This window comes from Pelophylax lessonae, assembly GCF_965119305.1.
Source record: "Pelophylax lessonae genome assembly, chromosome: 7".
Lineage (NCBI taxonomy): Eukaryota > Metazoa > Chordata > Amphibia > Anura > Ranidae > Pelophylax > Pelophylax lessonae.
Genome location: NC_138774.1, coordinates 32,766,892 through 32,838,980, shown reverse-complemented (window position 1 = coordinate 32,838,980; position 72,089 = coordinate 32,766,892). Strand labels below are relative to the sequence as shown.

The 72,089-nt window shown below is 43.6% G+C and overlaps 1 pseudogene across 1 annotated transcript; it reads left to right on the top strand.

Moving 5' to 3' along the window:
* Nucleotides 1-26,701: 26,701 nt before the first annotated feature.
* LOC309560410 (carbohydrate sulfotransferase 6-like) lies at nt 26,702-58,651 on the top strand (annotated as a pseudogene). The gene is made up of 3 exons: nt 26,702-26,825; nt 54,609-55,120; nt 58,083-58,651. The product of its transcript is annotated as a carbohydrate sulfotransferase 6-like (transcript).
* Nucleotides 58,652-72,089: the final 13,438 nt, after the last annotated feature.

Sequence of the window (72,089 nt, the reverse complement as noted above, 5' to 3'; positions counted from 1 at the left end):
GACATACCCCTCCCCCTTTTTTACCTTCTCTATCTCTGCGATAAAGGGAATACCCCTGAATGGTCGCCATCCAGTCATGAGAGCTGTATAACCATGTCTCTGTTATCCCCACAAAATCTAAGTCCTCCTCAAACATCATCAGCTCCAGCTCTCCCATCTTGTTGGCCAGGCTTCTGGCATTGGTATACAAACCTCGTAATTTTGACCGGTTACATATATCCTCATTTGATGTTTTTAGTGTGTTTTTAGTTCAGTGAGCTCTCTAGACAGGAGTAGAAAAATCCCAGACTTTAGAGAATAGCCTACCCAACTTAAACTATGGCTGTCACCTCTAAAACCTCCAAGCAGCATTTCCAGTAAACTGCCTAGAGGGGCAGAGCCCCTCTGACAGGGCTGAACCCAGGCACCAAGGAGCCCTCTGCTCCAGGCTCCAGACTTCTTATGGGCTCTCCATCCACCTACCGGACACTCCTTCCTAGGAACTGGCTGGGTCCCCATAAATATTCAGACTGCTCTCCTATTCTTCCTCCAACTGTAATTCTGTTTCAATATATTTATTGAAAAGTTTTTCCAAAGAGGACACAAATTGTAGGCAAAGAATGACATGAAGAGTAAGGTCCACAACGCAGGTGGAACATACCAAAACACCAAGAACGGATATGAAAAGGATCCAAATAGTATACCTCCGGTCATCTTCAATACAAAGGTTTGTCATATAAAATTTAAATTCAACATAAACATAAATGTTCTGATAAAAGCATACAACAATCCTACTCAGAAAACAATTGTTATGTAATGTGATATTTCAGGTAGCCAGGATGTTTTTAGTGGAGGTGTAAAGGTTTTACCCAAAAGGTTTACCCAAACATTGGTACAGTTGAAGAATGTGTAAATCATGGGTTAAATTTGTGTAAATCTTGTGTGAGAATGATTATAGACCCCATAATTTTAAAGAGCCACCCCACTCATGAATGGTACATTATATTCTGGTAAGTGCTGGAGAGCAAAAACTACCCGTCAGTCCCATCTACCTCTTGGTGACTCTGCACAGGTCTGCACACCAGTCCATTATGAGGGGTGTCCACTATTCTTGCTGGCTCTGCAAGCTCCAGCAATAGCCTAAGAAACAGGTGCTATACTCTAAATGCCTGTTGTAGCCTTTAGATCTTTAAGTTGAACTTCCATGTGGTACTTTATCTTGTTCTTGTTGCTGTTCCTGTCAATCCAGTACAGCCCAGAGCAAAATATCAAAAACATAGGCGCAGGGCTAGCATGACTGGGCCAGCAGTGTGATTGGCCTAGTAGGGGTTAATAAAGATAGGCATTTCGTGGGGTTTCTCTACTATTGGCTACTTTGAGTTGGGGGAGGGGCCGTAGAGGGGGGGGGGGTTAGCTGTACTGCAGTTTTCCCGGGCATCAGTCCAGCGTGGGTGGAGGAGCATTCCCGCCCGCCCCTACATTGGAATGTCTGTTTAATGTGCTTGTTTACAGATTTTATGGTTGGGGGTCTTTGGAGGTGTTTCTGGTAAAACCTGCTGTGCTTATCAGCTGAGGGACCCATCTAAGGTATGGAGTCACCTGGGGAATGCCAGTCAATAGATGGGTTAACTGGTAGTTTAAATTGGGAGGTATCTGCTGTGTGTTGAGGTCGTCCCCGAGCCGGTGGTGCGGCTGGGGACAGTTAAGAGTTACACAAATACAAAATGGTACTTGGTATTTGGGGCCTCCAAAGATCGGCAACCTTATGTTATCTTTTATTATGCTATTTTGGTTCCTGTTCTAAGGAACGTGTTATATATATATTTTTGTTACTGGTTAATAAATGGCCACGTTGGCCAATTTTACTCCAATAACGGTGTCTGCATATTTATTGCAGGAAGTTTTGTTAAGGGGTTGGGATTTTGGGATAACGGTTATGGTAAGTGTATAATTACATCTGGGGTGCCTTAGTCATGTAATTAGAGGGTTCCTGGTTATACAGTCAGTGCATTGTTCCTGTTCCTGTATTCTTGGCTCTGTGCCCTTGTTAGTTTTCTGGTTCTTGCTTACTCTTAGACTACTTGGTGTTCCTGACTACGGTTACCTACAGTTACCTGACTTGGTTACCTATTTAAATGAACTTTGGCTACCCACTTGGGCTACTTTACATTGCCTAACTTACCCTCACTGGGGGACCTCTCATGTGAAGATGAGCTTTTGATGTGAAGTAGGTTTTACCAAGGTGGTTGTGTGCATCGTCTCAAGCTCTAGTTCTTTATTTATCATTAACATTTACATTTTAGACTGGGGTGCCTCAGGATTTTGGATACCTTTAAAGGGTGCGGCCCACAAAAAAAAAAATGTTGAGAAATACTGGTAACATTTTTCTATATGCTAAATATTTATTAAAAAATTAACAGGAAAAGGACTTTTAATTTTGCTAAATGATTATTCTGCTTTACATTCTGAGATTAACTCTCAATATCTCTCTTATCTGTTGTTTTACTTTATAAGTAGTGTTTATGACTTGTAACTCAGTTTAAAGTTCTACAAGGAAACAAAAAAGAAAAGTAAATACATGTATCAAAGAACTGGTATTTCTGAACTTTCAGTTCGGAGATTTACATAGCCCTGTCAAGTAAAAGGCCAACCTGGTGACCTGACATTTCCCTACTGTAATTAAGCAACACTGGTAGGTAGAGGTACACATCTTCACTGGTCTCAGGATACGATTTGATTTGATTATGATTATTCTGTCAATGATTTGATTAGATTCCGCAATGCATCAGAATTGCATCAGGATTACTGCCCATGGTATTAATCAAAAATCCATCAGTGCAGCCTATCAGTGCCCATCAGTGCAACCTTATATGTGCCCATCAGTGAAGCCTCATCAGTGCAGCCTTATATGTGGCCATCAGTGCAGCCTCTTGAGTGCAACTTATGAATGCTCATCATTGCTGCCTCATCAGTGCCAAACAATGCAGTCTCATCAGTGCCCATCAATACAGCCTCGTCAGTGTCAATCAATGCAGCCTCATCAGTTCCCATCAATGCAGCCTACCAGTGCAGCTCATCAGTACCCATCAATGCAGCTTATCAGTGCCCATCTAAGCAGTCTCATCAGTTCCCATCAATGCAGCCTACCAGTGCCCATCAGTGCAGCTTATCAGTGCCCATCAATGCAATTTATTAGTACCCATCAATTTAGCCTACCAGTGCCCATAAATGCATCCTCATCAGTGCCCATCAATGCAGCATAATAGTGCCCATGAATGCAGCCTACCAGTGCCCATCAGTGCAGCTTATCAGTGGCCATTAATGCAGCCTACCTGTGCCCATCAATGCAGTCTACCAGTGCCCAACAGTGCCCATCAAAGCTTATCAGTGCCCGGATTACACAGATCGGGGATCTCCCGCTGTTACACAGAGCTTGGATTTGAATTGCCCTGTGGCCACTGTCAACAATGTCCCACCTCCTAGACCGACTCGTATTATACACGTCACATTGATTCAATTTCCCGGCATTGGATCAGCGTGCTGTCTATCATAGGAGCCGGTCTAGGAGGCGAGACTTGGTTCAGTGGCCACCAGGTGTTTCAGATCCAAGGTCAGGTTTACAGCAGGAGATCCCCACTGTGTGTGATTACATGTATACATTTTGGCATGCAGAGGAGGAGGGAGGGAAGGACTCTGACAGGGGCCGATGACGTAATTGATGCAATCACGATTCAGCTCTTCTCTGCATTGATGCAGAATCGTTTAAGGCTGAATCGCGATGAATTGATTACACAATTATTTTTAACACCCCTACTTGTAGATGACCACCCTGCTCCTAGTCTGTGCTTGGACAGTGAATAAGCAGCAACAGAGTGATGTGCTCACCTCTCTTTTCTCTCCTTCTGTTGGTATGTACAGTGCAGGGCCAATGTGCTGCCCCTCCATTTCCCAGATTGAATGGTACTGTACAGGGGATTAGAAGAATCTAGAGCCAAATTGAATATATATATATATATATATATATATATATATATATATATATATATATATATATATATATATATATATATATATATATATATATATATATCAGGCAAAACATAAGTAGCATTTAAACTATATTCTTGAATTTTTTTTCTGATAAAATAGAATTGCATTTATTGTTTTTGTGTTATTTATGTACCTATTAATTTTATATGTTCTGTTAGGGAGCACTACAAGGTCAAAAGAAGTCACTTCTTGGAGTGTTGCATTCTACTAACTGATGCCCCCTCCCTGGCTACAATTTCACGGCTATCAGCATAGCATGGAGACTGACAGCAGTGTTGCTATGTGTCAAAGCCTAGAGAGGAGGGACATCACCTCTCCATCATGTGAAAATGCTCAGGTTTAGCAGCCCATCACACTGAATGATGGGAGAAAGCCACTTGCCCCCCATCTGGGTATTTTGTGAATGGTATGGAGGAAGAAAAAGAAATGAGGTGTAGCATCCTCTAGTGTGTGCTAGATTTAGTATAGGTTTTTTGTTAGTGTAGGTCAATTTAGTTAGCTCAGGGCTAAGCCTGAACTGTGAATCTGGGTCAGGGTTCTGTGAGTCAGGGCTTGATGACTCATCCTGACAGCTCCTCTGGTGCCTCCCCCTGTTTCGTGGACATTGGAGAATGTTCTAGCACTTGTGGGCAGGAGGTTAGGAGGAGCTGCCTGGAATATTTATGAGATGAGATACAGTGCTGTGGAGACTGTCGTTGGCCCTCACAGGTGCCCCCTAGTCTGGGAGGAGGGGGGGTGACTTAGGGCCAGGGCTTGGGTTCTTAGGTACTGGAAAGATCCTGCCATAAAACACGGAAGGAAGCCCTTCTTTGAGGCACGGGAGAAAGTCAGAGGACAGCGAGAGTATAGCCGTGGCCAAAAGATTTGAGAATTACATCACAATTTCACTGCTGCTTCAGTGTTAAATCTTTTTGTTTGATGTTAATATGGTATACTGAAGTATAATTACAAGCATTTCATGAGTGTCAAAGGCTTATCAAAGACAGTCTTTGATAACGCCCCTTGTAGGCGGGCGAAACGCGTAGACGCACTTCTGGCAAATGGCTACCACAAGACGTCACTTCCTGGATCCCGTGGAACGCATGCTGGCTATGTTCTGGAAGGAGCAGTGATTGTGGTTTAATGTGGTTTTTAACAAGTACATGCCCATTATCTCATATTCCTTGTGAGTATTTTTAACCTTACATCAAATAAGACTTTTTTTTGCAGGCTCCACTATGTTGGCTTACTCCTTCTTTGAGTGACACCGGAGAGAGATTTACTGGGTTTCCTGTCTGGAGGAATACTGGCCCATATAATTCCAAGGCTCGTTTATCCATAGGCTCTGGTGAGTGGATTCCCTTAGGGGGAATTGAGGCACCTTCTACCGTGTGGAGCACCACTGCACCTTTGGCATTAGCACCTTATTAAGCACAATTGCACTTGGAAAAAAGGGATTGAATATTTGGGTCATATTGTGGACATTGACCATTGTTATTATTTGCACCTTTTGCACCTACATTTGAGCACTTTTTGAACAATAATACTGCATTAAATTATTTTGGTATTCAGCACAATAGCACTTTATGTACATAACTGTGATAAAGTTTGTATTCAGCACTATTGCATTGTATGGTTTACACTGTATATGAATTTATGTTTTATATCTCAATATCTACATCACTGCAAGCACAGTTTTTTGGCACATTCATCCTTGTATCTTTGTCCTCCTGTCTATTCTACAACCAAACCAAGACTATACTAGCGTTCTCAAAATATCCCAACTAGATACAGGCCTCTCTTAAGCATTTTCAAAAAGTGCGCCAGCACCAGGAAGGGCCCCAATGAATGCCAGTGGAAGAAACAACTCAAAGATTGCTCATTTGACTCAATTCTACCCTCATATCATCTTCTGTTATCTGCGCTGGTCTGGCCAGGCCTGGGCGGTGTTCCTCAAACAGCCCTGGGCCTAACATAGCCACTCCAGTGCATTTCTTGGGCAGTGTTGCTCCAGGGATTTTGACATATCTGACTATTGCTACCCTCTGTTGTAAGTTGGGTGACAGTGTTGCTATTTAGGCTCACCTGTGTGGCTGAGGAGACTGTAGTTTATATGGTATCAGTCATTGCCAATATATCTATACAGTATATAGTATGTAAGTATGTACATTTATCTTGAGTTCACAATCACTTTTGCTATGTACTGCTGTATCCTCTTATCACTCTGTCATATTGTTAATCATTATTAGACTATCATGTACAAGGTTTCCTGTTATATACTGTGCTGGTGTTTATTCCTTCGACACAGCATGACTGCTGAGCACAAGGGTGTTATTAATGATCTCCCTGTGAAAGATCATGCTTGTGTACTCAGCCGGGTGTGTCAGCAGTTGAGAGTTTTAAGAAGGTCGAGGCCAATATCAGAGGACCCAACTTTACCAGTGGCTCCTTCAGATTCCTGTGATTAAGTCATAATAAGCAAGGGAAAACAGAAGGATTTAATTAACATAATGATATCCAAAATCCATTCTTCCATCTGGGAACTAAGATATTTTATAATGAATTCAATATGTCTCTTTTATATAGGCATTTAAATCTTAATTTAAAGTGGTTCTAAAGGTGGAAGTTTTTTTTACCTTATTGCATTCTCTGCATCAAATTGAAAAACCTTCTGTGTGCAGCCCCCCCCCCCAAAAAAATACTTACCTGAGCCTGATCTCAATTCAGAGCTGTGTCCAAGAGCAGCGGCTCTCTCCTCTCTCTCTCCTCAGAGGACAGAGAGGCAACAGCAGGAGCCATTGGCTTCTGCTGCTGTCAATCAAATCTTGTGATGAGGGCATGGCCGAGATGTGTATTCTGGGTCATTGGACAAAAGCAGTGTGGCTCAGAATCAGACCCACAGGTGTACCACAATAAGGAAGCGGCTTCCCTTCCTGTGATTGCACACTAGGAAGAGGAACCAGAAGCCCCTTCAGGGGACTCTAGAGTATGATCAAGGCTGCTCTGTGCAAAACCTTTGCACAGAACTTTTAAATATAAAAAAAATTACCCTTTACAACCACGTTAAAATATATTTTTTTAATGAGTTAGAAGATACCCTAGGGGCAGACTCACCATGCTGTGTTTCGCTTGTGGGAGGGTTCAGCATGGTTCAGTGGCAATAACTAACGCACAGTCCAGTTTCAGTAGAAAGAACTTGTATTGTAGTAAAAATATAACAGTTCACAACAAGCCCGGTGGAAAACAGCCCAACCTGGAACACTCACAGATAAACAGCAGTCTGTAGCAGAGCAGGTCTCAGCCAAACTGACAGCATCTGTCTAGAGGGGCAGAATGTGGCCTGGCCGATTCGTGCTCATGCAGGGAGGTTTCCAGGAAAAGTGGCAAATCTCTAGACTTTCCCTATTTGTCTGGAACTTTTCACCACCGCTGTTACTGTACCTGACAGGCGGGTGACACTACCTACATGCAAAATGTGCACCAAACTAAAGAGCCAGGGTCTTAAATAGACTTTGCCTGATCCAAGGTGGCTGCCAGAGTCACCTGGGATGTCAGCATCCAACTAAATCACTGCCCCCATTACCAAGGAAACCATAGCGAGACCATGTTCCTCCTGACTTCCTCTCCTTCTACACTGCTGCTGCCGTTGAGTTCCACCTGCAGTGCAATTAAAAGACTGCACCTGCCCAGTGGCGTCACTAGGGTTGGTGTCACCTGGTGCAGTAAAACATGGTGACACCCCCACCCCTATATTCGGGCCAGGCAGCAGCTCAGCGTTGGAGTTTTTTATAGCAGGTTGCGACGGTCAATAAGGCCTACAGGATAGCAGGTTATGCACTTCCTAATAGCTCAGTCCCTAGGAGCCGTAACGGATAATGGCTGACAGGCCATCCTGCCAGGACCAGCAAAAATGCAGCAGTGATCCCTCCAGTTAGACGTTCTCAGTCCTCCCGCCTCCTTCTCGGCCAATGGCATGGGGTTTGCCTTTCGGCCAATCAGGAAGCGGGCCAGGAGGAGGATCCGTGTGACAATAGCGAATTTTCATTCGCTATTGTCACACAATGGGTGAGCTTGGGGGGCACACTGCTCTGCGCCCCGGGTCCACCCTTAGCTGAAGCCTATTAGAGCCTCTGGCTCTAATCAAGTGATAAAAAAAAAAAAGCCCCATTGAACTCCATGCGTCCGGCGCCCCGCATGTAGATTAGGGGGCTGGACGCATGGATAGGGGGGGCGGCGACATAGTACCCCATACTCATTCACCAAAGTGTAAAAAGTAAATAAAAACACAGCAACAGTTTTTGAAAAATCCTTTATTGAAAAAAAAAATTGATGTTCCCCGAAGTAGATCCAACGTCCATCACAATGCCTACCGCTACCACCGACCCGAAAACAAAAATAAAAGAGTTCTGCACCCGAAGAAGGCTCCCGCTGCCTGACAGTTCTTAAATAACTAAGGGGCGGGGTCACAAAATGACATCATCGAGGGAACTTTACGAAACTGCGCCACAGAAGGAAACTGTAGAAAAATGGAAAATATAAAAACTATATAAAAAAACTGTGAGAAGGGCAGCTGCTACCATTTTTTGATGCACCATTAAATCACTTATTATGTTGAAGAATGGACAGTGCTATCACTCCTATGCTACATAGTGTGCTCACACCCTCTGCAAATTATACATCAATCTTGTATATCACAATATGTAAAAGTGACAAGTGCAATGTATGTAGAAGGATTTTCAGGGATCGTTTAAAGATGGATAGATTAGGAGATAGTCGGACAGATCAGGGCAGGGAGTTTCAATGGACAGCAGAAGCTCGGGGGAAGTCCTGGAGGCGAGGATGGGAGGAGGTGACAAGGGTAGATTCAAAAAACTTCTGTGAAATATGCAACCAAAATAAAAACAATAAAAAAAATCTAAAAATGCAAGGGTAATATTGAAAAAACAATTTAAATCAATGTCAACATTCAACCATTTTGGATGTAAAGTCTCTAATATATAAATCCACTGGGTTTCCTTTTTTGACAATTCTTTAACATATCTCTTCCTCTCCAGTGCTTTCTGATTACCGTATATACTCGAGTATAAGCCGACCTACATATAACCCGAGGCACCAATTTTACCACAAAAAAATGGGAAAACTTATTGACTTAAGTATATGTCTAGGGTGGGAAATGCAGCAGCTACTGGTAAATTTCAAAAATAAAAATAGATACCAATTGATATAATACAGGAGATGCAGGGGCTACAGACATGCTACAGGAGATGCAGAGGCTGCAGGCATGGTACAGGAGAGGAAGAAGCTGCGGGCATGGTGCAAGAGATGCAGAGGCTGTGGACATGGTGCATGAGAGGCAGGGGTTGCGTACTGTTATGGAAATTTTTCTACTTACCTCACTTATCCACTTAATAGTCAGTCTAATAAATCTGATAAGTGATCATAACTCTTTTTGCCTATAAAATAATCTAGCCAATGTTGTTGGGGCTATTACTATTAGAATAAATAATGAATGATAACTGCTAAAAATAAAGATCTTATTTATTTTATAGGAAAGAAAATTTAGATGAATCAATTATGACATAGATGATAAAATCTTAAGATTACAGTGATCTTTACAAATAGTGTTGCAAATGGACAAAGTTACACAGAACAATACACAAGACATAAGCGTCATCTCACACAGAGAAGCTGTACCTAGGTTACCATCTTGTCTAAAAGGTTGGAAGAGCAGGAAGAGAGGATTTTTACCTTACACAGGAATCATACATACCACCACGTGCCTCAGGCCAGATTCAGGAGAAAAGAGAGAGAATGGGACCCCAGCTTGGGCTTATATTGACAGATAACTATCCCTCAGTCAAGACGACCCCCACCCTTAGGTGACCATTTATGGTCACCTACTTCCTGCTCCTCAGCCCCCACCTTTCCAATACAGTCTATAAACCAGATGGTCAGCATCCTTTGTGGTTCATCCAGCCCCCAGCTAGGTTTGATCATCAAAGGAAGGAATGGGGAAATTACTTGGTCAATACATTTTAAACACTTCTAGTGAAACCAAAACCCCCCCTCCCCCTTAGCAACCATATGTTAGCAGTAGAAGTTTGAATTGGCACAGCTGTGTATGGCCCCCATATTTTGTATAAGAATGTCCACACAGCCTTTCACTGTTAGTCATACTAATAATCAGAATAATGTCCATTTCAGGTAAAAAGAATATTAGAATTCAATAATTCTATCACATTTCCCCCTGAAGTTCATAACTTTGAACTTAAAATTTTTGTACCCACCTACAACAGCCCAGAAGGTAGAACCCCCCCACCACCACCACTGCGGCCTCCACTTCTTTTCTTGAACACGACGAAACTCTTTATCTGTTCTTATGAACGCATCAACATAGACTTGAGACTGAAAAGTCATAGAAATCCTGGTGTCTCTGAGAACTCACATCCGGACCATGAGTGCATGTGCAACGATGTTTACTCACAACATCGATGGCGGGATCCTGGCATCTTTTAACCCCGTAACAAGGGAATGCTGTGTGATGTTTGCAAAGATTGGATCGGACCGCGAGATGGCACTTTTCAACATGGTTAAGGAATGTTCAGTCTTGCACCTTTGTCTCAAGCTATGGCATGGTGGTAGTTGTTGCTTCTTCAGGTGGTGGTAGGGAAGGCCTCCGGACAGTTGTGCATGAATACAAAAAGAAAAGAGTTTATGTCAGAACACAGTTATGGGGGGATCAAGATTGTTGCAGTTGTGTGGCCATTAAGGATTATTAATGTTAACAGGTAAAGCTAAGGTTAAAGCAGTAGGCAGGTCGAGGGATGTAAAATATAAGACTTGGATTTATAGGGATACTCTTTTTTCATTGGTTGTTAAATATGGTTCTGTGGGTTCCCACTGGACTCTTGAAGCTGAGTCGGGAAGAATGTTATAATTCACAACAAATAATTATATGACTGGTGCCTTAGTTACAATATCTAAGAGAATAGAAGATAGATATCAGAAGAACAACTTAGAATATTAAACTAGGAAAGGGAAGAAAGATAGGTAAGTAATGAAAAATGAGTAAAAGGGATGAAGGGAAGAAAGATAGATAAGTAATAAAAATGAGCAAAAAGGATAATACAAATAAAAATGAAAAAGTTGATCAAAAAAAACTTTTAGAATTTAGGTAAACCTGACTGCACTTAATTACTCCAATTTAGAGGCTTCTCCCGAAAAACAAAAATTCAAAAATGTAGTTTGTTTTTCCTGTAACTTTATATTGTTTTAGGGTCCTCTATTAAATTTGCACAATACCCCACATCGGTCTCCTAATAGTTACCCAAATCAGGACAGCAACAGGGTGGAGTTCACTAAAGCTGTGGCCCTAGGACTGTATATGCCCATTAAAAAACTTAACCTGAGATATTTGGATTAATCTATTTTGATCTCAAGATTTCACCCAAATCATCCACTCTGCTCCTCCTAAGGCATCCTGATCTCCAGCTCCAATGTTCCCTCCTCCCAGGTTCACTATCAGGACTGCTCCAGGATCTATAGAACTCCATACTCCAGTATGTCCAGCCAGCTCCTACCCCCGTCCACCACTAGGTGATCCCTGAAAACTCATTTATTCACGGAAGCCTACTCTGCTTCCTCCAAGAACTTTACCTCAGCCAACTCCATCAGATCATTTCCCCCTGCAGCTATTATCTTTTTGTACAACCGCCTCCCCTTGGATTATTATTCCCTTAAGTAGGGCCCTTCTATTAACGCATGGCAGAAACTGCGAGCGCTATTCAAATCCTGTTGCCCAAAGTCTAACTACCAAACTTTTAACTCTGCCCCAAATCCCAAAGGAAGTTTCTTTAGATGTAAAGGGGTGTCATGTTTGATATGAAGCATTTTCTCTGGGGTAATAGGGGTACGTCCCGGTGCTCCTGCTATATCCATGCCAAGGACAAGAGAAGATGTACAATAGATCCCCGAGGTAGTGTACCCCGCTGAGTATAATTTAACCTGATGCTGAACACGTGCATCACTAGACATTTGATAGCAGCACCAGTGCCCTGGTCTCAAATAATTTTAACTTTGTTTAGGACAGGTTGGGACAATACCTCGGCATCCATGATACATGACTCCTTTTTCCAGAATTGCTGGCTCATGATTCTGTCTTATTTTTTTGACATAACACAACACTTTCCTTTCTCTAGCACCCGTCAATATCAATCATTTGAGGTTGTCCAGACTCATAAACCATCAGAACATAATGGACTCTGGGGTGTACCACTGTAGAGTCTGATAGGATAGTACTCAAATTGACCAAGGTATACGCAAGATGTTCAGTCCCTGCAATCAGGGACGAGAACAGTGCAGATCCGGTTTTGACAGCCATGGAACGGAGTCATCCACCAATCCATATGACTCATAGTAAACTTGGATACTACCCCCACCTGCCTGTCTTTGCGAAGTGGTAATTGTCCCACTGAGGAAGAGGCAAACACTTTTCCTGGGTCCTGGAACACCTCTCATTGTACCTGGGTGCTGGACAGAGTAAGTGAGATTTTCTAACCCCTTCACCAACATGTAGCTCCAGACTCCACCAATGTGTTCCTGAGTACCTTCCGGTCGATAGTGTTTAAAGCACCCAGTGCCATGCCTCCAGCTGCTGCAGTCTCCAATAAACCTCTCTTTAACCGAACTATGGGAATAGTCTGAATACCCGGATTTAAATTAACCTTCCAACATGTACACCTGATTCTTTACAAAGGCTGCACACCTTGTGACCTGTTTGTCAATCCGGTAATCAGACAATGTTATCCTTCCCCCATACAACATAAACTGCGTACACTATTCCGATAGGACTCACATGGAGGGCAGGAGCATAGTACAGCACTGGGGCACTGGTCTTACTGGCATGCAGGACACAGAATACTAGTTAAGGTACACAAGGAGTTTAGGACCGGAAGGACACCTATGGGCACCAACTGAGGAGAATACAGCATGCACACCCATATAACAAAAGTGAGGGCCCTTTGAACAGTCAAGGCACAAAGTCCGAAGCTGGCAACACACCATACAATTTGCATACAATTTTCCCATACAATGCTTCTTCAGAGTCATCAAAACCATACAATATGAGGCCAGACCTAAACACTTTCAAATTGGATGCAACCAGGCAGGCCCTTGTACCACCTATCCAAAGGTAAATCTAAAGGAAACTGAACAACAAAAAAATTGCATAATGTGTATCCATCTCAAGGAACTTCTGCTACTGGGCACAAACGACCAATATCGAAAAGCCACATAAAAACAAACAGAAAACTTTAAGAGCAGATAGTTGCATGGTGTCACTCGGCAGGAAGTAACCTTGAAATACACTTGGGGACACACAGAGAGACTGCTAGGAAGACAAAATTACATTAGCCCTGAAGCAATGAGCTAAGTTTGAAAAGAAAGGACTGGCTGGGTGTGTAACTAATTCAATTAACAGCAGGGTGTGAACCAGTCGTAAACACAATTATATCAGGTATAACAGCAGACCCTTACAAGTTTGGGCATAGAGGAAACATATCTGTAACAGATCTATTCAAACTCTGGACAATTCCAAAATACCCTTACCAATAAATGCAGTAACACTGACAGAGATTCATAACACTTCTTCAACCTAATATAGGTGTTTAGAGTGACAATTATCCACTGCAGTCCTAATCAAATTCTCATCTATAGAACCTAAGTAATACTGAAGATGACCAATCATATTGTCAGAGGAACTAGTGGTAACTAGTTTAACTAGTTGGTTTTGCTTATCAGTTTAGGAAAGAAACTCATTAATACCAGGGCTCTACATATGTCGGATCAGAACATACACTACACAAGGTCTAGAACCAAGCACAGCCAAATGGACTGACATCAGAAGCCCCATCCAAATAAACCTAAAAAAGAAAAATTCATTTTTATATAAAGTTGTCTCTGAAGGCTGTGATCTCCTTTGGTTCTGAAAGCCATGAAACTCAATTATCGAATCTGAAGGATAAAACACCAATAATTTTAGAACTACAAATAAACATTAAATTTTTTCTTCCTCCTAAAAATAAACCGATGGTTAGGTAAATGTGACAAAAAATTAGTATATGAAACACACAGTTATACAATACATTACATTCCATAAAGAAATACTTAAACATTTTTCCTAAGTTGTTTTGGAACAGTGCACTTTTTCAAATACCAAAAATTGTTGAGCTCAAACTAATTACCACGTGGATTTTGTTTATGCTATACCATTAATTCCCCCCAAAAAAAATTTTCACCATGGTCAAAAATGAGCAGCTCGAAAAAAAAAATATTTAGGTGGTACCATATATTCACAAATCATAATACCTCACAACAATGACACTCTTTAGAACTGTCTCTCTGAAAAACAAAACACGTGTTAGTGAATACACATCTCAATTCACTATTATAGAGATCTCACCTTTCACTTTAATGAATTACCAGGTAATTTACATGACAATACACTCACAGATCTGACTAGAAAGGAGGGGGGGTCAGTGGGCTGTCAGCAACTGTGATAACAAACTTCAGAGCACACAACATATATAGTCCATGTATTTCACAGACCAAACTTACTCTCACAATTAGCTAGGTTAATGTCAAATTCTAGACACCACAAATACCGGCATGTTTTCTATAATAACCTGTACGTCTTCCTTTCAATTCCTTAAAATCTGTTTGGTAAGTTTGAAATTCTTTCAAAGACCCATCCCAAATCTTTTCCTCATTCTCATCCTGTATGGACGCGTTCTCTAATTTAGGATTTTGGAATGGGACCCATGATCTAGGCTGTTCATACTTATTACACCTAGGCCATGTTGCAAACCGCGCTGAGTACACTTCAAAATCACGTCTCGTTGTCCTGTATGGATTTTGTTTCACTACTTTTTCAATGGGACGTGATAGACAGATTCGAGCTATGTGGCCAAATAGTCCACATACATAACATTTTATCTTCTCTAAAGTTGTACAGCGTCTCCTAACATCAGGCTTTGTTTTAGATGACTGAGAATGTTCGATGGCTACGACTGGAAAGGCTACAACTGGATTAGAAGATTTTTCTGGTACTTTACAAGATATAGGGGCAATTTTGTGAGAACTCCAACCTTCCATGGATTTATCCCTTTTGTTACAAACATTAGGTGTGGGTGTCCCACTGAATTCGGACATAACCAAATCAGTTGCTTTGTTATCCACCCTTTTTGAAGACTGAGCAAGCTGCTCCTGGCAGCTGACAGATAATGATTTTACATCATTTTCTGCATCCTTCAGTCTTTTTACCAGCTGATGAACTTCTTCCTGTAATCTCTGGTTTTCTATAACTAGGTGGCGGTAGCTAGCATCAGAATTTGTCTTAAAAACTTCTAAAGTACTGATATCACTTTTGGCTGTTTCTATCGCTTCTTTTAGGGACGTGTTTTGCCGTTTCAAATGTTCATGCTGTACAATGCAGATCCTTTGGTGTTTTTGTGACTCCCAATCAGCTATATTCCTTTCAATAGCAGTTGCAAGTGACAACAAGGAAGAGAGGGGCTTATCTCTCCAGTCTGGATTTGCAGTCATCAATTTTTCCCTGATTTTTCCTCTCAACCCAGTAATGAAGCTGTGTATTAATACGGGTGACAGGGCGCTGTTAGAAATGTCCCCACCAGCCGATTCCACGGCTTGTTTAAAGTGATTGTAGTAAGTCATACAATCTTCCTTTGGTCCTTGGGTCACTCCTGACACCTTGGTCCAAGACTGGGGGGGATATTCTGTTTTAATCAGTTGTGCCAATTGCTTAGTGTGTATACACCCTTGATGACTGGAGTCAACATATAGGGTCTGTGGAATATTTGTTTTACTGAGGATTTCATCAAAGTCCCCATCTCCACAAACCCTCTTAATTATTTGAAGCATATCACCCCAATTTGCATTGTAGCTCGCCTGGATGTCCAGCAGCTCTTTCGCAAATTTAATGGGATCAGTCCTTGGATGGGGGATAACACTCAGAAATCCCTTCATCTCAGAGGGAGTCCAAGGTACGTGATGTGTCATCTTTCCAGTGGATCTCCCATTATAATCATAAACGACCTGCTCTCTTATAGGATAGACAGATATGTCATCTGAAAAAGATATTAACTGTTGTTTGGTCTTTTGGGGTTGTGCCACAGAATTCCAATAGGACCGGGAAAGATTGTTGCTGCCAGGTGGTGGCACTTTATCTAACTGAAAAGCGTCTTGAAGGGTGGCATTAAAAGTTCCAGGGTATACAGGTGTGCCCACATTGGGGGTTACCATTTCCCTGTTAGATTGACACCACACAGGTCCTTGCTGTGGAGTATTAGTCACTCTAGGACATAAAGGTACATAGGCAGTGTACTCAATACCAGAACTGCCAGTGTTGCTTTCAGCAGCAGCATTGCTCTTTACCTGCTGTCTAGGGGAGAATGCTGGCTTGCAGTCAGTAAATGGAGGATTACTGTATTCAGAAGGTTCTTCCGTCAGAGGGGAAGAAAGTACCCCTTCTGACGGTAAATGATCTTTGGTACTGGGGAGACTGTTCTCCCTTAGTGTCAGCATTCCGTTCCCCTGTCTTGCTGCGCTGTCTCTCTTCTTTTGTTTCAGTCCTTCACAGAAAGAGTCTTTCTGTGATTCATCTAGGGTTTTAACTGGGGTGTCAAATTTAGCAGCAAGTTGTGGCTTTCCCTTCTTATCTGCTGAAAGATGACAATTCATATCATTTTTTGAGTATTTTTCTAACAAGGACCTGGCGATTGCATAAGGCCCTAATCCTGACAAATCCTCATCTTCCCCCTGTTCATAACTGCCACAACTTTGGGGTTGTGACTTGTGTGACAGTTTCTGCTTGTCCCTACATTGAAGTGTTGCTTGGAAAGATTTCTCCTTAAATCCCAAAGCAAAAACATTCCCTCCCTCTGCCCTGTTCAATGATTCTAGCATCCATATACTCCAAGCATCTCTTTCATTTGGGCGTGTCATCTTTTTGTAATGAGCATAACACAGCTCCTCCCATGCTTTAACCTTAAATGTACCTCTTTTACAATACTTCTTCCTAGTCCAGCGATCCCAATCTTGAATATATTTTACAACCCAAGGCCCATATTTATCAATCATCTCTTCCTTCGGGGTCAAGTGGTAGGGTTCACCACGGTTAGACGCCCTCTTTGAAGCGATTTTATTACCCATCCTTACGGATTATGGACCCTGAATTGATTTCCCAACCTTAAGCGGTTGCCCCCCAGAGGTAGCTAATCTCTGGCCAATGATTGGGTTGACAGGTACCGCCCCTGTCACCGTTGCTGCCTTTTTCACTACTTGTCAATATAGAATTTTTCCTATGCTGACTATAGTCCTTCAAAGTTAGCCTGGAGATTCCTGAACTTCCTGCGAGTTCAAATCCCCCCCGTGGACTTTTCCAAAGTATTCCAAAAAAAATGCTTAATGTACGACTATTATTTTGGTTATCTCAAGAAAGGTTAGCATAACCCTTTGAGTGCTTGGAATACATAGGGTAGTTAATAAGGGCACAATTATTTGCAAAACGATTTGTAGCAGTTACAATATAGCCAGCGTTCACAGGTCTAATTACAAAGATTGTGTGACTTAGGCTGGCCACACATGTTCAACTTTTTTGTACAGTTCTATTTTAATTATACTGTTCATATCAGTCTCATCAGGGTATTAGTACAGACAAAAGGTAAAAAGAAATGAAAGTTCTTTAAGAGCTTGCTAGAGCTCCTCACACGACAGGGCACCATCTGTTATGGAAATTTTTCTACTCACCTCACTTATCCACTTATCCACTTAATAGTCAGTCTAATAAATCTGATAAGTGATCATAACTCTTTTTGCCTATAAAATAATCTAGCCAATGTTGTTGGGGCTATTACTATTAGAATAAATAATGAATGATAACTGCTAAAAAATAAAGATCTTATTTATTTTACAGGAAAGAAACTTTAGATGAATCAATTATGACATAGATGATAAAATCTTAAGATTACAGTGATCTTTACAAATAGTGTTGCAAATGGACAAAGTTACACAGAACAATACACAAGACATAAGCGTCATCTCACACAGAGAAGCTGTACCTAGGTTACCATCTTGTCTAAAAGGTTGGAAGAGCAGGAAGAGAGGATTTTTACCTTACACAGGAATCATACATACCACCACGTGTCTCAGGCCAGATTCAGGAGAAAAGAGAGAGAATGGGACCCCAGCTTGGGCTTATATTGACAGATAACTATCCCTCAGTCAAGACGACCCCCACCCTTAGGTGACCATTTATGGTCACCTACTTCCTGCTCCTCAGCCCCCACCTTTCCAATACAGTCTATAAACCAGATGGTCAGCATCCTTTGTGGTTCATCCAGCCCCCAGCTAGGTTTGATCATCAAAGGAAGGAATGGGGAAATTACTTGGTCAATACATTTTAAACACTTCTAGTGAAACCAAAACCCCCCCTCCCCCTTAGCAACCATATGTTAGCAGTAGAAGTTTGAATTGGCACAGCTGTGTATGGCCCCCATATTTTGTATAAGAATGTCCACACAGCCTTTCACTGTTAGTCATACTAATAATCAGAATAATGTCCATTTCAGGTAAAAAGAATATTAGAATTCAATAATTCTATCACAGTACATGGTGCAGGAGATGCAGGGGCTGCAGACATGATGCAGGGGCTGAGGGCATGGTGCAGAAGATGCAAGGCTGAGGGCATGGTGCAGGAGATGCAGAGGCTGCGGGCATGGTGCAGGAGATGCAGAGGCTGTGGGCATGGTGCAGGAGATGCAGGGCTGAGGGCATGGTGCAGAAGATGCAGGGCTGAAGGCATGGTACAGGAGATGCAGAGCTGATGGCATGGTGCAGGAGATGCAGAGGCTACGGGCATGGTGCAGGAGATGCAGGTCTGTGGGCATGGTGCAGGAGATGCAGAGACTGCAGGCATGGTGCAGGAGATGCAGGGGCTGGGCGCATGGTGCAGAAGATGCAGGGCTGAAGGCATGGTACAGGAGATGCATAGCTGATGGTATGGTTCAGGAGATGCAGAGGCTGCGGGCATGGTGCAGGAGATGCAGAGCTGTGGGCATGGTGCAGGAGATGCAGAGAGGAGGGCATGATGCAGGGCTGAGGGCATGGTGCAGGATATGCAGAGGCTTTTCAGGGGTCTTATTTACCCATCCTCGAAGCACCTTACATTTAAAAAGGGCGCTGCACGGTGCCACACGTCATTGCGCATGCGCCGCCTGCCCGAGAATGTCCAAGTGCATAGGGCTTTTCTGAGTGGCAGCAGCGCATGCGCAGTGTACATGTCAGGCCGGCCACTGCTGAAGTTCGGTCAGCCCCAGGGCAGGGGGACTTGCTGGCCTACTGGTCAGTCCCCTGGTCCCCCGGTCAGTCAGCAGTCATCGGACCACCCACAGAGGCTGCAAGCGCCCGCAGATGAGCGGGAGAGAATGGAGAAAATCTGCACTGCACCGGAGTACAGGTAAGTGGGACCCTCACTCGAGTATAAGCCAAGGGGGGTTTTTTCAGCATAAAAAAATGTGCTGAAAAAGTCGGCTGATACACGAGTATATATGGTATGTCCATCCCATAAAATGTCAGTAAAGTAGCATCACAGTTATGTTTCAAGTTGAAGCGTCTGGACACAATGTTTCTCAAAACCCTTTCTTATGTCATTAATATGCTCTTCTATCCTTGTTTTCAATTTTCTTGTGGATCTGCCCACATATTGTGCCCGACATGGACACTCTTACTAACACTGCAAAACTCGTTGGAAGAATCACAAGCGATAAGAGATCTAATCTTATATTCTTTTTCATCTGCCATTGAAACAAACTCACTTTCCTTTATTTTATCTTTTCTTACATGCTTTACATTTATTGCATCTATAAAAGCCTTCTATCTCAAAAAAACATATTTGGGTTTCTAGCGGGATCAATGACATTCTGTACAACCCTTGTACGCAGAGACTTATTTTCTGTATATGAACTTGGGATACTTTGGGATAAATGTCTGCAAAATGTCATCCTTTAGCAAAATTGGCTAGTGCTTCTTCGAGACTCTTTCAAAAACTCTAGACCCATGGTCGGCAAGTTGTTGATCACTATCTACCTATCGACTGAGGGCAGCGGATGGGTCGATCTGGAACACAACCCTGCACACAGTCCTTCCCCCAGGCTCGGCCACTCTCCCCTCCTCTGCAAGGCAGAGAGAGGGAAGAGTCACAGTACTGGATAGAGGGCAGGGGTGGGAGCTGCTGGAACTTTTCACATTAATAAGCAGGTGATTGGTTCCCGGGCGGGCTCAGCAATCAGCTTGTTAATGTAAAAATGTAACTCCGGCAGCTTCTGCCCCTGCCCTCTATACAGTACTGTCATACTTCCTGCTCTCCACTGTGCTACACACCAGTGTAGGGTAGGAGGGTGCTACCTACATACTGGTGTGAAGGGGACAGAGGATATTACAGTGGGGGGGGGGGGTGTTTAGGGGACACAGGATATCGCATTGGGAGGACATCCCCACTAAATTGGGGATGGGGGGATGTAAAGGGGACATAGGACACTACAGTTAGGGGGGAGGGGTGAAGGGGAAAGAAGACACTGCATTGGGGTGGCAGAGGACACTAAAATTGAGGAGGGGGGTGTTTAGGGAACAGATAGCATTACACTGGGGGGGGGGCATAAGACACCACAGTGGGGGGTGGGGGTAGGGGTTAAGGGGACAGAGGACACTGCATGGGGGGCACAGAGGACACTAAAGTGGGGAGTGGGGATGTGAAGGTGACAGAGGACATGGCTTTGGGGGGAGGAAGGGCAAAGGACACTACGGTTGGTTGAGGGTGTGAAGGAGACAAAGGTCATTGCTTTGGGGGAGGGGGGCAGAGGACACTACAGAAGGGGTGTGTGAAGGGGACAGAGGACACTGCTTTGTGGGGGTACAGGACACTGCTAATGGGGTGAAGATTACACTACAGTGAGGGGGGAGAGGGTTGTGATGTGAAGGGGACAGGGGACATTGCTATTGGGGGTAGAGGATACTAAAATTTGGGGGTGAGGGGGGGCAGAGGACACTGCTTTGGGGGGAAGAGGACACTATAGTGAAGGGATGATGTGAAGGGGAGGCAGAGGACACTACTGTATGGTGGGCAGAAGTTTCTACTGTGGAAGGGAGGAGGAAAACTACTGTGGGGGGCAGAGGACACTTCTGTGAAGGGGATGATGTGAAGAGGAGTGGAAGACAACAGTGACGGGGGGGGAGCGGGGAGGTTGCCTACCCCTGCTCTAGACTACATATTCAAATTCATTGAAACTACAGACTGCATTTATGTGCAAATCCTTTCTTTTTTCTTTATTCAACAGATATTGTCTTTTTCCAGAATTCTATTTCTTTCCTTTTCCAAAAAAAGGTCGCTTATAACCCTTTTCTAAAACTTTGTCAATCAATTTATCGGTCTGAACTGTGTAATCCAAGTCCAAATCACAATTTCTTTCAATCCTAGTAAGTTGACTACTAGGAGTATTATTAATCCATCTCCCATGTTGGCAACTGGTAGAGGGAGTGTAACTGTTATGATCTGTCTCTTTGAAAAAGGTTTTCATACATATTCTCCCATCTTTCTTAAAAAAAGAGTGAGATCCAAGAAAAATATTATGATCTTGACTATGATCACAAGTGTACCTGTATCTATTATTGTTAATGCTGTTTGGAAATTCTTCCAACCCTACCTTAGGTCCTTCCCACACCATCAAAATGTAATCTATATAAGGTTTGTATAGCTCCATCTCTGGCCAACTCTGGTAAATGTGTTCCTCTTCCCACTTAGCCATGACCAAATTGACCACACTGGGTGCATACTTTGCTTCCATGGCTACACACTTAAGTTGATGGAAATAGAAGTTGTGGTCAGGGAAATGAGCCGAGATAGAAAACATGACAATAATTAAATAACTACGGTAGTAGCGTGCCAAAACCGTCGTTCGGGCAGGCCTGTAAAATAAAGAGGGCAAAAAGGAGAGCATGCGAGTAACTTTTAATACAAGTGCATTGTATGCAAAAAGAAACTCATTGGCTAACTCGGTAAATCTTGTCTGCGCTCGCCTTCACATTGGGGTATGCAATTGCAGTAGGCGGGGGATTCCCACTGCCCTGGTCTCTTGAAGATATGCACAGGAATGCTAAGGCTGGAGGCCGCCATTGCTGTCCCTAAGCGAAAGGATTGAACGGAGAGGGCTAAAGGATCGCACCCTAACTTACCCAGCAGGATTCTCAAGTACTTGACGAACCTGGGCGTGGCGAGAGGCCTGCCATAGAGGCTCAGCAGGAGAGCATCACTAACCCGCCCCACCTGGATAAGACGATTCAGCAACTGCACAGGGCACCATCTGTTGAAAGAAGCATACAGTGGTATGTCGACTGGTGGCCCCAGTTGATTGGTCTTGGACTGTTGGAGTGTCAGGACAATGAACGTCCACCTTAACTAGGTCTGCCCTCGACCTGTGGTGGTACTGAGCGAGTTCCCACGGTGAACTTGTTTGGCAGCAGGAACTTGTAGAAGGCCAGGTACATGGCTGTCTTGATGGCATCATAGAACCCTGCCTCAATGGCTTAGTGTCCGACAAGTCGGCCAAAGCCCAGAACCTGCAGCCGTCGATTGGTTGACGAAACTTAGGCTTGCAGCCTTCCAACCGCAGGATGCCTTTTGGAATGTTCTTGATGGGCCTTGATGCCATGAAGGTACCGCGACTGGGGTACGTGTTGATGTGAAACTGAACTCCGGAGAGGTATAGTTTAATTGTACTGTGCGCCAGTTCCAAGTTAAAATGGCAAAAGGAAGAAAATGCCCCGATGGTTTCTAACGACAACGGGTCCAAACAGAAATATTGAACTCTGTGCTGAACCTGAAGATGATCAGAGCTCGCGCGTAGGAGCGTCTGGAGTTGGGTGACAGTGCTGATTGGGCTAGCATAAACCCATGGGCCATGAAAACAGCTAATCCAGGATGAGTTCCTGGAATGGTGGTGGTTTGTCCTGGATTTCCTCTTCCGTGGGATGTGCCCGGAGGAAGACCTGTAAGTTTGGAGCGAGAAAGGGCATCAGCTGCTGAGTTAAGAACACCTGGCACATGCTCGCAAACCAGGTGGAAGTGCAACGTGTCGGCCAACCAAGTAAGTCTTCTGACTAAACTCCTGATGGCGAGGGAGGAGGACCGCCCCCGTTGATGAAGTCGCCTGCTGCCCCGTTGCCGGTGAAGCACTTGTAGTTTGGCCCGCCCAAAGGAGCCTCCCCTTTCTAGCAGCAGCCATTGAGGGGTAAATTAGAAAAGGGCCAAGGTGGAATTGAAAGATGTCAGATTTAGCGTTTCTAGGACAACTGTACCTGAACCACCTGTTGTCCCAACAATGGCCACAAACCCGGCATGGCCCGCCGCGTCAGTCCATAACACTGGAGAGCAGTCTGAACTACGGCAATGACCGAGTTCATGCCTTACCATTGGGCCATCCCACATGGACAAGTCCATCCTGGCCTGACCGTCTTGTGAGATAAAGCTGCCCTCACGCAGAAGACCCCAGGGGGCAGACTGAGAAGTCGGTACACAAAAGCGCTTGAAAGTTGATGTTGAAGGTGCGACTTCCATGGTCAGGAAATCATCTAGGTAATGAATTACCACTGGACGGCGGCTGAGGTTCAAAATAGCCAGCACAGCGTTTCTGCTAACATGTCAAACATTAATGGCTGTTCTATGGCCCCAAAGGTCAAGCGGACGGCGAAAGGTAAAACCCTTCCCACCTGACACCATGCAGGTGCCACAAGGACTGGTGAATGGGCCGTAGTTTGATGGCATCGGATATGTCCGTCCAGCTGAGCCAGGCAGCATCACTGGCCTGCAAGATCGCCTGGATGGCATTGTCCACAGAGGCGTACTGTAGAGAAAAAAAATTCTCAGCGAGGAGTGATAACCGAATGAGCCACGAAAGGTCAATAATCAAGCATTTTTTTTTGTACTTCCCAGTGGTGAGCCCAATGGGTTGGTACGCCAAGAAGAAAAAAACAAAAAGGCGGCGTGCCAAAAGGCCCAAACATAAAACCTTTGTCAACCTCCGACTGACAACGGTGTTGACTGCGGAAGAGTCGGATAAGGCCGACTGTAAATTGTTACCCTCCACCGTAGTTGCCGGTAGAGCGACTGGCCCCGACTGAAACCCTTCTGGGAAGCCCTGTAAGAAACTTGACTAAATCTTTGAGAAGGGTGAAACTCCAGGAAGAAAGCCCGGGTGTCAACGTGTCATTTGGTCAGCAATTCCTTCGGAAAGAGTCGGTTGGGGCACATGGTCTTAGCGTGCGCCCAAGAGCAGGTAGAGCAGACATGCAACAACTTGCGGTGTTGAACCTACAACCTCCTGCATTGAAGTTGTTGCAACCTGCGTCTTGCCCGGGAACACGATACCTGTCTGGCCTGTCTCTGGAAGCTCTGTGATCAACTCTGCTGGTACCGGGGTTGACGTCGCTGATGACGGTGGAATTGGATTGGAGGAACACAAGTTGGTGGGATGGGAAGACACAGTTGGCGCAGGCTGGAAGAGCGAGCTCGGTGAAGTGGTGGCAGAACAAGTCCATGTCCAACTGGCCCCAGTCTGCCCTGAAAGTTAAACTGGGCTAGGGCGGTGGCCGCCTTGGCCGAAAAACAATGGTAACGTGGAATGCTGAGCCCCCGTACTAGTGCTCCAAATCAACCACCCTGTGCAAGTACAAATCCAAATCCCCCCCCCTGCGGTTTGGGAAATTAAGCACATCACAATCCCTAGCCAGACCAAAAGCCAACACGAACTCAGGGATGGACAAATCCTTGTTCAACCTGGGCTTTTTGACCTTGAGCACCCCAGACAGGATCGCCGTGGTTATGGGTCTTGCTTCCTATGACATCCTAGGATGCTAACAACAGGGACATGAGGTAAACATCTTTGCCCTCCAGGATGTCTTTCTTGATGCTGGGAGGGACCATGTGAGCTGGCGTGATATGTGCAATAGCGGCCGGGGAGGTAGGAGTACCTGCAATGACATCCTGAAGACTGTTGGGGCAGCAACCTGGGAGTGTGGGAAACCCGGGGATGAAGGAGCGGGAGCCGGGGTTTCTAGATTTCTCCATCCTTTGATTCAGGCTGTTGATGGAGGATAAGATGGATGCCATAGTGGCCTGGATCCTGACTAAGGTATCGTGCACATTGTCCTGCGAGCCGGACCCAGACTGCGGAACTGTATAGGTCGACAAAACCTGAAAAGTTCAGCCTTCCTGACGGTGGCCGGAAACGGAATTCCTCTCCGTCTTATTTCGGTGGTGATCATTGGGATGGTCCAAGAGCTCAACGGCCAGGGCTCGTCAAGCCTTGGCTTCCTCCTGTGGTGGGGACCGGAACCGGCTTAAGAGGCCTGGCTGGCGTACTAGGTAGGGAGGAGCGATCCCCTATGTCTGACGCGTGGGACAACCTGGAAAACATGAAGGCAAAGGTCATGAAACATAAGCGGATGAATATGTTTGACTGGCGTGTCCCCCCCCAAGGTTTCCTGGGAATAGACCAGTACTAGCGAGCGGGACGTGAGGCCCTAACTAACCCTTTGGCAGGTAGAGGCGCTGTCTATGAGTTGGCCCTGCGCTATGCCAAGTAATGAAATGGCGGGGTGAAGGCCTCTGGGAAGGTGACGCCCTCTCTACACTAGTGGGGTAACCGAGACACTAGCTATGATTTGGACCGATGGGCGAAAACCTCCGCGTGAGGATGGGTGTTGGTCTCGGGCTAACTGTAATTGACCTACCTAACTACCCCCCCCCCCCCCCAAACCCAGGTAACCATGGAAGAGTATGACCAAGTGAGACAGCATGCCTGCAATAACCTGTGAGGGGTCTGAAAAGACTTGCTGTACATCCGATAGTGCTTGTGTGTTCCGCCTGTATGGGTAAAACAAGAACGGTTGGCGCCTGAAGTGAGATGACATAAGCGCCTGACTCAACAACTGACGTGCCCTGCGAACGCCAACCCTATGCGTGTCGAGAGGGGCTGTACTGAAATGCCCACCAGAACCTGCGACTGAGGGGGGGGGAAGAGTTGGACTAGGCCCATCCCCAAAAGAACGTATTCGCCAGTATGTGAACAAAGAGCGTGGTCGGAGTGTGTCCTTGCATGTCAAGGCCCGGGCGATAGGCAGGAAGCCAGGCGAGGGGGGCGGGAGCTATGGCCGAACCGCCCGAGAGTTGCGACTGAGAAAAACATTTTTCCTTTTTTGAGATGTGGTATCTGCTGGAAAAGTCAAAACAAGACATATGTTACAAACAAAAATGACCATGTAACTGAACATGATAGTAAAGAAAACAAATTAAGTATTTGCATGAAAGTCTGTGCTGGTAACCCCCCCGGTGGATGCCAGAGTGAGACTGGATGGCGGGAGGGTGATACGGCCAGGGGGCTGCCTGTACAGGATGAGAGCTGGTGCAACCAAGGTGCGATTAAGTGGCAAAGAAAAGTTGCTTCCCATGAGATATTTATAATTTTTTTTTTTTTGATGCAGCAACCAACCATCTGGATGGCAATCAGGGATGGCATTTGAGATGTGCCAAACTGGGGGGAAGGGGGGGGGGGGGGCGGCAGGCGGAATGGCGGAGGAATTTGAAAGGACTGCTGATTTGGAAATGTATTATCTAGGTAAAGTGACTGGAGAACTTGCCCCCCAAGTACTTGTGAAAGCCGAGTTCCTGAACCCTACCCATCAAAACATGTGTATGTGAATGTGACCTGTTACAGGAAATAAGGTTATTGGAAATATGACACAAAGGAAGAAACAAATTGCCAAAAAACAAAAAAAAAAAAAGAAACGGGTTCCTAAACCAGGCTTGCAAAAAATGACAAAAGTGAACAGGCTGCAGCATGGTGTAATTTTTTTCAAGAACACTAGGTGTCAACAGTACCCGGAAAACACAGTCTGTTATCACTAACGAAAGACGGGAACTGCTGTGAAAGTTCATGTGGAAGTTTAGTGAAACTTGACCCGGAGGATGATCCTGTTTGAGCGGTGATGTGAAGGCTGTCACACAGCTGGTACAGCGAGAGAGTAAGGGGACAGACTGGGATGGACAACCATGGCAGAGACAGCGGATGAATGAATATAGGAATGTGCATGTGAACGGTGGGAACGTGTGACACAGTGTTCGGCAGTTGCAGCACAGAACTAACTTGGTAAAGACGGATGGATGACGGGGAGGAGAGAGGGAGGGAGGCCGCTTTCAGGAAGCGCATGGAGTGCGGATATGAACACAACACAGAAAGGGTGGGACCAGCTGAAGCGAGATCCCCACGTGCAGCAACTTATGATAGTGGGGAGGTCCGGGGAGGGAAGCTGCAGTCCACGCTATGTGAGTGAAGGAGGGAGCAGGGAGGCTGTGCGGCTGGTTGAGGGGGAAGACTGAGCCCCAGCCTCCCCCCGTGCTCACGAGAAGCCAGGTGCCTGCTGGCTGACCCGGAAGCGTCCTCCTAGGTGGTGCTGCTGCTTGTGAATGGCGGCGTACGGCAGATTCCTGGTAGTGGGCGTGACCCAAAAAATAAGCGATCCCTGCACCAGCCCAGAAGAGGCGGGGGGCCCGACCTTAAATAGGTGGCTCCTCCCCTCCCACAACTCCAGGCTCCGCCTTCCCATTTGTTATATCAAAAATAGTTGTTGGTCATGGCAAACTCAAGGATCTCGGTTTCATTTTCAGACTGGATTTCTTTTCTAAAGCCCATTTTACCACTTTCCTAGCATCTTTTTGATTTATGCTTGTACACAAAGAATTGACATCCACTGTAACCAGATAACGATCCTCCATGCGATGCCAAACATGCTGTCTGTCATCTGCCCTGTACAGTGAAAACCGGGATTCATCCGTGTTTAAAACACCTCTCCAAAGTGCCAGGCGCCATTGAATGTGAGCATTTGCCCACTCAAGTTGGTTACGACAACGAACTGCAGTCAGGTGGAGACCCCGATGAGGACAGACTGCAGTCAGGTGGAGACCCCGATGAGTACGATTAGCATGCAGATGAGCTTCCCTGAGATGGTTTCTGACAGTTTGTGCAGAAATTCTTTGGTTATGCAAACTGATCGTTGCAGCAGCTGTCCAGGTGGCTGGCCGCTTCTTGAAGGTGAAGATGCTGGATGTGGAGGTCCTGGGCTGGTGTGGTTACATGTGGTCTGCGGTTGAGAGGCCGGTTGGATGTACTGTGATCAAATTCTCTGAAACGCCTTTGGAGACGGCTTATGGTAGAGAAATGAACATTCAATTCACGGGGCAACAACTCTGGTGGACATTCCTGCAGTCAGCATGCCAACTGCACGATCCCTCAAAACCTGCGACATCTGTGGCATTGTGCCGTGTGATAAAACTGCACATTTTAGAGTGGCCTTTTATTGTGACCAGCCTAAGGCACACCTGTGCAATAATCATGCTGTCTTATCGGAATCTTGATATGCCACACCTGTGAGGTGGATGGATTATCTCGGCAAAGGAGAAGTGATCACTAACACAGATTTAGACAGATTTGTGAACAATATTTGAGAGAAATAGGCCTTTTGTGTACATAGAAAAAGTATTCAAGCTTTGAGTTCAGCTCATGAAATATGGGGGCTAAAAACAAATGTGTTGACTTTATAATTTTGTTCAGTGTGTATTGCTGAATTCCTAGGGGTCTTAAGTATTAAATATCTAGCTTCTTTCTCAGTCAGAATCCCCACCTTTCTCCCTTTCTTAATAATTTTATTTAACCACCTACCTACTGGGCACTTTTACCCTCTTTATGCCCAGGCCAATTTTCAGCTTTCAGCGCTGTCGCACTTTGAATGACAATTGCGCGGCCATGAAATGCTGTACCCAAACAAAATATAATCATTGAGCTTTCTTTTGGTGGTATTTAATCACCACTGGGGTTTTTTTTTTTTTCTGCTAAATAAATGAAGACCGGAAATGTTGAAAAAAAAAAAACTAAAACTTTTTCATAGTTTTTCATAAAATTTTGCATACAGGTCATTTTTCTTCTTTGCTAATGTGTGCTGATAAGGCTGCACTGATGGACACTAATAGGTCGCACTGATGGGCACTAATGAGACAACACTGATGGGCATTGCAGGGCACTGATAGGCTGCACTGATGGGCACTGATGAGGTGGCAATAATGAGGCTGCACTGATAGGTGGCACTGATGGGCTGCACTGATGGGCACTAATAAGTGGCACTAAGGGCACTGATAGGTGGCACTGCTAGGTGACACTGATGGGCACAGACTGGCAGCACTGGTGGGCACAGTAGGGACTGCATTGATAATCAGGACACTGATAGTCAGTGCTCTATTTATCAGTGTACATGTCCCTTTTATAGATGCCGGTTATCGGCTCTCCTCTCCTCATGCTGTCAGCGTAAGGAAAGGAATGCCGATACCTGGCTTCTGTTTATATCTGTGATCAGCACTGTCCAGAAGAAACTGTGATGACAGAGAGTGTTGCAGATATGATCACGGGAAGCCATCCCTTGATGGCTTCCCAGAACTAGCCGGTTGCAGTGTAGTTGTCATTCGGCTATAGTATGGTTGGCAAGCAATGTTTCAGCTTCTTCATGGGATTGCCTGATAGCTTTTTTATGTGTCCTTAACTATCAATAATCTGGTCATTTCCTCCTCATAATCCTTCTTCTCTAAAATGACAATTGGTTAGTTTTTGGAATAAATACAGATGATTATTTTCAGACCACTCTGTTGATACTCTGTATCACAGTTTTTTTTGAATAAAATCATCTTTATTAAACTCAAAAAAAAATTTATATTCAAATTCCTTATAAACCTTTGCAAGTCAACAAGGGTGTTTAATTTATTCATGTTCACATGTGGCATGTAATTGAGCCCTAAATCCAACACTTTTAACTCTGGATCAGTTAAAACAGCACTGCCAAGATTAAAAATACAGTTCCTAATGTTCTCTCTTCCTTTTTCTTCCTCCTTCCTCCTCTTGTTCCTTTTCTCCTCCTCTTTCTACCCTCTCTGGGCAGTGCCAGGACAGGGTCATCCAGCACCCAGGGCAAAGATGCCAAACTGTGCCTCCCTCCCCCGTTCATGATGTGCAGGACAAGAGGATCCTACACACAGTAAACCATTGCACCCAGGGCAACTGCCCTGTAAACCATTGTGCCCAGGGCAACTTTCCCTCTCGCCCACCCCTTGTCCCAGCCCTGTCTGTGGGTACCTCTTCTCCATCCTATATTCTCTCTATTCCCTCACTTGGGAGTCTGTATCTTGGACCCTGATACCACTCCCCTCTGTGTGAACCTTGGGACCCTCCCCTGTAATTGTTTCCTGGGTGCCCTCCTCTGTTGCATCAGCCTCCCCTTTGAGGATGAGGTGTTCTGTATCTTGGGATTCCACTCTCTGAAAATAATTTTTTTTTTAATGAGTAAGAAGATACCCTAGGAGCAGACTCAGCATGCTGGGTTTCGCTTGTGGGAGGGTGAAGCATGGTGCAGTGGCAGTAACTTACACACAGTACAGTTTCAGTAGAAAGAACTTGTATTGTAGTAAAAAGATGTAGCACCCTCCTAAGTGGGTGCTAGAGGGAGAGTATAATTTTGGATCTTTTATTTTCTTATCAGAAAGATTGCCAGGTAAATCTATAGTGTTCTGCCTACCAGAGAGCAGAATCTACTAGTGAGGTCTGCCAATAAATGCCAAAGGCACATGTGCTCGGGGTCTTTCAGTGGAGTCCTGGAGGAAGGGGGCGGCCGCCCCTCCTCTGAAGAAGTTACCATGCGGCCTCAGGTGGTCGACCAGAGGGCCCGAAAGTTAGAGAGGAACTGAACCTGGAGGTCTTGCAGAGCTGACTGGAAGGGAGACACTGGAAAGGATCTGATTCTGCATACAGTAAGTATGGATCTGTGTCATGGGGCCTGTCCTGAGAGGGCCATCCCTTCAGCTAGAAGAGTCATTGGATGGTTGTCAGTTAAGGGGATGCTAGAGAGTGTCCTGAAGATAATGTAGTTGCACCAAGTCTGCTGCTGAAGAGAGCAAGATAAATTAACCCCTTCCATACAAGTGGCAGTATGGTTAAAGCAGTGTGACTGCTTCCACAAATAACCTGGGGAGGCCAAACGAGAGTTGTCCTTCTCAACTGTAAATAGTTCCAGCTAGAGTATCCCTATATTCCCTTCTCCCATCCAAGTTCCACAATAAATCTAAATCCAAAACCCCTGGACTGTTTATTGCGTAACGAGCTAATGGAAGTAAGGATGGATGTGTAAACTGTCCCTAAGTGACTGTCTGTAGGTAATCAGAGGAGGCCCAAGAAGTCATCACACTGCAAACCCTACGGGCCAATTCTACAAAATTTAACACTTCCCAACAAGCACGGTGGAAAACAGCCCAACCTGGAACACTCACAGATGAACAGTAGTTTGTAGCAGAGCAGGTCTCAGCCGAACTGACAGCATCTGTCTTGAGGGGCAGAAATGTTTGACTTTAGTAGCACTTTAAGGATTGTAGTCATATGGGACAGTAAGGTAGTGTCCAGTAAGTGATTTGCACGTGCGCCGACCCGGCGGTCCTGTGATTCGATCCAGCATCAATCAGTCTTCAGGCCCAGGCCAATGATTTTTGGCCTGAACCTGCTGATCGGTTCTGACGAATCACAGATCAGCATGTGTCTATGTTTACAAAACACAGGTACAGGAAATTATGTGATCATCTCTCCTGGAGCCCTTTTCGGTTCCAGAATGAGAGAAGATCACATCAGATAGCATGGGCGTCCGCAGAACTTTTTTCAGGGGGGGGGGGGCATCATTTTAAGGTCACCCATGCTTTGCCCCTTTTCAACAATGTCTTGAAGGGGAGGGGCTTAGTGATTATACTTATTTTGAGTATTTATTTTTAAAGAGCAAGCAGCAGAATTTATTTTTAAAGCATTTGTTAACCTAAAAAAAAAAAAAAAAAAAAAATTGATCCTATTCCATTAAAGCATGTTATACAGCACAGTGCTTGCACTGTGTAATTTGGCTCCTTCTATCACCTAAAATATCTGGCTGATCCTGCCTGGCTATGTCCTCCCCTCTGTAAACTGACCACGGTATTCCATGGCTGCTGAGCCCTGACACTGTGGTCAGTTTATGTGCCTATGTCATCTGAAGCTCTCTTGTCCTCCTCTGTCCTCCTCTCCTTCCTCCCTCCTGGCCTGCTCCTGTGTCAGTGACCCCCTCCCCCCCACTCCTCCTGCTGCTGTAGTTTCATTTAAAGTTTAATATCCTGTCTACAGTCTGTTTCATAATCCAGTGTGCTCCTGTGTCTGTGTTTTATAAAAATAAGCCAAAAACAAGTTTTCAGAGCTCCACTCGTCGCTCACGTGACCCTCCGCCTCTCTCCTCCTTTCCCCCTCCCCTCCTCCTCCCCTCGCAACTGACATCAGTGAGCAATCCTCGGCCCTGCCTACTGCAGGCAGCTGTCAGACGGGGAAAGGAGAGCTGACAGGTCACGTGAGCAGTGCTCGGCCTTCTGAAAACTGGTAAAGAACGGCTTTTTTCTTTAAAACACATACACAGACACCCAGGCAAACAGGATTATTAAACAGACCAGACAGGATGGTATAAAGTCTCAATTAAAGAGATATCACCCCCTTAACATCTGGTATAGCGTCAGGCTGAATGAGTCTTATCTAAAAGAACGTCAGTTTTCCACTTATTTATGACAAAAGAAAATAGAAATATCTGCTGAAATTATAAGACCTTATTGTAAGAGAAATTCTGTTTAACAAGTATATATATGAACTCTCATTCACCTTTAAACAAGATGGACGCTGCACTGTTCAGCATCATAAGATGGAATATACATGGCTTTTTAAATCCATTTTTATTCTATTAGTTAATCACCCCCACTAATCCCGACATCATCATGCTTTGTGTGGTACCCTGCTTTAAGAAAATGCTTAGCAAAGGTATAGACAATTTATTCATGTATAACGGTAATGTTGCAGGACTAGCTCAAACCACCCTCTTACAACCCCTTCCTTAGACTATAAAGGTTATGTAAAGCAATAAAAGGATAAAGGAAAGAATCTTATCATATAGGTGGGCAGGGTGGGTCCTTTCTGTATAACAAGGAGCCCAAAAGGACTAATGTCGATCACCTCTGTTTTATTTACCAAGGAGACTGTTTGTCCCTTGATGACACCGTACAGATAATAAGAGAAAATCATTGTAAATAAATTCATAATTTTCAAGAGGGGATTGAAAGAGAATTTAGCAAGAGTCCTTCTTTAATAGTTTGCTTGTGCAAGAGTTCATCCATTTTGTTTAGAAGACATTTTGTGAACATTGAAATTTCAATTGTATGTCTCATATATTTTGCTTAGAACAAGATAGAATTATTAGTTAGACCTCAATGTCCTTCATTTGGTTCTTATCTTGTTATTCCCAAGAAACAAAAGCTGTACAGTTATTAGACACAGCTGATTTTTTGGTGAGAACAAGGCTGAAGCTAATGTCTCTTTCAGTTATAATGAAACAATGTATATTTTTGGGAACATGTCAAGGAGGCGTAACTGGGTTCCCATTGTTCTCCTGTTGGGGATATTTTATCATATAAACTGTATGAAATGAATAAAGCGTCAGATGGCTTTGAGCAATTATACGCTTCGGATGTCTCTTTGTTAAGAGTAATCTCTGGGCCCGCTGAGACTTGTGGTGCACCCGAGGCAGTCCATCAAGTCTATACTTCACTGGGTGTGATCTAATGCTAACATGGATCTTCTGGACTAATAGTGGGAGGATTCAGCACTTCTGTGTTCTACAGGATATTCACAGCGTTAATGAGCATTGGCTGGCGCCAGCTGGCGTCAAGGAAGCGACAATGGGCATTTTTCAGGAGTAAAGTCCCACATGAAATTAGTTCAAGCCTTAAGGAGTATCTGGTCAGTACCCATCAATGCCCATCAGTGCAGTCTCATCAGTGCAACCCATCAGTACTGTCTCATCAGTGCACATCCGTAAAGGAAAAAAATGACCTGTTTGCAAAATGTAATAAAAACTTTGAAAACTGTTTTTTTTTCTTTCAAAATTTGCAGTCTTAATTAGTTAATTCAGCAAAATATAAACCCAGTGGTGACTAAATACCACCAAAAGAAAGCTCTATTTGTGTGGGAAAAAAAAGAAAAAAATAATTTGTTTGAGCAAAGTGTTGCATTACCGCGTAATTAATATCGAATGAAAAAATACCATGAATGGATAAGTGAAGAAGACAAAATATAACACATATGACACAATAATTACAAATAAATAATTACATAAAAAAAGTCCATTCATGTGAATCTTGTGCCAAAACACCAAAGTAATAAAATATAATACAAAAGCTGAAAAATAATAAATAGAGATGGTGAGGCAATAATTGAGTGACACAATGTATATACTTGGCACTCTGAGAAGCCTACATAAATACAAAGTCCATTCAAGTGAATCTTGTGCCAAAAAAAAAAAAAAACGTGAGTAATCTCAAGCATTGATCAGTGAGCAACCGTATAAGTGACTCCAGCACCAGATGGTAGAGCAGTGAATCAGTAACTCAAAGAAATCTTCCGGGTATCCTACACCCTTACTGCTGTAAGGAAACAGCATATAAAAAATGTCTGGCAATCTTGCAATATATCCAGGATGAAGGCTGTAGCATCCTAAAAACCTCCAAATGGAGTACAGACAAGAGAGACTCTTCTGGTGTAGTATGTTACAAGATATTTATTATAAAACACAATAGTAACTCACATTTTAGAAGGAGATAATCGGCAGGTTATATCCAAACAAACGCAGTGGCTCTGTGCCTCGAGCCGTCCATATAGCTGCACTTCCGCGTTTACTTATGTGACGGCCCGACGTGTATCGTCACGGTCACGTGACTTCCTCAGGGGTTCCCCCGATCTATTTATTATATTTCAGCTTTTGTATTCGATTTTTTTACTTTGGTGTTTTGGCACAAGATTCACATGAATGAACTTTTTATTTATGTAATGATTTATTTGTAATAATTGTGTCACTCATCTATTGCTTCACCGTCACTATTTTTCATCATCCTATTTCCTTATATTATTTAATATATTGCCAGGATAGCAAAAACTTTTTTTTTTTTTTAAACATTTTGTCTTCTTCACTTATATTTTTTCATTCAATATTAATTGCGCGGTAATGCACTGTGTCCAAACAAATTATTTTTCTTTTTTTTTTTTTTCACACAAATAGAGCTCTCTTTTGGTGGTATTTTGGTGGATTTTTATTTTTTGCTGAATTAACTAATTAAGACTGTATATTAAAAAAAAAAAAAACAGTTTTCAAAGTTTGTTATAAAATTTAGCAAACAGGTAATTTTTCTCCTTCACTGACTGATGAAACAGCACTGATAGGCTGAACTGATAAGGCTGCACTGATGGGCACTGATGAGGCTGCACTGATGGTCATTGATGGGCACAGATAAGCTTCACTGATGAGGAGGCACTGGTAGGCAGCATTGATAGGTGGGACTGATGGGAACTGATTGGCAGCACTGGTGGGCACAGATTGGCAGCACTGGTGGGCACTGTTGGGACTAACTGATCATCAGGACCCTTTTACAGAAGCTTATTAATGGCTATTTTCTACCTTCCTTATGCTGTCAGCGTGAGGAAAGGAATGCTGATAACCGCCTTCTGTTTACATCCATGATCAGCTGTGATTGAACCAGAGTTGTATAAAGTACTCGAAACCCATACTTGAGTAAAAGTACAAGTGCTCGATCAAAAAGTGACTTGAGTAGAAGTGGAAGTGCTCGATCAAAAAGTGACTTGAGTAGAAGTACTAAAGTATTCAACATTTTTTGTAATTAAGTATTGCAAGTAGTTTTTTTTTGCTACTCAACTACTGAAAGTAAAAGTACCAGTAGTTTTGAAAAAAAAAAAATTGCTACTCAAGTACTGAAAGTAAAAGTACAAGTACTGTGTTATGTAGTTATTAAAGAAAGAAGTCAAAAGTTTGAACATTATATTGTTTTTTATTATTTCAAATGCAGCTTTTATTTATACATACAGTAGCATTTATTTTCGTATGCGCTGATAATACACATGTTTTGAGCTTCATGAAATCTGCCATCTACTGTTCTGGCAGTGGTAATTTTTATAATACTAACGAGTAACTATGCAGCACAAAAAAAAATATTGGAGTAGAAGTATTGAAATCATTGAAAAAATGTAGTGAAGTAAAAATGGAAGTAGGAGAAAAAAATTCTACTCTAGGAAAGTACAGATACCGCCTTTCAGTACTTAAGTACAGTAGTTAAGTAGTTCTACTTAGTTACTATACATCTCTGGATTGAACACATCTGATTGCGTGTTAAAAAGCTGCTGATTGGGGCAATACCAGGAGGCCATTTAACGGCCTCCCAGAATTAGCTGGCCATGTTGGAGCCGTCATTCGTCTATAGCACGGTCAGCAAGTGGTTAGTTGATGTTTCAGCTTCTTCATGGGATTACCTGATCGTTTTTTGTATGTTTCCTTAGCTGTCAATAATCTGGTCATTTCCTCCAAATAATCCTTCTTGTCTAAAATTACAATTGCCCCCCTCCCTCTGTTGAAAACTCTCACAACTATGTTTTTTTTTTTTTCTTACTCCTTTACTAATACTATTAGGTATTTTGGGGGTCTATGCAGATTGTTAGCATTTATCTATTTAGTGTCATTCTTTAACGTTACTTTAAAGACTTCCAAAAATGCATTACTCTTATTCTTTGGATTAAATACAGATGCATTTTTGAGACCACTATTTTAATACTCACTGTGTCACAGTTTTTTTGTTTGTTAAAAATCACCTTTTATCAATTCAAAATGGGATTTTTGACTTACAGTAAAATCCATTTCTCTGATGTTCATTGACGGGCACAGCTTCTGATTCTTCATAACCATTGGGTTATACTTGCCCCCTACAGGAGGCAGGAAAAAGCTTGACTAGGCCTATGGGCTGTCCCAGGGGGTATACACCCACTCTCAGCTATAGGCACTCAGTTTTGTTACAAGCAGTGTCAGAAGACAGCCAACTCCACAGAGGGGTGGGTGCTCTGTCCGTCAATGAACATCAGAGAAAAGGATTTTACGGTAAGTCAAAAATCCCATTTTCTCTTTCGTTCATTGACGGACACAGCTCCTGATCTTCTTAACCATTGGGACGTCCCAAAGCAGTGTTAAACATGAGGGGTGGGAAAAATCAGAAAACAATTCCAAAGGGTAACTTTAGCTGACCAGGGAACATAGAGCTCAACCATAAACAACTGGAGCTTACCGGAAAAAAACTACACCCTCAAAGAGAACCAGGTCCTCTAACAGCAGCCAGCAAAAACCTTGCAGACAAAAGAAGCATCTGCAGTTGTCAACACAACCACCTTACAAAAACTCTGTAAAAGTGTGCACCGACGACCAGGTGGCCGCCTTGAAAACCTGCGTCACTGACGCTTGATGACGGAAAGCTCAGGAGACACTAAGCGCCCTAATAGAGTGCACCTAAACAAGGAAAGGAGGAACCTGACCCCTGATGCAATAAGCCTGAACCCCCGTCTGATCCATGAGGTCTGTGCTTGAGCACAAATAGAGAGTCTAACTCCCTAAAAGAAGAGAATATTATGTTCTGCAGCACACCCACATATTGGAAAAACAAGCCTCCATCCCAAAATTGTACAAAAATACTTTGCATAGGTTTGCGGGACTTTAAATGAGGCAAATTGATCCTTGATTATATGAAATAAACATTTTAATATTTTAATAAAAATGGACCATTAATGGCCTCCCATTGTAGCAACTGTGGATTATACACCAGTAGAAAAGGTTTACTTCAATTTTTTATTTTCTGATATTCATTTATCATGAATTGAAGTAAACCTTTTCTACTGGTGCATTGTTTTGTGACAATGTTGGCAAGGTAAGCGAAAAGAGGAACACCCTTGCCGCTTTGGAGGACCTGTGGTTGCCAAAAGGAACCGTTGCCTCTGACGCGGCATCAGCCGCAACCTCCATTTTTAAAGTTTCACGCACTGAAACAAACAGTGCATCCACCAGCCCCTTTTTAAGTGTGGCTAGAGGAGAAGAGGAATCATCCTCACTATCTAAGCACTCAGACCCAGTAGGGTCGGTATATACTGAGCTCACCCCGAAACCATAACAATTAGGGGAGGCCGCCGACTGCGATCCCCCAAGGGGGACGTCGGCCGAGGGTTCGAAGATGGACCACCCCACCTATTGGACTCCGCAAAAAACAAGGGGGTCGCCCTCCGAGCCCTCCATGGAGGTCATAATAGGATATAGCCCCCTTAAAAGGGGGCAGCTCGTTGTGACGCAGGCAGGGTACCCTCGCTAAAACAAGGCAGGTGCCCCACACAATAAATGGGGGCAAGACTGTCATTAAAAAATTAAGCTCCCCCACAGCACCATCCGGTCCAAGGGAGGCACCAAGCTGACCATATGGCCCTGCAGGCCACAAGCCACGGCCCTAAATTTTTGTGGGGGCCCAGGCGCAATGGCGGTGCCCGACTCAGCCATATGGCCTAGTAGGCCGCAAGCCGCGGTCTAAGTTTTCAAGGGTGTCCGGCTGCCAGGACGCGAGCATCAGCAGAGCCGACCACCCAAGGGCAGCGGAAGGGAAGGCAGATGCCCAAATGGGAGGCAGTGGCTTCAGCCACGCTCACAGGGGCCGCTTCACGTAGTTTACGAGTAGTAAGCCACAAAGCAGCGGCCTACATTTTCTGCCAGATCTGGCTGCGTGAGGCCCGCGGATGCTAAACTATCCGCTCCCCCAGCCCAACAAATGACGGGGAGGGCCCAGAGGACATCCCTGCCCTAGCTACCAACCCCCAGAATGGCAGGGAACCCTGCTCAACCTCCTGTTGCGCACCAGGGAAACCCGGTCAGCAGCTAGGTCAGCAGCAACTCCAACAAACTGCCCCTTAGGAGCATGTGGCAACAGCCAGCTCATAACCTCACCCAGGGAGGAGGGGGGAGGGGCAGAAAGATCCAAAGTGACCAAAATTTTAGAGGGAAGGAAGGGGGAAGGGAGGGGAACCCAGGGGTTTGACCATCCCAGGGGGCCCACATTCACCCCAAAACCCTCCAGGGGTAATGGGGGGGGGACAGCTAGTTACCACAAAAGGAACAGGGTGGGCACCACTCCAGACAGGACACCGCTCTATTGTAATGTAGGTGCTGTTGGCAAGGAAGAAACGCTGCGACTCAGCAAGAAGCCAGTTCGTATGCATCCTCGCGGGACGTTTAACTCGCAGGTCATCAAGTTAGGCCTGGGGGGACCCTAAAGATCTATATTATCCACTTTGTCGCCCAGTCTTGCACTTGATTGTAGTTCTCACAGAAACAAAATAATAAAAAGAGGAAAAAAATCTATTGAAAATGGATAAATTGCCAGGACCAGAGATCCCCCAGCAAGGAACTAGGTCCTTACTCCTAACTAGGCAGAAAAAAACTATAGTGCCCAATAGCTGAGAAAGGGTATATACCCCCTGGGACTGCCCATAGGCATAGTCAAGCTTTTTCCTGCCTAGTGTCCTACTCCTGTAGGGGGCAGCATAACCCAATGGTTAGGAAGAATCAGGAGCTGTGTCCGTCAATGAACGAAAGAGAAAATATTTTTTTTATAATCAACTTCCTTATAAACTTTTGCAAGTCAGCAAGAGTGTTGAATTTAATCATGTTCACAGGTGGTATGTAATTGAGCCCTAAATCCAACACTTTTAATTCTGCATCAGTTAAAACAGCACTGCTAAGATTAAAAATACCCGCTCCTAATTTTCTCTCTTCTTTTTTCTTCCTCCTTTTGTTCCTCTTCTCCTTTCTGTCTTCTCTGGGCAGTGCCAATACAAGGTCATCCAACACCAAGGGCAAAGATGCAAAACTGGGCCCCCCTCCCCTGTTCATGATGTGCAAGCTTAGAGGATCCTACACACAGAAAAGCATTGCACCCAGGGCAACTTCCCAGTAAATCATTGTGCCCGGGGCAATTGCCCAGTAAATCATTGTGCCCAGGGCAATTGCCCAGTAAACCATTGCGCCCTGAGCAAATTCCCCTCCCACCCACCCCTTGTTCTGGCCCTGCTTTTGGGTACCTCTACTACATCCCATAATCCCTCCATTCCCTCACTTGGGGTCTGCATCCTGGACCCTGATTCCACCCCCCCCCCCCCGTTGTGAACCCTTCCCTGTAATAGTTTCCTGGGTGCCCTCCTCTGTTGTACCAACCTCCCCTCTGACAATGCGGTATTCTGTTACTTGGGGGGGGGGGCACCCTTGTAGTTCTCTCTGAAAATAATCACTCCTTTGATATGTATGCTCATGGGGTGATTTCTCAGGGGTTCTACATTCTCTATATAGAGTAGAATATTGTGGATTTCATTGAAATTGAACTCCAGGGGCATTCTTTTGTTGTGTCTCTTTCTTTTTCTTAATAATTTCCAACTGTCTATTATCAAGTAACAAGTTCAATAGTAATAGCATAAATCCTGCACAGAGCATTCTGTTCTAAGATACTTTATTGTCGATCAGGAAGATGCATTAAAAAATATATAGTCCTTTTTCATGCTTAAAGCGGAGTTCCACCCAAAAGTGGAACTTCCGCTCATTTGCTGCCTCCCCCCCCTCCGGTGCCACATTTGCACCTTTCAGGGGGGAGGAGGGAACGGGTACCTGTTTTTGACAGGTACCCTTCCCCACTTCCAGGAGACGGCGCCGTCCCTCGGAAGTTTGGCCCCCTCCTCCTTCCCCCCTGCCGCCGAGCCAATCCAAATGTGCAGCGCGCTTTGTGCAAGCGCAGTAGGGACCCGCCCATGAAGCCGCAAGGCTTCACTGCCGGGTTCCCTTACCGGCAATGGCGGCGGCAGCACCCAACAGCCAACGGAAACATCGGCTGCGGTGCCGACATCGCTGGACTCCAGGACAGGTAAGTGTCCTAATATTAAAAGTCAGCAGCTACAGTATGTGTACAGTATGTGTATCTGCTGACTTTTAATTTTTGGAGAGGGAGGCTGGAACACCGCTTTAAGACTTGCGGCCTTTAACCACTTAAGCCCCGAAAGATTTTACCCCCTTCCTGACCAGGGCCTATTTTGTGATTCGGCACTGCGTGACTTTAACGGACAATTGCGCGGTCGTGTGATGCTGTACCTAAACAAATTCTACGTCTTTTTTTTCCCACAAACAGAGCTTTCTTTTGGTGGTATTTGATCACCTGTGCGATTTTTTGATCATGCGCTATAAACAAAAAAAGAGCATAAATTTTGCAAAAATAACAATATTTTTCACATTTTTTTATCTGAAATTCCCCAAAAAAATAATGTAAAAATCAAAATTTTTTAACATTTTAGGCCAATTTGTTTTATGCTACATATGTTTGGTAAAAAACAATCGCAAAATGCGTATTTTGATTGGTTTGCGCAAAAGTTATCGCATTTACTAACTAAGGGAAATTTTTTTGTCATTGTTGTTTTTTTTTTAAACGCGTAATGGTGGCGATCTGCGATTTTTTTGCGGTACTGCGACATTGCGGCGGACAGATCGGACCCTTGACTGACATTTTTGACACTTTTGGGGTTACCAGTGACATTACTGCAGTAATCAGTGCTATAAATATGCACTGTTACTGTAAAATGACACTGGCAGTGAAGGGGTTAACTTTTTTTGAGAGGGAGGGGTTATGTGTGTCCCTAGGGGCGTGCTTCTTACTGTGATTGGCTGTGGCTTGAGGTGTAGGAACAGTGATCAATGGTCCTACATAGTAGAACCGTAGGATCACTATTCATACACAGGGGAGAATGACAGGCGGCTTGTTTACATCAGCCGCCTGCCTTTCTCCTGCTCTAACGGACGATCGCGAGGGGGGGGTCCGTGACCGCGCGGGAGCGCGAGCGCACCTCCGGCGGCGTGCAATCGCTCCCTAGACCCTCACAGGCTAGCGACGTAGCCCTACGTCGCTTTGCCTGTGAGGGGCTGACCGCCGCAGTAAAAAGTCGCGCGGCGGTCGGCAAGCGGTTAAAGTGGAAGTAAACTCTTCTATCGTTTTCAGCCAGGGAAGCTGCCATCTTGGCCTCTGTTTAATCTTCAACTGTCATGATGCTGCACATGTGATCAGTTATGACACCAGTCATTGGATGGTTTGACGATTTGATTGAGAGCACAACCAATGTGACAGTTTTTTGAAACTATTAAATCGAGGAGTTTACTTCCGCTTTAAATCACAGCTGACTCAAACAAAATGATCACACATAAAAATACCTGTTCTGGTTTCCGATGGGAGGGAGTGTTTAATAACTATTTATTTGCATAAACACTTTTATTTTTTAAACAGGATAGCAACAAAAATGATATGTAACCAATAACAAAGCTGTTTCAATACTCACACTTATATCACAAACCATCCATAGGTAATGAACTACAATAATATTACAATGTAATCATATAGCACCAAAAACCAAATGAAGCCACTCTTCTTCTTATAGCCCAGAATGAATGTTATTCCTAAACTGGGTAGTATAGGATATAATTTTGCCCCTCAGATGGGCATTGCCTAATTTCCAAAACAAAGTAGGATTGGTTGACCACAGTTTGAGATTTCATATTCACTTCATGTCCATCTAATAGTATTAGGAAAAATCCTCGTTGTTGGCTTAGTAAGAGGAAAATCTCCCCAATCTGGCATTGCCTTTAGACTAAAGCCCCGTACACACGTACCGATTGTCGGCCGTAAATATTCAGCCGACGACCGATCGGCCGATTGTAGGCTTGTTAGTATGATGCTTCCGACAGCGCATTTTCGGCCGAACAGAATCTGTCGTGCAGGCATTAAAATTTTTGTTGGCCAACACCAGAACGGCCGATTGTTCCTCAGTCAGTACAGAATTCGGCCGACAGACAGCAGATTTGCAAGACTGGGCATGCTCAGAAAAGAAAAAAGACAAGGAAAGTTAACCATCACATGACATCACTTCTGCAGTCAGCTGTTGTTGGCCGACAAAATTCGTGTGCAGTCTTTTGCAGTTTTCAACAGACATGACAGCCCTGGACAAAAGACGGCCGATCGTTCGGCGGACGATCAGTACGTGTGTACAGGGGGCTTAAGTCCTATATGAATATTGAGATAGAGCTATGATCTGAGATGGCAATATCATGTATCTCAGTTTCATCAACGTCAAGCCCATCCCTACTGCTCTGGTTCTGATGGGAGGAAGTGTTTAAACATTAACTATTTATTTGCATAAATACTTTTATTTTTTTAAACTGAATAGCAATAAAAACAATAGGCAACTAAAAACAAAGTTGTTTCAAGGCTCACAGCATATATCATAAACCATCCATAGGTAATGAATCACAATAATATTACAATGTATCATGTATCTCAGTTTCCCATATCGATAATTGTGTGGAAATAGAACCCAAAAAAATAGTCTACTTAAAAAAAAAAGAAAAAAAAGGCGAGGAGTAGACAGTAAACCCTCTATTTGTGGGGTGTTGCAGCCTCCAAAGATTTAGATACTTAAGGATTGTAGTCATATGGGACAGTGAGGTAGTGGAGTTTAAAGCCCTATTTGGGTGTATAGATGCAGATGCCCGATTTTTCAGGCTCGTGTATGGCCAGCTTAAGACTGGGATGTCATTAAAGTTCATGTGTGTGTGTAAAGGCAGGTGTCCCAATACTTTTGGTAATATAGTTAATATACCATAGTTTGTAGACGCTATCATGTTCACACAAACCAATTAATATACAGTTATGGTGATTTTTTTTTTTTTTTATCAAAGACATGTAGCAGAATATATTTTGGCCTACATTTATGAAGAAATTTGGATTTGGATTATTGGATATGTTTTATAACAGAAAGTAGAAAAAAAAAATATATATATATACAGTGCCTTGCGAAAGTATTCGTCCCCTTGACCTTTTCAACCTTTTGCCACATTTCAGGCTTCAAACATAAAGATATAAAACTGTAATTTTTTTGTGAAGAATCAACAAAAAGTGGGACACAATCATGAAGTGGAACGAAATTTATTGGATATTTCAAACTTTTTTAACAAATAAAAAACTGAAAAATTGGGCGAGCAAAATTATTCAGCCCCCTTAAGTTAATACTTTATAGCGCCACCTTTTGCTGCGATTACAGCTGTAAGTCGCTTGGGGTATGTCTCTATCAGTTTTACACATCGAGAGACTGACATTTTTTCCCATTCCTCCTTGGAAAACAGCTCGAGCTCAGTGAGGTTGGATGGAGAGTGTTTGTGAACAGTAGTTTTCAGTTCTTTCCACAGATTCTCGATTGGATTCAGGTCTGGACTTTGACTTGGCCATTCTAACACCTGGATATGTTTATTTGTGAACCATTCCATTGTAGATTTTGCTTTATGTTTTGGATCATTGTCTTGTTGGAAGACAAATCTCCGTCCCAGGTCTTTTGCAGACTCCATCAGGTTTTCTTCCAGAATGGTCCTGTATTTGGCTCCATCCATCTTCCCATCAATTTTAACCATCTTCTCTGTCCCTGCTGAAGAAAAGCAGGCCCAAACCATGATGCTGCCACCACCATGTTTGACAGTGGGGATGGTGTGTTCAGGGTGATGAGCTGTGTTGCTTTTACGCCAAACATAACATAGAAACATAGAAACATAGAATGTGTCGGCAGATAAGAACCATTTGGCCCATCTAGTCTGCCCAATATATCTGAATCCTATGAATAGTCCCTGGCCCTATCTTATATGAAGGATAGCTTTATGCCTATCCCATGCATGCTTAAACTCCTTCACTGTATTTGCAGCTACCACTTCTGCAGGAAGGTTATTCCATGCATCCACTACTCTCTCAGTAAAGTAATACTTCCTCATATTACTTTTAAACCTTTGCCCTTCTAATTTAAAACTGTGTCCTCTTGTGGTAGTTTTTCTTCTTTTAAATATGCTCTCCTCCTTTACCGAGTTGATTCCCTTTATGTATTTAAAAGTTTCTATCATATCCCCTCTGTCTCTTCTTTCTTCCAAGCTATACATGTTAAGGTCCTTTAACCTTTCCTGGTAAGTTTTTTCCTGCAATCCATGTACTAGTTTAGTAGCTCTTCTCTGGACTCTCTCTAGAGTATCTATATCCTTCTGGAGATATGGCCTCCAGTACTGCGCACAATACTCCAAGTGAGGTCTCACCAGTGTTCTGTACAGCGGCATAAGCACTTCTCTCTTTCTACTGCTTATACCTCTCCCTATACATCCAAGCATTCTGCTGGCATTTCGTGCTGCTCTATTACATTGTCTTCCCACCTTTAAGTCTTCTGAAATAATTACTCCTAAATCCCTTTCCTCAGATACTGAGGTCAGGACTGTGTCAAATATTCTATATTCTGCCCTTGGGTTTTTATGCCCCAGGTGCATTATCTTGCACTTATCCACATTAAATTTCAGTTGCCAGAGTTCTGACCATTCTTCTAGTTTTCCTAAATCCTTTTCCATTTGGCGTTTCCCTCCAGGAACATCAACCCTGTTACATATCTTTGTGATATCAGCAAAAAGACAAACCTTACCATCGAGGCCTTTTGCAATATCACTTATGAAGATATTAAACAAAATTGGTCCCAGTACAGATCCCTGAGGTACCCCACTGGTAACATGACCTTGTTCTGAATGTTCTCCATTGACTACAACCCTCTGTTGTCTGTCACTCAGCCACTGCCTAATCCACGCAACAATATGGGAGTCCATGCTCAATGACTGCAGTTTATTGATAAGTCTTCTCTGTGGGACAGTGTCAAAAGCTTTACTAAAATCTAGATATGCAATGTCTACTGCACCTCCACCGTCTATTATTTTAGTCACCCAGTCAAAAAAATCTATAAGATTTGTTTGACATGATCTCCCTGAAGTAAACCCATGTTGTTTTTCATCTTGCAATCCATGGGATTTAAGATGTTCCACAATCCTATCCTTTAATAGGGTTTCCATTAATTTGCCTACTATTGATGTCAGACTCACTGGTCTATAGTTGCTCGATTCCTCCCTACTACCTTTCTTGTGAATGGGCACGACATTTGCCAATTTCCAATCTTCCAGGACGACTCCTGTTACTAATGATTGGTTAAATAGATCTGCTAATGGTTTTGCCAACTCACCACTAAGCTCTTTTAATAATCTTGGGTGTATCTCATCAGGACCCTGTGACTTATTTGTCTTTACTTTAGACAGCAATCTTAGAACGTCTTCCTCTGTAAAGACACATGCATCAAACGATTCATTAGTCATCCTTTCAAGTGGAGGTCCTTCTCCTTCTTTTTCTTCTGTAAAAACTGAACAGAAGTATTCATTAAGGCAGTCGGCTAGCCCTTTATTCTCTTCTACATACCTTCCGTCCTTTGTTTTTAATTTAGTTATTCCTTGTTTTAATTTCCTTTTTTCATTTATATATCTGAAGAATGTCTTATCCCCCTTTTTCATAGACTGAGCTAGTTTTTCTTCTGCCTGCGCTTTAGAAGTTCTTATAACTTGCTTGGCCTCTTTCTGCCTAATCTTGTAGATTTCCTTATCTTCATTGCTCTGTGTTTTTTTATAATTACAAAATGCTAGCTTTTTATTTTTAATGATTTGGGCCACTTCTGCTGAGTACCACAGTGGTCTCTTCCTTTTTTTGCTTTTACTGACAAGTCTAATGCAATTTTCTTTTGCCTTCAATAATGCACCTTTTAAGTAGTCCCATTTCTCCTGGACTCCATGTAATCCGTTCCAGTCTGATAAGGACTCATTTATGACTAATTTCATTTTTAACGTTTTGCATTGTTGCCAAAAGGTTTGATTTTTTTGATCTGACCAGAGCCCCTTCTTCCACATGTTTGGTGTGTCTCCCAGGTGGCTTGTGGCAAACTTTAAAGACACGTTTTATGGATATCTTTAAGAAATGGCTTTCTTCTTGCCACTCTTCCATAAAGGCCATATTTGTGCAGTATACGACTGATTGTTGTCCTATGGACAGAGTCTCCCACCTCAGCTGTAGATCTCTGCAGTTCATCCAGAGTGATCATGGGCCTCTTGACTGCATCTCTGATCAGTCTTCTCCTTGTATGAGCTGAAAGTTTAGAGGGACGGCCAGGTCTTCGTAGATTTGCAGTGGTCTGATACTCCTTCCATTTCAATATTATCGCTTGCACAGTGCTCCTTGGGATGTTTAAGTGCCGGTTCACACTGCCGCGACCACTAAAGTCGCGTCGCTTCCAGTACGACTTTGGCGCGACTTAGCGCGACTTTGGCGCGACTTCAGCGCGAGGCGACTTTTTATTTGGCCAATCACAATATGATGTGATGCCCGATAAATGCCTGCAAAATGCCCGAAAAAATGCCTGCAAGAAAAAAAGACAGCTGGAAAGACACTGCATTAGTTTTCTACTAAAAACTATAAGAAAAATGCTGTTTTTTAGGGGTTCTGGACATGCTACAGAGCTGAAACTTGACAGGTACACTTTTTAGACCCCCCAGACACTAAATACAAAAAATGACATGCCTGCCTAAAAAAATGCCCGATAAATGCCTTCAAGAAAAAAAGCCAGCCGGAGAGAAGCCGCATTACTGAAATTATAAGAAAAATGCTGTTTTTTAGGGGTTCTGGACATGCTACAGAGCTGAAACTTGACAGGTACATTTTTTAGACCCCCCAGACACTAAATACAAAAAAAGACATGCCTGACTAAAAAAATGCCTGATAAATGCCTGCAAGAAAAACGGCCAGGTTGACAGAAGACATATTCATGTTTTAATAAAAATTATGCTCTTTTCTTGTTCAATACCATTTTTTTGCAAAGTCGGATGACAAGTCGGATCACAAGTCGCTTCAATTAAGATAAGGAGGCGACTCCCATTGAAGTATATGGGACAGGTCGGATCACTGGCCGCCTCAAAGTAGTACCGGACCCTTTTCTGAAGTCGGAGCAACTTCAGTAGTGGCAATTAAGACGGCACTGATTGAATTACATTGCTTTGGTTATGTCAAGCGACCTGGGGCGACCTGGGGCGACATAAGTTGCCTCGTGAGTCGCCCTAGTGTGAATGGGCACTAAAGCTTGGAAAATCTTTTTGTATCCAAATCCGGCTTTAAACTTCTCCACAACAGTATCTCGGACCTGCCTGGTGTGTTCCTTGTTCTTCATGATGCTCTCTGCGCTTTAAACGGACCTCTGAGACTATAACAGTGCAGGTGCATTTATACGGAGACTTGATTACACACAGGTGGATTCTATTTATCATCATTAGTCATTTAGGTCAACATTGGATCATTCAGAGATCCTCACTGAACTTCTGGAGAGAGTTTGCTGCACTGAAAGTAAAGGGGCTGAATAATTTTGCACGCCCAATTTTTCAGTTTTCTATTTGTTAACAAAGTTTGAAATATCCAATAAATTTCGTTCCACTTCATGATTGTGTCCCACTTGTTGTTGATTCTTCACAAAAAATTACAGTTTTATATCTTTATGTTTGAAGCCTGAAATGTGGCAAAAGGTTGAAAAGTTCAAGGGGGCCGAATACTTTCGCAAGGCACTGTGTGTATATATATATATATATATATATATATCAAAATTTTCAGTCTTTTTTTCATTTATATTGCAAAAAATAAAAAACCCAGTGATGATCAAATACCATCAAAAGAAAGCTCTATTTGTTTGACAAAAAAAGGAATCATTTCATTTGGGTTCAGTGTTGCATGACTGTACAATTGCCATATAAATTGTAGCAAAGAGTAGCAAAGAATAGTCTGGTCATGAAGGGGGTAAAATCTTCTGGAGGTCAAGTGGTTAAAAACAAAAGGGAAATAAAGAGAGGCTAATGGCGTGAGAAGAATGCAATGGGGCAAATATCTATTTTAGAGTGAAAGTCCACTTTATCAGCTGTCTGTCTACACACTGAGGAACAGCTGATAAGACTTATCGCTCAATGATTATCCATTTATGGCATTTTTTTTTTTTTTCAGTTGTTAAGCTGTAAGACTGAACAGGAAGAATAGACAAAGAGAATAGAGAGCAGCCAACGCTCCTGACACAGCAGAATAAATCGTATTTTTATTCCTTCAATTAACGTAAGTGTTCTTTTTGGTTTTTCTCTCGTAAAATTTTCTTTAGGGTTTCTGCTTGCAGTAAGTTCTAATCGAAGAATAAACTAATTTAGTCTCTATTTCTTTTATTATTTTTTTTTAATGTTGCTTATAAAATATAGAGTTTCATAGAAGTACACAGAAGCACAGCGAGGTCTTTTTTTTTTTTTTTTTTTGATTCTTCCAGCGTTGGGTCACTGCATTTATGTCCTGCTCCTTTTTCTATTCTACAATCTTCAGCATTATTCTAATTCTTATAATTGATTCTTTCGCTTGTTGCTTTGTTGGTTACAGATTAAAAAAAAAAAAAAAACTCTCTGTATCTACCAATATACACACACACACACACACACACACACACACACACTATTGTCAAAAGTATTGGGACGCCTGCCTTTACATGCACATGGACTTTAATGGCATCCCAGTCTTAGTCCGTAGGGTCCAATATTGAGTTGGCCCACCCTTTGCAGCTATAACAGCTTCAACTCTTCTGGGAAGGCTGTCCACAAGGTTTAGGAGTGTGTCTATGGGAATGTTTGACCATTCTTCCAGAAGTGCATTTGTGAGGTAAGGAACCGATGTTAGACTAGAAGGTTTGGCTTATAGTCTCCATTCTAATTCATCCCAAAGGTGTTCTATCGGGTTGAGGTCAGGACTCTGTGCAGGCCAGTCAAGTTCCTCCACCCCAAACTCGCTCATCCATATCTTTATGAACCTTGCTTTGTGCACTGGTCCAAATCATTTGGTGGAGGGGGGATTATGGTGTGGGGGTTGTATTTCAGGGGTTGGGCTTGGCCCCTTAGTTCCAGTGAAGGGAACTCTTAAGGCGTCAGCATACCAAGACATTTTGGACAATTTAATGCTCCCAACTTTGTGGGAACAGTTTGGGGACGGCCCCTTCCTGTTCCTACATGACAGAGCACCAGTGCACAAAGCAAGGTCCATAAAGTATGAATATATAAATATAAATATGTATTGGGTCTATTTTTAATTCATTGTTTGTTATATGGGCACTTTGTTTGATCTTATATTTTAACATGGTTGTTAATCTGCTTTTCCTCCTTTGGGCACACCCTATTCACCATGTACTATGCAGATTCCCCTCAGCTGCCTGGCTGCAGAGGAAGGGACTGGGGAATCTCTGTCCTTAGTCCCTTTCTCTGTCTCAAAAGTGAGACATCAGGGGTCTGTTCTGATATTTTACTAAAGCACCCCAACGGGGCTCCTAAAAAAAATTGTAAAAAAATAATAAATAAAATATTGTAAAAAATAATAATAAAAAAAAAACAAAATTGTAAAAAAAAAAAATAAATAAACTATTGACACCATCCACTGCCCTACTACTCTCTCTCTATTGTATGTGTATATATATATATATATATATATACTGTATGTACAGTACACACACGTGTGTTTGAGCTTTGGGATGCACACCCTAATGCAATAGGCTGCGAAAACCTATGACACTGACTGTGTTGATGAGGTTATTGAGCGATTTTCTTTCCTGCAACCCATGGTTGCAATAAAGAAATTTTCATAATCTATGGCTGGCTCATAGCACAAAGAAGAAGAAGAAGTGTGGGACCAGTGGTGGTGACGCCGGGGGCGCCGGGGCGCCGCCCCCCCAAAAAAAATAAAAAGAAGAAAAAAAGAGATTTAAAAAAAGTGCATTTTCAGCCACTAGGGGCGCCGGACCAAGTGGTGGGTATGGGGGGGGTGGAGTTTTTGACCCCACGTGAGCCGAATAGAGGTGCCGATTGGCGGCTTTCTGGGGGAGTGTCAGGGCGCAAAGCAATGCGCCCTGACACTCCCCACTTTACTGGACTCCTGGCAGTGATTGGTCCAGACTCCAGCCTGGACCAATCACAGAAGGACATCCTGGGACGGTCCTTTGGTCACGTGACACTTGGGGGCGGTGCACCGCCCCGTCATCACGTCCTTCCCGCCCGCCGTCGCAGAGAGAGGGGAGCCGCATGAGGAGTCGGATGGACTCCACTGGATCTAGCCGGAGCCGCCCGAAGCCCGTCTCGCACCGGCCGCCGGAAGAAGCTGAATGTCTGACGCGAGGTGACCGGAGGACCGCAATGTTCGTCTCCGGCCGCGAAGGTAAGCGAAGGCACCGGGACCGGCTGCACTAGCGCTGGCAAGTGGCAATGGATGGAGCCATGGAGGATGGTGCTGGATGGTAGAGTGCTGCGGGAGGTGCATGCATGGCTGCACTGTGCACAGTGCAGCCATGCATGCACCTCCCGCAGCACTCTACCATCCAGCACTATCCTCCATCTATTGCCACTTGCCAGCCCACTAGCCCAGTACTGTTTGCTTTGAAGGGGGCACGCATGCTGGTCTCTGCATTGAAAGGGGGCATGTATGCTGGTCACTACATTGAGGGGCATGTATGCTGGTCGCTACATTGAGGGGCATGTACGCTGGTCGCTACATTGTGGGGCATGTACGCTGGTCGCTACATTGAGGGGCATGTATGCTGGTCGCTAGCTACATTGAGGGGCATGTACGCTGGTCACTAAATTGAGGGGCATGTACGCTGGTCGCAACATTGAGGGGCATGTATGCTGGTCGCTACATTGAGGGGCATGTATGCTGGTCGCTACATTGAGGGGCATGTATGCTGGTCGCTACATTGAGGGGCATGTATGCTGGTCGCTACATTGAGGGGCATGTATGCTGGTTGCTACATTGAGGGGCATGTATGCTGGTGGTCACTACATTGAGGGGCATGTATGCTGGTCCCTGCATTGAAAGGGTACATGTATACTGGTCACTACATTGAAAGGGGCCTGAACGCTGGTCACTGCATTAAAAGGGGGCCTGTACGCTGGTCACTGCATTAAAAGGGGGCCTGTACGCTGGTCACTGCATTAAAAGGGGGCCTGTACGCTGGTCACTACATTGAAAGGGGCATGTACGCTGGTCACTACATTGAAAGGGGGCCTGTACGCTGGTCACTACATTGAAAGGGGGCCTGTACGCTGGTCACTACATTGAAAGAGGCATGGTACGCTGGTCACTGCATTGAAAGGGGGTCTGTACGCTGGTAACTACATTGAAAGGGGCATATACGCTGGTCACTACATTGAAAGGGGGCCTGTACGCTGGTCACTGCATTGAAAGGGGGCCTGTACGCTGGTCACTACATTGAAAGGGTACATGTATACTGGTCACTACACTGAAAGGGGGCCTGTACGCTTGTCACTACATTGAAAGGGGGCCTGTACGCTTGTCACTGCATTGAAAGGCGGCCTGTACTGTGGGATTAGTGCTAGGGGGTCTGTACTGTGGGGTTTGTGCTATGGGGTCTGTACTGTGGGGTTTGTGCTAGGGGGTCTGTACTGTGTGGTTTGTGCTAAGGGGCCTGTACTGTGGGGTTTGCGCTAGGGGGTCTGTACTGTGGGGTTTGTGCTAGGGGGCCTGTACTGTGGGGTTTGTGCTAGGGAGCCTGAACTGTGGGGTTTGTGCTAGGGGGTCTGTACTGTGGGGTTTGTGCTGGGGGTCTGTACTGTGGGGTTTGTGCTAGGGGGTCTGTACTGTGGGATTTGTGCCACTCTCAGTCAGTGTATCCCATAATAGGGTGTCTCTCACAGTATATCTCATAATAGGGCCCCTGCTCCCTATTATGGGATATACTAGTACTGATGGACCCCTTAATATGTGATATATTGGGAGAATTTGTTCATGCAAGCAAAATACAGGGGACAAAATGGGTGGAGTCTATAAGGGGTGGGGCTTCTGAGAAACGGGAGGGGTCAAAATAGAAGGGCGGGGTCTTGCGCCCCTCATCTTAAAACTTCACCAGCCACCACTGGGTGGGACTAGGGCGCTTTCACAATGGTTTACTTTAAAACTACCAGTAAAATGCCTAATGGAGTGCTTTGCTGCGCTTTTTTGGTGCGTTTTGTAAAGGACATGTGACTCAAAAACTGTACCAAAAACGCTTAGCAGGGGGGTGTTTTTTTGATGTGGTTCCCATTCATTTCAATGTGTAGGAGAGTTTTTGGGATGTTTTGTTAAACTCCCCAAACTTGCTCCAAAAATGCTCCAAGCAGATTTTTTTACAGCACAATGGAAGCACACAGCTCCAGTGTAAACACATTCATAGGTTTTAAAGGAAGGCATTTTTATTAAGCTTTTCAGGTGTTTTTTTTTTTTTTAAATGCAAAAGCGCTTGAAAAACTCCTCAGTGTGAAAGCAGCCTAACTATATAGAGCATGCCCTGATTATTTAAAAAGCAGCCTTGTACATGTAACATAAGTATCTTTTGCTTCCTTCAAACTTTTTAAACTATTCAAAAAGAAAGTAAAGAACCCAAAAAGAAGATTCAGGTTTTTTTCTATCTATAGTTTTTAATTTTTTTCTAACATTATTTTGAGAAAGTAAAGAACCCAAAAAGAAGAATTAGCTTTTTTCTATCATTAGGGTAAGGGGAGAGGACTCAGAAAAGAGCCTGGGTCCTGGGAAGGGCGGAGAGGGGAGGGTCATAGGAAATAAAAAGGGGAAGGGAACACCAGGAATGGAGGACATGGGGTATGGAGTAGAAAAAGGGGGCATAGGAAGTGAGTGAAAGAGGGGTAATTGAGTGGGGTGGGGGGTTCACAGTTTCCGAGGGGCTTTACCGTTGCATGCCCAGGGGTAAAGGACTTGACTCATGGGTTCCCATAAAGACAGTATTTTGTATACCAATTCATTTTTTTGTTGCATGTCCTTTTTGTTTTTTTAACATTTATTTGCAGACCAAACTGTTCAGCAAAGGTGACCATGATTAGGGCAGACTATAAGACTATAATACTTGAGGCAAACCTTTTTGTGCTGGCCCTTACCCCCCCCCCCCCCCACCTAAACCCCCCCCCCCTCCCCACCTAAAGTGGTTGTAAAGGCAGAAGGTTTTTTATCTTAATGCATTTTGGTTATAAGTGAGGGCACATCTCCCCAACACAGGCCCTGATAGCAATAAAAACCCAACACAGGATCTAATACTTCCCCACTCAACCCAAAACTGAATAAAAAAAAGTTTTGGCTGTACATACACTCAGAGCCGGGACAAGGGATGGGCAGGAAGGGCGGTTGCCTTGAGTGCAATGGTTTATTGCAGGAATGGGGGGGTGTCTTACTCTTGACCCTAACCCTAAGGAAAGGGGGGGAGCCGTTTGGCATCCTTGCCCTGGGCACTGGATGACCTTCTCCCGGCACTGCATACACTTTAATTGATTACAGTTCTTCTTTGGTTTCAATTAACTAACCTTTATCATTTTTTACTCTCTTTTATAGGTCCCATTGCTCATCTCTCCCTGGTTTTTAGACTTCCTGCCCATTCCAGTTCTTACTTGATTTCTGATGATGTCACCAAATCTTAAAATCTTCTTCTTACTCTTTGTATCTCTAGTTTTCTTTTCCATATCCCAATTTATTTTTAACAAAACTCCCTTCTGTACACACTCATCACACTCCGCTCCCAAAAATAAACCGGTCCATCTCCTTATTGTGTCATCCTGGAGATCGGGTTCTTCATTTCTTGGACAGATCTTCAATCATCACAATGATGTCTTTTACCTCTTTGAGCCTGGACATCCCGTATGGATGAAGCTTCAAAATGAAAGTTCCGAGCTGCTACATTTTCCCTTAAGAGATCTTATACGATCACTTTTCACCTGTGATGTATCCTCTCTTCATCACTATCTTCCTAATGGGGGAAATTATATTTCTGATTTACACTTCTTTGCAGAAACTCAAGCACTCTGCACCCCACCATTTTGTTCAGGCTCTATTCCTTCTGAAGGTTACGATCGCCTCAAGTGCTACCATCGTTGCAAAAATACTTTGCTGGATTTAATGGCAGAAACATGCAAGACATACAGCCATGTGGTGATGAAAACAGTCCGGATTTTAGACATTTCTGTTCTGCTTAGAAACATAGAATAGAAACATAGAATGTGTCGGCAGATAAGAACCATTTGGCCCATCTAGTCTGCCCAATATATCTGAATCCTATGAATAGTCCCTGGCCCTATCTTGTATGAAGGATAGCCTTATGCCTATCCCATGCATGCTTAAACTCCTTCACTGTATTTGCAGCTACCACTTCTGCAGGAAGGTTATTCCATGCATCCACTACTCTCTCAGTAAAGTAATACTTCCTCATATTACTTTTAAACCTTTGCCCCTCTAATTTAAAACTGTGTCCTCTTGTGGTAGTTTTTCTTCTTTTAAATATGCTCTCCTCCTTTACCGAGTTGATTCCCTTTATGTATTTAAATGTTTCTATCATATCCCCTCTGTCTCTTCTTTCTTCCAAGCTATACATGTTAAGGTCCTTTATCCTTTCCTGGTAAGTTTTTTCCTGCAATCCATGTACTAGTTTAGTAGCTCTTCTCTGAACTCTCTCTAGAGTATCTATATCCTTCTGTAGATATGGCCTCCAGTACTGCGCACAATACTCCAAGTGAGGTCTCACCAGTGTTCTGTACAGCGGCATAAGCACTTCTCTCTTTCTACTGCTTATACCTCTCCCTATACATCCAAGCATTCTGCTGGCATTTCGTGCTGCTCTATTACATTGTCTTCCCACCTTTAAGTCTTCTGAAATAATTACTCCTAAATCCCTTTCCTCAGATACTGAGGTCAGGACTGTGTCAAATATTCTATATTCTGCCCTTGGGTTTTTACGCCCCAGGTGCATTATCTTGCACTTATCCACATTAAATTTCAGTTGCCAGAGTTCTGACCATTCTTCTAGTTTTCCTAAATCCTTTTCCATTTGGCGTTTCCCTCCAGGAACATCAACCCTGTTACATATCTTTGTGTCATCAGCAAAAAGACAAACCTTACCATCGAGGCCTTTTGCAATATCACTTATGAAGATATTAAACAAAATTGGTCCCAGTACAGATCCCTGAGGTACCCCACTGGTAACATGACCTTGTTCTGAATGTTCTCCATTGACTACAACCCTCTGTTGTCTGTCACTCAGCCACTGCCTAATCCACTCAACAATATGGGAGTCCATGCTCAATGACTGCAGTTTATTGATAAGTCTTCTATGTGGGACAGTGTCAAAAGCCTTACTAAAATCTAGATATGCAATGTCTACTGCACCTCCACCGTCTATTATTTTAGTCACCCAGTCAAAAAAATCTATAAGATTTGTTTGACATGATCTCCCTGAAGTAAACCCATGTTGTTTTTCATCTTGCAATCCATGGGATTTAAGATGTTCCACAATCCTATCCTTTAATAGGGTTTCCATTAATTTGCCTACTATTGATGTCAGACTCACTGGTCTATAGTTGCTCGATTCCTCCCTACTACCTTTCTTGTGAATGGGCACGACATTTGCCAATTTCCAGTCTTCCGGGACGACTCCTGTTACTAATGATTGGTTAAATAGATCTGTTAATGGTTTTGCCAGCTCACCACTAAGCTCTTTTAATAATCTTGGGTGTATCCCATCAGGACCCTGTGACTTATTTGTCTTCACTTTAGACAGCAATCTTAGAATGTCTTCCTCTGTAAAGACACATGCATCAAATGATTCATTAGTCATCCTTTCAAGTGGAGGTCCTTCTCCTTCTTTTTCTTCTGTAAAAACTGAACAGAAGTATTCATTAAGGCAGTCAGCTAGCCCTTTATTTTCTTCTACATACCTTCCGTCCTTTGTTTTTAATTTAGTTATTCCTTGTTTTAATTTCCTTTTTTCATTTATATATCTGAAGAATGTCTTATCCCCCTTTTTCATAGACTGAGCTAGTTTTTCTTCTGCCTGCGCTTTAGAAGTTCTTATAACTTGCTTGGCCTCTTTCTGCCTAATCTTGTAGATTTCCTTATCTTCATTGCTCTGGGTTTTTTTATAATTACAAAATGCTAGCTTTTTATTTTTAATGATTTGGGCCACTTCTGCTGAGTACCACAGTGGTCTCTTCCTTTTTTTGCTTTTACTGACAAGTCTAATGCAATTTTCTGTTGCCTTCAATAATGCGCCTTTTAAGTAGTCCCATTTCTCCTGGACTCCATGTAATCCGTTCCAGTCTGATAAGGACTCATTTATGACTAATTTCATTTTTGAAAAGTCTGTTTTTCTAAAATCTAAAACTTTTGTTTTTGTGTGGTGTGACTCTTTCACAGTTCTTATATTAAACCACACTGACTGGTGATCACTAGATCCCAAGGTTTCGCCTACAATGACATCATATACCGAATCCCCATTTGTGAATACCAGATCCAAAATGGCCTCCCTCCGGGTTGGCTCCTCAACCACTTGTTGCAGAGACAACCCCAGTAGGGAATTTAGAATATCTGTACTCCTGGTAGAACTTGCTATTTTGGTTTTCCAGTTTATATCTGGAAGATTGAAATCTCCCATAATGATAACTTCTCCTTTCATTGTCATTTTAGCTATTTCTTCAACTAGTAGATCATCTAGTTCTTTAACTTGACCAGGTGGCCTATATATCACACCTACACGAGTTACTGCATGATTAGCAAACTGCAACGTAACCCAAACTGACTCTATGTTGGCCTCACCAACTTGTATTAGGTTAGATTTAATGCTATCTTTCACATACAGGGCCACTCCTCCTCCTTTCTTGCCTACTCTGTCTCTTCTGTATAAAGAGTACCCTGGTATGGTTATGTCCCAGTCATTTCTTTCATTAAACCATGTCTCCGTAACAGCCACTAAATCTACATTCTCAGATTCCATTATTGACCCAAGTTCATTGATTTTTTTACCTAAACTGCGAGCATTTGTAGACAGGACTCTGAGCTTATCATTTCTTAACCTCTGTGCTTCTGACCTGTTCTGGCATTGTTTCGGGGGGCAATTGGACTCTTGTATTTTCACTCTTTTGCCCCCCCTTCCTAGTTTAAATTCCCCTTTTCCAAGACCCTGCTCTTAATCTTCGTATTTTGCACCTTGTAAGGGATCCTAGAGCTGTTGCTTTGTCAAGGAAATCCTTTATTCTTAATACTGATGACCATATTGTACTTAAAATTGATGGAAATAAACATATTACAATTAGCAGGGTAATGGAGAAGATTTGCAAATCTCAGGTTGACATCAACAATGTGGCTAAAACAGCTGAGGTGTTGGAAGGACGATACATGGCAATTCGATATGAAGACCTTGCTAATGAACCTCTAAAAAACCTTAAAAAAATGTACAGTTTTGCAGGCCTGTCTCTCACCAAAGATCTGGAACAGTGGATTTACAATATAACTCATGAGGAGGTAGCAGGGATCCTGACTTTCTCACGAGAGTCCTCAAAGGTGGTCCAAAAATGGAGAACTGCTCTGAACTTCAGTTTCATAAAAGAGATTCAAGACAAATGCAAAGAGGCAATGGATCTGTTTGGTTACAGGCCAGCAAGATCCAAAAGAGAACAGCAAAATTTGACTCTAGACTTAGTAAATAAGGAATGGTCATTGGAATAAGCTAAATAATCTTGCACAAGTGAACTCAGTTACAACATTCATCACATTCCCACACAACCTCCTGATGCCACTAGGAAAGGTTCTCACTAGTGAATATTTAATGAGAATGCAGCATGATGAATTGTTTTGCAGTGGCTATGGCACAGAAGGGAGAACTTTGGTTTGTAGATACCTATACTTGAAGAACGTAAAATGTCAGTGTCTAATTCAAACCTCTAGTACACATGTAAGAGAAATAAACAGCTAAAATTTAGGTGTTGCAACTTTTACCTAGTTACCGTATTTTCCGGCGTATAAGACGACTAGGCGTATAAGACGACCCCCTTCATTTTCAAGTTAAAACATAGGTTTTGGGCTATACTCGCCGTATAAGACTACCCCCCTTCAGAAGCAAGGCAACACCATTGAAAAACATCAGATTTCTCATAGATCTCCAAGGTACCCCAAGTACTGTAATACATGTAATCTCTCATAATATCTCCAAGGTACCCTAAGTATAAGTATTACCAGTAGATGTAATCTCAAGACGCTGGCTGTGTGGGAATCCTGTACCGATATACCATATGTACCATAGCTTCAGCTACATACAGTATACCGCACTGAGCCAATCACAGTGAGCGATGTATTCTATTATTGAATGAAAAGCCTGCTCGGATTGGCAGAGTCAGAGAGACGGGCTGATGTTACTCCGCCAATCCGAGCAGGCTTTTCATTCAATAATAGAATACATCGCTCCCCCTGATTGGCTCAGCACGGTACACTGTATGTAGCCGAAGCTACGGTACATACGGTATACCGGTACAGGATTCCCACACAGCCAGCGTCTTGAGAGACATCTACCGGTAATACTTATACTTCGGTTACCTTGGAGATATTGTACTCGGCGTATAAGACAACCCCCCATTTTTGAGGTTCAAAAGTAGTCTTATACGCCAGAAAATACAGTATATTGATTCAGCTTGGACCAACATAACTATGTGTCAAATCTGTGGAATCCACGTAAAAGCTGGAAATCAATGTAGTAGACACTGCTACTTTAAAGTTGCCACTAGCTTTCGTGTGCGTGCTAAGTGGCTGCCTTGCTGCTTACTGAATGGAAGAGGTCGCTAGGTCAGCACAGGCACCATTCAGAGAACACTTTGCATTCTTTCAATAAAGTGTTCTCTGATTGGACAAGGTGAAGATCTTGACACCACCACCCTACCTGTCCATCCCATCCAATTAGAGAAATTATTTTCATTCACTGAATGCCATACTGCCCAAACTTTCACTCTGATGATATCAACTAAATAAAGTTGAAATAACCTTCCAAATCTTTGGCAAACTTCATTAAAAGTACTGGCGTTTGGTAGAAACTCACATCAGTCACCTTCTCTTTCTTTGTGCTGAATGGGTGGGTCTTCCTGCAATAATCACATGATCAGCCATTGAAGCCAATCATGACCAGTGCTTGATATAAGGGGGCAATTGCCTGATGCCTTTCTGCCAGAGGAGGCCCCAGACTTCCTTTATAAAAAAAAAAAAAAGGAATAATTATAAAATTAGTTTTGTTATTAAACAAATTAACAAAGTGATTCAGACTATGGAACAGTTTAACCACTTAAGCCCCGGAAGATTTTACCCCCTTCCTGACCAGGGCCTATTTTGCGATTCGGCACTGCGTGACTTTAACGGACAATTGCGCGGTCGTGCGACGTTGTACCTAAAGTAATTTGACGTCCTTTTTTCCCCACAAACAGAGCTTTCTTTTGGTGGTATTTGATCACCTGTGCGATTTTTTGATCATGCGCTATAAACAAAAATAGAGCGTCAATTTTGCAAAAATAACAATATTTTTCACATTTTTTTAGATGAAATTCCCCAAAAAAAATGTAAAAATCAATTTTTTAACATTTTAGGCCAATTTGTTTTATGCTGCCTATGTTTGGTTAAACAAAAATTGCAAAAAGCGTATTTTGATTGGTTTGCGCAAAAGTTATTGCGTTTACTAACTAAGGGAAAGATTTTTGTCATTTTTGTTGGTTTTTTTTAACGAGTAATGGCGGTGATCTGCGATTTTTTTTTGCGGGACTGCGACATTTCGGCGGACAGATCGGACCTTTGACTGACATTTTTGACACTTTTGGGGTTACCAGTGACATTACTGCAGTAATCAGTGCTATACATATGCACTGTTACTGTAAAAATGACACTGGCAGTGAAGGAGTTAACTTTATTGGAGAGGGAGGGGTTAAGTGTGTCCCTAGGGGCGTGTTTCTAACTGTGATTGGCTGTGGCTACTAGTGCAAGAACAGAGATCAACGGTCCTACATAGCAGAACCGTTTGATCTCCATTCTTACACAGGGAAGAATGACAGGCGGCTTTGTTTACATTAGCCGCCTGCCTTTCTTCCGGTGTAACGGAAGATCACGAGGGCCCGGCGGACATCGGGTCCGCCGGGCACACGCGGGAGGGGGGTCCGTGACCGTGCGGGAGCGCGCCTCCGGCGGCGCGCGCTCGCTCCCTAGAGCCTCACAGGCTAGTGACGTAGACCTACGTCGCTTTGCCTGTGAGGTGCTGACTGCCGACGTAAATCGGCGTGCGGCGGTCGGCAAGCGGTTAAGTGGTAGTAAACTGTCTTTTGCAAAAACCCGCTGACATGCTGGGTTTTTGTAACAGAAGAGACCCTAGGTCTCTTCTGTCATATATGGCCCCTCTGCCTGTCAGCGGGTATTGGTATCTGACCCTGCATGCACAGCTCAGACCGCGTTTACGACCCACTCTGCATGACATGGCAAAGTAACTGCTATGCACATGCGTGGAAGTGATGTCACACAGCCCAGCCATTCAAGCAGTCGAAGATTGGGAACCCGAAAGGAAGACTGGGTTAACATGAAAGTGCCATGAACCATAGAGAGCCATAGACTGCTCAGTCTGTAGGAAAGTCTCTAATATGCAGTGTATAATAGTACATTATGACTTAAACCTGTTTTTTTAGTATCTTAATGAAACTTTACTTCCTGCTTTAAACCTGACTTCAGAGGCAAAGAAAGGGATGAGGGCTTCTTGCAGATGTTTTAAATTTCTACCTTTTCATATTATTTTACTATTCAAGATGTTTGTTTTAACATGATTGTGTCACATAAGTTATTGCCTTGTTTACAAAAGACAAGTGGGTGGGACAAGGGAAAAGTTAGAAATTGTTGGAAAGTGCCAGGTAACAGCCCTGACCCCATCATGTGGGAGTGAAGTAAATGACCAGCATTGATTTATTGCAGTCAAAAACATGAGAGAGAAGCTCATTCCCCCCTTTGACCCGGATTGAGTCAAGGGGCGAATCTGACACTCCATGATTTTGAATAGAGTAAAACGTTGTTAGCAAGTTTCACCCCCAAAATTGTAAAAATGGTAAATTTCCAGACAGGCGTGGCCCTGGGTCAGAATTCGGCCGATGAGTGACGGACGAAAGGGGAACCTATTAGGGAATTTGACTCTTAGCCAGTAGGTTTTTTTCCATGTCCCGAATCCTTTGACCAGACTTCACACAGGTGATGTTCTGTTTTCCGAATGGGTCCCTGAATTTGAAGTACCCTGGGCCCCCCCAAGGTCAAATTCCAGCACTGATCATGACAGCAGTAAAATGCCATTCCTGTAAGTCTTCTATACATGTAGATGAAAAATGACATAGGAACAAAAATGGGGCAACTATTAGGACTTTGTAGGTACCGTCTAAGACCAATATGAGTGGTATCACACCATTACAGACAACGTATTAAAAAAATATTGCTTTAATATGAAAAAAAGGGGGAATTTACATCAAACTTTATAAAAAGAGACAGGGGGAACACGTCAATACAATACATTCAATCAATTCATGAAATCAGCATATGCATATCCTCATCTTTGTAGATGGCGTCACCAAGAAATACTGTTGGGCCAGACAATACCGGTGCCAATCTGGTATTCCTAAGGTAGACCCCAGCCCGCTACCCTACATGTTTCGCGGTGTGAACCGCTTCTTCAGGGGTACAGGGATACAGAAGTATACTCAAGAGGATAGCTGTGAAATAATTGAACAAACATTATATTAAAACATATACATTTAAACACAGTACAAATATGTACAATTTGATTACGTATCTATGGAAACCCAATGATGAACATTTGGACCAATGTACGTATCACAAAATATTTAGCATCCAACCATATGAAAGAAATCACAATTTTTTCAAACAGACATGGAGAACACGGTAGAGCATGGATAATCCCACCTGATAGGCTGTTGGTCTGCAAGTGTCGCAGGAGGTCGCACCAGGGGCAAACCACGTCTCCCAAGCGAGCATGGGCAGCCTATTCGCCTGGGAGATGTGGTTTGCCCCCGGTGCGACCTCCTGCGACACTTGCAGACCAACAGCCTATCAGGTGGGATTATCCATGCTCTACCGTGTTCTCCATGTCTGTTTGAAAAAATTGTGATTTCTTTCATATGGTTGGATGCTAAATATTTTGTGATACGTACATTGGTCCAAATGTTCATCATTGGGTTTCCATAGATACGTAATCAAATTGTACATATTTGTACTGTGTTTAAATGTATATGTTTTAATATAATGTTTGTTCAATTATTTAACAGCTATCCTCTTGAGTATCCTTCTGTATCCCTGTACCCCTGAAGAAGCGGTTAACACCGCGAAACATGTAGGGTAGCGGGCTGGGGTCTACCTTAGGAATACCAGATTGGCACCGGTATTGTCTGGCCCAACAGTATTTCTTGATGACGCCATCTACAAAGATGAGGATATGCATATGCTGATTTCATGAATTGATTGAATGTATTGTATTGACGTGTTCCCCCTGTCTCTTTTTATGAAGTTTGATGTAAATTCCGCTTTTTTTTCATATTAAAGCAATATTTTTTTAATACGTTGTCTGTAATGGTGTGATACCACTCATATTGGTCTTAGAGGGTACCTACAAAGTCCTAATAGTTGCCCCATTTTTGTTCCTATGTCATTTTGAATTACATGGGATGTGGTACTATATAATTGATATATTGGTAAACATGAGCTATTTTTGATTGATATACATGTAGATGGTTCACAATAATTCCACTTGTCTTGAGTATAGGAAAACCGGAATTATTTTGGTTTGTTTTTTTCCTATGCACCTGGCCCTTTAAACATTGCCTTTTATATAGAAGATCTATTCATGTTAGTACTGTTTAGTGACATCAGAATTTATGTAATTCGTTTTTTAGAAATCTGTCTCTCAATGGTATAATAATAATAATACTGGGTATTTTAATGCTTATATTCATTTTGTATTCTATGGAAAATATTACTGTTCATAGTGGACAAGGAAGGGGTTAAATAGTGATATTTTAGTTACCTGCCATCTAGTAATATTATGTTTGTTAGTTTTTTTTTTAAAATAGATTTTTAAACAATTGGCAAATTATTCTTTTAATAGTATTTTTTTTTTTTCAAATTTACTGTTGTGTATGTAATATCTATTAAACTGTTTACCAGAAAGTACATATTTTTTAATGAACACTTCCTGCTTGGTCTCCAGTAAAATGGTGGCTGCTTTGTATATCTATTTTGTCTCTATGGGAACAAACAATTGAGCTGGGAGCATATAAGGTGATTAGGATACACCAGCCCCTGACCCCTGATGAAGTCATGTGATTGATGACACACCGAGACGTATAGTAACTAAGTAGAACTACTTCCCTACTGTACTTAAGTACCGAAAGGCGGTATCTGTACTTTCCTAGAGTAGAATTTTTTTCTCCTACTTCCACTTTTACTTCACTACATTTTTTCAATGATTTCAATACTTCTACTCCGATATTTTTTTTTGTGCTGCATAGTTACTCGTTACAATTATAAAAATTACCACTGCCAGAACAGTAGATGGCAGATTTCATGAAGCTCAAAACATGTGTATTATCAGCGCATAAGAAAATAAATGCTACTGTATGTATAAATAAAAGCTGCATTTGAAATAATAAAAAGCAATATGATGTTCAAACTTTTGACTTCTTTCTTTAATAAATACATAGCACAGTACTTGTACTTTTACTTTCAGTACTTGAGTAGCAATTTTTTTTTCAAAACTACTGGTACTTTTACTTTCAATACTTGAGTAGCAACATTTTTAAAAAAAACTACGTGCAATACTTAAGTACAAAAAATGTTGAATACTTTAGTACTTCTACTCAAGTCACTTTTTGATCGAGCACTTCCACTTCTACTCAATCACTTTTTGATCGAGCACTTGTACTTTTACTCAAGTATGGGTTTCGAGTACTTTATACAACTCTGGTGACACACCACATTGGGAGGAGGCGGCGACATTACAGGAAGTGGGCAGGTGGCCATTTTGTTGGAGGTTATCCTTCTGTAAATGCCTTATACTGCAGTGCACCAGTGCTTTGTGCACTTTTTAAGTTAAAGTAGAAGTTCACTCTATTACTAAAATTCCTGCATCTTCAGACATCCACAATATAACACTAACCGATCTATCCCTGTAAAGAAGAAATTAATATGTTTGACAAAGTCGAATATGATGAAACGCGTTGGTGAGTGGCTACATGGCAAACCGGAGAAGTGATCGGTTGAGCGGCGGTGGTTCCTCTATGTTCGGTTCACCAGTGTGGAGGTGGTGAAGACGCGGGGAACACCCCAGACCCCTATATTTACATGCGCTGAATATTTTAAGTTGTGTGAGTGCAATTATGTTGGATTTAACAATAAACTGTATTGCACTAGTGGATTCCCCTTTGTTTCTTCTTATATGTATATGGTAGAGAAAAACGTTATCTTAGTGAACAATCTAAGGAGGATCCCTGAATATAATGGTGGTTATCATTGCGCTTGTAGCCCTGACCATGCAAATGGGGGGCATCTTTATGGAGTGAGTTGCCAGCTGATGGGAGCACATTGGACTGAATGCACTTTATGTTGCACTTTTTGGAATTTATGTGCACGATTTCATACAACATTTGTTTATTAATTGTCATCCTATTGATTTGATGAAACACTTTATATAGTGATTATGCTATGTATTTATTTGGGCACTTATTCATTTAATGGTGTTTTGCGCAGTTTGTGGGAATATACAGTATTTTCACTTTTGGATAAGAAATTAGCATGCATACCTTTTTTGCAGCCGATTCGACCTGATCCCACGCTGAGCTATCAGTGGCGGCTTCACTGGGGAGGCAGGTGCAGGGGAGACAACCGACAATGGAAGCCCCATAGTAAGTCTATGGGTGACATCACTTCCCAATAATTTCATTATTGTCGGATGTATCCTCCGCGGAGCTTCTGCCGCTGGAGACCGGACTGAAGCGGCTTAAAAAAAAAAAAAGGTATGTATACTGATTTATCCTGATCCTCTGGGTACCTGTCACGGAACCATGAACCAGACGTACAACAACAGATAAGTGAAAATAAGAAGGCTTTATTGAAAATCAAGCTGTAAAGCAAAAGTCCAAACGGAAGGCGAAACCGAAGCAGAGTCCTTGCGAAGCCAGAGGTCAGGAACCAGGAGGGTAGTCAGACGAAGCCAAGATCAGGAACCAGCAGGGTAGTCAGACGAAGCCAGGATCAGGGACCAGAAGCAGCAGCAGTCTTAGAAGCATGTGAACACAGGAGGACCAAGCAAGGAACTGAAGCCACAGACCTCCTATATATATGAACTAGGCATCCAGCTCCTCCCAGTGGGAAGGAGGAGCCGCAGGGTGGGAGGCTACAAGAAACCCAGAAACCAAGATGGCCGCCAGCACATGTCAAACGAAGGAGAACAGCAAGAAGGTAAGACCATGACAGGACCATCCTTTGGGATCCTCTTGGGAACCATTGGTGGGGGATGGTCACATTTGCCACGGAATGATGCTATGTACTCCCATCATTGCACTATTCTCCCTGAGTCGTGGCAAATTTATCTCGTTTCTTCATATATCTCCTGGTTTTGTTAGTGTTGTAGCAGCCCACCATTGGATGCACAACAATTTCGGTGTTTTTTAACACAGTGGCTATACACATCACATGGATTGGCACGACTGGTACGTATATACCTTTGCTTTACAATGTGGATATAAATTGGGTACCCCTTTTATACATACTTTTTGACACACATTCATGTATAATAGATGCCTTGTGCATTCCAATATACCATCGTAGACTATATGTGCATATGTCTGTATATGTATTTATTTTCTACTTATATATGTTTTTTCGTACTCATAGCCTGAGGTGTATTTCCATTGACCTCTGAAAAAGGCCGAAACGTGTCAAGTCACCAGTTGGAACTCTCATGCTGTTCATTCCAATTCTTTTTTCAAGTGATGTAACAATTAGCCACATGTATTTTAAATGTTTGTTTTTGACATGTTTTTTCTATGGTAATTTGTACAATATTAATAAAATTATATTTATGCTTTACTAAGTTTACTCAGTGATGGGTTACTGCCTAAAAAGTCCCATGTCCAAGGGGAATTTTCTTTCAGTTCTATGTCATTTTTAATGTTTTTTTTCTTAACTCGTAATGGCGGCGATCTGCGATTTTTTTATTTTGCAGGACTGCGACATTGCGGCGGACAGATCGGACCTCTAACTGACATTTTTGACACTTTTGGGGGGACCAGTGACATTACTACAGTAATGAGTGCAAATGCAAAAATGACACTGCCAGGGAAGGGGTTAACTGTATTGGTGATCAAGGGGTTAAATGTGACCCTAGGGGCGTGATTCTAACTGTTAGGGGGGCGTGGCTTGTTAGTTCATCACATGCGATCCTATATAGCAGGATCACATAGCCTCTGTGATCATCTAAGGGAGAATGACAGATGGCTGTGTTTACATCAGGAGATGCAGGAGATCACAAGTGGCCGGCGCCCATCGGAGCCAGCCGCCGGTCACAAGCCAGCCGACGAGCGGGGGGGGGGGCGCGTGTTCACCCCCTAGAGTCTTCTGACCGAGCGACGTTATATTACGCTGCTTTGCCCAGGAGCGACCACCTGCCGCAGTAAAACTGCAGTGGGCAGTCGTTATGTGGTTAATGGCTGTGTTGAGTTATTTTGAGGGGGCAGCAAATTTACACTGTTATACAAGCTGTACACTCACTACTTTACATTGTAGCAAAGTGTCATTTCTTCAGTGTTGTCATATGAAAAGATAGAATAAAAAATTTACAAAAATGTGAGGGGTGTACTTACCTTTGTGAGATACTGTATATGTCAGCCCCCCTCACACCTGTATATCAGCCCCCCTTCACACCTGTATATATGTTGGCCCCCTCACACCTGTATATATGTTGGCCCCCTTCACACCTGTATAGATGTCAGCAAACCTCACACATGTATATATGTCAGCCCCCCTCACACCTGTATATATGTCAGCCCCCCTCACACCTGTATATATGTCAGCCCCCCACACACTTGTATATATGTCAGCCCCCCCACATTGTATATATGTCAGCCCCCCTCACACCTGTATATATGTCAGCCCCCTCCCACCTGTATATATGTCAGCCCCCCAACACCTGTATATATGTCAGCCCCCCCACACACCTGTATATATGTCAGCCCCCCCACATTGTATATATGTCAGCCCCCCACATTGTATATATGTCAGCCCCCCCACACCTATATATATGTCAGCCCCCCTCCCACCTGTATATATGTCAGCCCCCCCCCACACCTGTATATATGTCAGCCCCCCCGCACACCTGTATATATGTCAGCCCCCCCCCACATTGTATATATGTCAGCCCCCCTCACACCTGTATATATGTCAGCCCCCCCCACACCTGTATATATGTCAGCCCCCCCACACACCTGTATATATGTCAGCCCCCCCACATTGTATATATGTCAGCCCCCTCACACCTGTATATATGTCAGCCCCCCACACCTGTATATATTTCAGCCCCCCTCCCACCTGTATATATGGCAGCCCCCTTCACTCCTGTATATATGGCAGCCCCCCTCACACCTGTATATATGTCAGCCCCTCACACCTGTATATATGTCAGCCCCCCCCACACCTGTATATATGTCAGCCCCCTCCCACCTGTATACATGGCAGCCCCCCTCACACCTATATATATGGCAGCCCCCCTCATACCTGTATATATGTCAGCCCCCCTCCCACCTGTATATATGGCAGCCCCCCTCACTCCTGTATATATGTCAGCCCCCCACACACCTGTATATATGTCAGCCCCCCCCACATTGTATATATGTCAGCCCCCCACATTGTATATATGTCAGCCCCCCCACACCTATATATATGTCAGCCCCCCTCCCACCTGTATATATGTCAGCCCCCCCCCCCACACCTGTATATATGTCAGCCCCCCCGCACACCTGTATATATGTCAGCCCCCCCCACATTGTATATATGTCAGCCCCCCTCACACCTGTATATATGTCAGCCCCCCCCACACCTGTATATATGTCAGCCCCCCCACACACCTGTATATATGTCAGCCCCCCCACATTGTATATATGTCAGCCCCCCTCACACCTGTATATATGTCAGCCCCCCACACCTGTATATATGTCAGCCCCCCTCCCACCTGTATATATGGCAGCCCCCTTCACTCCTGTATATATGGCAGCCCCCCTCACACCTGTATATATGTCAGCCCCTCACACCTGTATATATGTCAGCCCCCCCACACCTGTATATATGTCAGCCCCCTCCCACCTGTATACATGGCAGCCCCCCTCACACCTATATATATGGCAGCCCCCCTCATACCTGTATATATGTCAGCCCCCCTCCCACCTGTATATATGGCAGCCCCCCTCACTCCTGTATATATGTCAGCCCCCCTCCCACCTGTATATATGTCAGCCCCCCTCCCACCTGTATATATGGCAGCCCCCCTCACTCCTGTATATATGTCAGCCCCCCCCCCCCACACCTGTATATATGGCAGCCCCCCCTCACTCCTGTATATATGGCAGCCCCCCTCACTCCTGTATATATGGCAGCCCCCCTCACGCCTGTATATATGTCAGCCCGCCCACACCTGTATATATGGCAGCCCCCCCTCACTCCTGTGTATATGTCAGCCCCCCTCACTCCTGTATATATGTCAGCCCCCCTCACACCTGTATATATGTCAGCCCCCCACATATACACAACTGTAAACACAGAAAGCTCTGCCCCCCCCCCCTTGTACACAAACAGCCCCCCCTTTCCTTCACAGCCCCTTCTTGTAAATTAGGTCTTCCTACCTAGTCCTAGCTCTTGTTTCCACAAAGCTTACACATTGCTGAGACACAGAGTACAAGCAGCACACACATGTAGATAGTAGCCAGAGGTGGCAGTAATGAGCTTGATGTCTAAACTCAATGACACAGAGCAGCAGAGGATGCCTAGTTTGTTTCTGTAGTGCACAACACGGCTCCCCTTCACCTGCTCTTGCGTTCTTCTGGCCTGACCGGTCCCTTCGGGACCCTGGGCCCTTTACATTTGTATCGGCTGTCCCCCCCGCCCCCCCCCTGATGGCGGCCCTGACAGTATATATAGAGAGGGAGACACAGTATATATATGTAGCACTCTCCTATTGTCCAATTGTTCGGCTAGGCTGTCATGTGTTCTTAGGTGTGACTGTTGAGTTGGGGAGTCTCCCCACTGAATCCAATGAGGGCTCTCATTGGAAAGTGGAGGAAACCTGACCAATAGCACACCAAGGCTTGTATTCATCCCAGAGGGCAGATTCTGCCGCAATGCATCCTGGGAGGGGGTATAAGTCTGTGGGGAGCACATGACAGGATGTCTTTGGCGTGAAGTAGAGTCCCAAGAGGAGGGTGATGTCTGTCTCTCCTCCTGTCAGTGTGAGGAAAGGTGTCCTTGGCGGTCGGCCTAGAGGACGGAAGGTTGAGCTGAGCTGCAGAGAGGGATCCAGTGTGCTGAGGACCGTGTGGAGCTGTTTGTGGTCAGAGTTTCCAGGAAAGCAGAGTCGTGAGTACTGTGAACTGCCCAGGGGTCTGCCTAGTATAGGAGACCACTCCAGGAGGTCAGAGGGATCCAGGAGTCAGCTAACCAGGAGGAAGCTTAGAAAGGGGGTGCCAGAGTCTAAGCCCTGAAGAGAATTCAGTGAGAGAAAAAACCTTTGATACAGCACATACGCCAAGTGAACGGCAGGCACTGATAAATTTGGAAGCCCTTTTAGAAGAAAACGAACCCCTAGATCTCATTGACAGAATTGACATTGAGATGCTACTGTCACAGGTGGAGGACCCTGATTTTCCCACACCTTCCTCAGTGGTTGAACAAAAACTTAAAAAAAAAAACATCCAATATTTACCCCTCGCCTAGTTCCAATCACGCCATAGCCACGTTTCTGAAACTTACATCTAGGGAGATAAGGAATTTAAAATCTGACCCTGTGGATATCAGAATCCATGGTAATCTTTCCGCGGAAGAGAAAAAGGCTTTAAACAATCTTCGTAACAATCATGAGTTGACCATTAAACCATCTGATAAAGGTGGAAATATCGTCCTCATGGATAATTGCCAGTACGTCTCTATGTGTCTGCGTATTCTCAAAAATGCAGACTGGTATAGACCAATTAGCCAATCTGTCGTGGAAAGATTCAACATGGCATTCTATACCCTAGTAGATGAGGCCTACTACAACAACATTATCCCCAAGACGACATGGGACTTTATTAGAACTAGTCACCCGCATATTCCCACGTTCTACGCCCTTCCTAAGGTTCACAAGAGTGTATCCAACCCAACAGGAAGGCCTATTATTTCAGGCAATGGAGCAATCACTGAAAACCTTAGTAGACTTGTAGACCAACACTTGAGACCCCTCGTAACGGACCTCCCATCCTACATACAGGATACGATTCACCTATTGCGCATATTAGAAAATATCCATGTATCACCACACGCAATCGTGGTAACCATAGATGTAGAGGCACTTTATAGCTCTATATCTCATACTTTAGGTTTAGCTGCAATTCGGAGGGTCCTAGCAAGGACCAATGACAACAATGAATCATTTCATGAGTTAATTTTAGCCTCATTAGATTTCATTTTGCAACACAACGTTTTCAACTTTGCGGGCTCCCACTACCTCCAGGTACAGGGCGTTGCCATGGGCACTTGCTGTGCCCCGGCATACGCCAACCTGTACCTGGGGGAGTGGGAGCGTGATCTCTTCCTAACGGAGGAGTTCTCGATGTATGCGGACCACATACCAATGTGGTACCGCTACATCGACGATATCTTCCTGATATGGGATGGCCCACCTTCACTTCTATTGGAATGCCTTGATTATATTAATCATAATGATTTAAATCTCAAGTTTACAATGGAACACGACAGCGTCTCGGTGACCTTCCTCGATGTCAAGATATCCAGGGGTGACTGCGACATGCTGTCGTGTGAATTATTCCGGAAATCAACCTCCGGCAATACCATT